General features: G+C 40.9%; 2 protein-coding genes across 6 annotated transcripts in view; one reads left to right on the plus strand and one right to left on the minus strand.

Annotated features, from left to right (window-relative positions):
* Positions 1 to 2,720, minus strand: part of LOC104956560 (latrophilin-2) — a 9,955-nt gene extending 7,235 nt beyond the window's left edge. For both annotated transcript variants that reach the window (XM_010784057.1, XM_010784056.1), the window contains exons 1-3: positions 2,634 to 2,720; positions 1,061 to 1,229; positions 343 to 471 (exon numbers count right to left, since the gene is read on the minus strand). In XM_010784057.1, the coding sequence (XP_010782359.1) occupies positions 343 to 471; positions 1,061 to 1,229; positions 2,634 to 2,707 (372 nt within the window). In that variant the 5' untranslated portion in view covers positions 2,708 to 2,720. The remainder of the gene's footprint in view (positions 1 to 342; positions 472 to 1,060; positions 1,230 to 2,633) is intronic.
* A 12,064-nt stretch (positions 2,721 to 14,784) lies between these two features.
* Positions 14,785 to 60,341, plus strand: LOC104956561 (latrophilin-2-like). 4 transcript variants are annotated; one of them, XM_010784058.1, is made up of 16 exons: positions 14,785 to 14,993; positions 28,076 to 28,289; positions 32,136 to 32,245; positions 34,704 to 34,718; positions 35,863 to 36,663; positions 44,421 to 44,717; positions 46,925 to 47,025; positions 48,613 to 48,798; positions 50,844 to 50,882; positions 53,896 to 54,079; positions 55,652 to 55,774; positions 55,929 to 56,134; positions 56,628 to 56,801; positions 58,034 to 58,243; positions 59,269 to 59,489; positions 60,266 to 60,341. In XM_010784058.1, exons 1-16 carry the CDS (start codon positions 14,918 to 14,920, stop codon positions 60,339 to 60,341), a joined length of 3,033 nt encoding a protein of 1,010 aa, XP_010782360.1. In that variant the 5' UTR covers positions 14,785 to 14,917. The 4 variants fall into 4 exon arrangements, with proteins under 4 accessions (XP_010782360.1, XP_010782362.1, XP_010782361.1 ...); XM_010784060.1 differs by lacking the exon at positions 50,844 to 50,882; XM_010784059.1 differs by lacking the exon at positions 34,704 to 34,718.
* Positions 60,342 to 62,054: the final 1,713 nt, after the last annotated feature.

Below are 62,054 nucleotides of genomic sequence, written 5' to 3' on the forward strand. Positions count from 1 at the left end.
ATAAACACAGCAGCATAATAATAAAACTGTACACTAACAGTGCCGTAAAAAGAGCAATTAAATATCTACAGGAAACACAGACAGTCACATAATTAGTGTAAATGTCTGTCTGCTAGCTACAATTTACTGGCCAATAAACAGTATAACCTTTAAATTAAAAAACTGAATAATATTACTGCACTTGGAAAGGTAAAAAAAGGAAAGACAGTCCATGAAATACGTTAAAAAAAATAGATTCCACTGACATAATTAACTAGAATGATTCTACATTAAACATTTTCACGCATGGTGTTTCTAAAGCCTAATCCGTAATTTATCTAATTCCCAGGGTCGTCCATGCACCTGTGTTGCAGATGAGTAGCGGGCCGTGGATCGAGACGTGGCGGTCTTGGCTGCGCTGTGGGGGCCTTCTGATGGCAGCGCGCCGCAGCACTGGGACTGACGGAAACATTTGCTGTACTCTTTGCGGACCTGCAGAGAAGCAAAAGACGGGCACAGACTGAGCACACAGACAGCGAAACAACAATCCCCCTATGGGAGATGCAAATCCCAAATCTTCAACTCAAATGCCAACCAGCTGACAGCAGTTTAAAGGCTATATCTGTAAGGACAGGGATAGCAAACACTGTGACGACGTGGGAAACGTTGTAGAGAGGAAGCACTGTGATGTAAGAGTTGGTAAGGATGTATAAATATCATGAAAAGTAAAATCTCTAAATGTCGCAATTTAAATGTTTACAGATCCACACCTGCAGAGCAAGGATTAGAGAGATATGGAAAGTCATTTGCAATTCTTGGCAGTTCCATGTTATTTCAGAGAGGCTTCCACTAGCAATCCTTTGTATTGTTAATTATTTATTGGTAATTAATGAAACGTTTAATTTTTTGAAATGTCAGAAAAGTACCCTGGGCCGAAGATATTCGGAAATCATCAAATGAGTAGAATAGCTTTAATGATGAATTGATTATGAAATTAGAGGATTAAATCATTTTCTGTATATTAACTAATTGATTAGTCGGCTCCATGATTATGTAGAATAGTCCGTCTTTGAATTCTTACCTTTTTCTGGAGGAGGCAGTGGAAGATGAAGATAAACATCCCTTGCAGAGTGTTGAAGATAGTGAAGAGGTAAGCCATCACAATGGACGATTCATTGAGGAAGAGCAAGCCAAAGGACCAGGTGAGGCCCAACAGACAAAGTAGGGCAAACGCTCCCAACACCCACGACCTACAAAAGAAAGAGAAGAGAGATATTAACGAGTGAAACTGTAGAGAGTTGCAGTAGTTTTCATGTTGGTTTGACGTTCCTCTGACCCTGGACAGCAGCTTGTTAAAAAAGTAAAGCAGAAGCTATTTTGCTTTTGGGCAAGTTGCTGCAGTGGCTGCATGGTGTGTAAATGCTGATACTACGTTTTGGAATGAATGTGCATTTCTTATTTGACACCGAGTCAAAAAGTATTTCCTTGGTCCTTTCTTGGAATTGTTGGCTAAAGAGCATGCAAGCACAGCAGGTTCTTCCTCAGAGGCTTCCAGGAAAGCCTAGAGGAAATCAGATAACTTCAGCTTCAATAAAGATGCCTATTCGTTATTGATACACCAGAGAGAAGTGAGCCATGAGAGATACGGCAGAGAAACGAAAGAAATGGAACAACAACATGTCACTGTGAGAAGATCCACACAAATAATGAGAGTGATGGCTCATTAGATCTGCTGTCCAGAATTTGGTGCTTTTAAAGCAAGAATGAAATAAAATATTCTGAGTTATCAAACCAAGTGCAACCAATTATTTCCTTCCTATTTTTGCGAGTTACTATATGTGAAAAAAAACAAAAATAAATAGCGGATTTGAGAAAGGCCCTAATTAATGATAGGTAATGAGTTTTGACTTCTTAAGATAACGTGTGATATCCAACATTCCTAGATGTGGGCTTTCTGTGTGCCAAAAACAAACCTTAAAGCCAATCCAATGCCTCTTTTTCTGTGTTTTGGACCAAAATCAGAGCGGCTATTAAAAAAAATAAGCGCCCACATAACATATTTTGGCCTGCCCTCAAACACATTGTTGAACAATAATCCAGGCAAAGAAATGGACAGGGATCTGTATTTTTATCGAGCAAATGCAGCACACTTAAAGGGGAAATATGGAGGTGGGAGACTTCTTCTTTTCCGTTTTCACCATCGTTAAATCTGTACTTGGTGTCTCTGAATCTGTTTTTCAAGGAATTTGTTAAGTATGCCAGCAGAGGAGCAAAAAGATACAGAAAGGCCAGAAATGCAGTTATGAAGAAAGAAAAAAAGGCAATATAACCCTGCATAGTGCAAATAGTGAAATGATAAAATGAAGGCAGCCCCTTAACGGAGGCAAATAAAATCTGAAAGGGAAAAATGTTGGTCCGGTCGGGTTTAAGAGAAGAAGAAATCAAATAAGTGTGTTGGTCAAATGCGGCTTTTGAGATTCCAGGCGGGAGGCAAAAGCAGTAATGGTTCATATTACCCCCACTCAAAACACACACACACACACACACACACACACACACACACACACACACACACACACACACACACACACACACACATTTAGAGCAAGCATACCACAGTGTGGCCACCTAATCTCCCAGTGGTCAGCGCTCACCTGATCCCCCCCAGCCTGGTCGAGTCGGGTTTCATGGAGGTGGAGTGCTTCACCATCTTGAACATCGTCACCATCAGGAAGATGACATTGACCTGTCAAAACAGACGCACATCAGGGTTAACAGACAGCACTTAGAAAGGCATCAGTTTTCTGAAGCTGACAGCGGGGGTAGGAGGTACTCAGGCCTCTGACTTAAGTAAAAGCACTAATATCACACTGATTAAATTCTCCACTACAGGTTAAAGTCCTACCTTTATGTGCTTTATTAGTAAAAGGATGTAAGTATAATCAGTCAATGAACATCAAGTATTTAAAGAAATCAAATGAAAATACTCAATAAAAAATTATAATAATCATAAGTAGGAAAATACAATTTAATACACAAACCAATTGTATATCGAGTTTGGTTGTTCAATCAATAACAAAGGATCGTATTCTATAAGCTCTTATATGTCGTCAAGTATTATTGGACTAAAGAGTATGATATTCCCTTTTCTGTAATGGAGTGGAAGTATAAACTGGTATGGAAGAAATACTTAAAGGTGGGGTAGGTAAGTTTGAGAAACCGGCTCGAGATACACTTTTTAATGTTATATTCCATGGAATGCTCTTAACATCCCGATAGTAATGAATATCTGAAGTGCTTTGACAAAAAATCCATAAAAGCATGTCATCTCTGGAAGCCGTAGTACTGTAAAAAGCACGACCAATCATTTGAGCCGGCCCGGCTAAAATAACTGGATGGCCTACCTGCCTGTCAGCCTTCCATCTGTGCACAAACTTATCTCGTGCCCTCATTGGTCATGTGCGCGTTCGTGTGTGTTGGAGGAGGGGCTCTGTAAGGAAGTGGCAGATTTTTTCCGGCTGTGTATTTTCAAATTCTAGCGCACTCGAGCTGGTTTCTCCAAAATGACCTACCCCACCTTTAAGAACCTCAAATATGTACATGGTTGCTTTTTCAAAATACCAAACAGATCATGCATTTTAGCCATGCCTCATTTCGCTCTATTTTGCTCTCCTCCACCCCTGTCTTTGCATGTCCTGCAGCTGACCACGCCCCCCTGCAAAGGAGGGGGCCGAGTTACGAGCGTCATGTTACCATGCTGTTACCATGCCACGGCAACCTCTCATTCCCCTGGGGAATGAGAGGTTGCCGTGGCATGGTAACAGCATGGTAACATGACGCTCGTAACTCGGCCCCCTCCTTTGCAGGGGGGCGTGGTCAGCTGCAGGACANTTTGGGGCTTGTTTTCATAGACCTGGTTGCTTATTTCTCTCAAATCTGGCAACAGAGTGGGCATGGCGCAGTGTCTAATTGTAGCAGTAAGCTAACGAGTACTGATAAGCTTTATTTTGTTTTGATCCAAAGCTGCACAACTGAACTGATCCAATGCTGCTGTGAAAGAAAGAAGCTATATCCATGTTGGATAGAATATCTAATTTAAATAAAAAAATAACCTTAAGGGACAACTTGAATGCTTTTTTTTTTTTTTCTCTTAATGCAATGCATAAAGATCGGATCGGGAAAAATCGGTATCGGCAAATTGTCAAAATCAAATGATTGGAATCGGATCAGGAGCAAAAAAAGGTGATCGGGACATCCCTACTGCCTGCCCAGTGCCACATGCCATGTGCAGCAAACTAAGTGAGTAACTGGATAACACAGTGGAACGGTCAGCCGGTAAAAAGGCAGATATTGTCCTTAAGAGTTAGTAGAGACCAGAAACAGAGCTGAAAAGTAATAACAAGGAAGATACGGATGAATGCAAATGTCATTAACTTCTGATTCAAATAACTACAGGAAAGTTTAAATAAAGAAAGTATTTATGGCGACTTTCAGTGTTTGCTAAGAACAGACACTTAACTGGTAAACACAATAAAACATCTCCCACTGAATATCTCTGCCTTTACAGAGCAGGTATTGATTTTGAAGATGCCCTTTAGAAAACACTTTTGTCCAGGGCCAAGACGCCAACATGCATTGTGTTACCGGTCATAAACAAAAGTATAAAAGCACAAGATGATGTTCATCGTTTCTTTCACATTCATCCGCATTCTGATGAGATTACATGCAGAGAAAACGGTTGACTGTAAAACACGGTGGTGAGTCTATAATAGCATTGGCAGCCGTCTCGTGGGACTCATTAGGACTGACTATTACTCCACACCGTTGTGTATGGCCAAGGTGTGCGAGACAATTTTACAGGACTACTGTAGCAGCACCGTGCTTTGCAGTGGTTTCTTGAATTTAATCAAATTCCCCCGTCAGCAGATCTAAACAGTGTTTAACATCAAGGGAAATCCTGCAGTGCTGACTGTGGAGCAGATTTCCACCTCTTTCAGCAGAGACTTTACTTCCCCAAGAAAATTACACACTTCAACTCTTGTAGGGAACGCAGTCACAGCATCTTCTAACGCTCTTGATATTTATATGTTAACATCTTTTACTCACTATATTAGCTTTTCCACATTGATTTTATTCTTTTTCTTCCTCTATAAGCCCATTATCCCTTTTATGCCACATTGTAGGGGTTTGTAATGTCTTGTTTGAGTGCCGTGTGTAAAGTAGGTCTTGAATATTAGGTAATATTATATGGACTTTACTTACTATCATTGTGGATAATTTTGTCTTTCAATATTATGACCATTTAAACAGTTTTAACCAAGTTCTAATTGAAAAAGTAATACAATGAGAAGCGGACATTTTTGGTTTAGTATTGCAGTAATGATCATTTAGAAAAATGCCAGGGCTGCAGATAATGATAATGTTTTCCTCCTATTGAATTGGTAATTATTTTCTTAATTAAAAAGCTTGTTTGTGTGACCAGCTGTCCAACAATCCCAAAAATATTCAGTTTGCAATGAAACAGGGAAAAACAACAGATATCCTTTAATCTAGATTATTAGATTAGATATCATTTTAGAGGGTTTGTTGTTTTGTTGAATTGTGATTGATAACGTGAAATGTAGTTCAGCCCTCTTTGAGGAATGTGTGCCTCTGCTTGTTTTTATCATCACACACTTCACACTTTTGCTTACTTTCTTCAACAAAATGTCCCTTTATTACTTTGTGTACAACTGTTAAACTCAAGCAACAATTCAATAATGTCAGTTTGCTCCTGAGTGCATATTACAGCCCTGAATGAAGGCAAATGAATGTGTGTCAGTCACTAACGACGCTGAATGAAAAGGGACCACACAAAACGTGCAGAGTACTAAAGCAGCCCATGTGCTGAACATGCAGAGGTAATGCAAAGCAGACTGGATTTGGGAACCAAATGTGCTTTTAGTTGGGCAAAACCTTTAACTTTACAATGAATCTACAACAGGAGGAGATGAAACCAGGGGGATAGATGTGTCAGTGAACGTGAAGTGAGCCATGAAGTTGTCATCCTCACTACATTAAAGTATTTTCCAGCTAAAAGGAACCATATAACTTGAAATGGCTTCTAAATCAATAAGATGCACTGAGCATGATGTGTACATCAGGACGTCTGGAGAAAATTAACAGCTTGTTGGAGTGATATAACATTTCTGATTAACAGTTAATGTTCTTCTGATTAAAAATAAAGCCTCACTACGTAACACAACAGCTGTGTTGCTGAAGGAGGGAATGGAGTTGCTCGTATGGGCAGATTGGAGGTAATTGTAGTACTCCACAAGTGTTATGCAAAGATAATTCAAGTGTTAAACTTTTTAAAGTTTGTTTTGCTCAGTATGGATTAAATGAAAAAAGCCTGTTAAACTCTTTAGGCAGCGGTTACTCATCAGCCTAAAAGGAGGACACTATTTAAGACTGGAGAATATTCTGCAAAAATAAAACATATATCTATATTATGTTTCCGTTTTCCCCTGTTAATATTATAAAAAATTCAGAAAAATTATTAAACATCCATCTATCTAAGTAGACTAACATTTTCTTTTTTTTACATTTGAATATTTTCTTGATTAATTGTTTGGCCTATAAAATAAATAGAAAAAAAAATAATTGCAATTTCGGTGAGCCCAGAGATCCAATTTTCAATAATGTAACACAAGACTCAGCATGATTTTTTTCTGAATTATGACTGAGAAATATCAATAGAGCTACTGATATTTTGTTTTCAATTCTGTCAAATAAAGTCTCTAAAAAATCTAAATGTGATTTTTAATGACTTTAGAGTATTAATGAGGTGGGAATTTTCCTATAATTGAAAAAGAAAAAAGGATACAATTTCGTTGGCAACCTCAAAAAACAATTTCAAAATAATGTACTATTTACTAGCGTGATAGAAGTATTTAGAACAAAGCATCTCTGACTTATTCTGCCCCTCACCCACTTTTGAAACCACATCAGCTAATTAGCATACAATTCAGAGTTAATTTTTCGGTTACACCACCAACTACTCACTCCCTTCAGGGATAAAAGGTGTTTGCTCAATTTGCATATATATTTTTTTGGTAAAAAAAGAAACAGCTTTTTGCTTTTGGCAACAAACATGCCACTTTGTCATTGTACCAGTTTCTTGTAAGCCCCATTTGGGATAGGATTAGTTTTACGGGGAGGGAGGAAGGGAGAGTAATCGAAAAATTGGAGCATGTCTGTACATTTTAGTCCCATCCGAATCTTGCCATGTCAGGAAGTTGTGCGGATTTCAACGGCCAGCTAAATTTGGGACCTCCAGAATAACCTCCAACCCTCAGCTAGGCCTATCTGAAATGACAACCCTGAGATAGTTTGGAAATAATGTCATTTCATTTTGAGGAGAGAGGGGCTCTGCACATTCGGCTGACTATTCCAGATGCAACATTTCTTCTCCTTTTTCTGTCTGATTGAATGTAATTGTTTAAACAAGTTTTATGTTGGTCGCGTAAAATACATTTTATTAGTATGATACATTTGTGTTGTGTTGCCAGCACATGAATAGGGTTCTGTAACACTGTAAGCCAATTCAACACATTTCTCCTCGCATGTATGTTGTTCATTAACATCACACATGTTATGGATTAGCAGTCACTAAATGTACATTTTGCTGAAAACTAATCCAGTCTGAATGGGGCTACAGTGTGTAACATATTTTACAAGGAATCAATGCATTTCCCCCCAGAAGGTGTGAACATCAACACATCACCTGCTGGAAATGTGTTGAAGGAGTGAATGAATTTGTTTTGAGTGTTTTGTGAGTTTAGGTGGGGGGTGATACTGGTGGGGTCAATCACGGTTTCTCTTGTAAAAATGTGTTTTGAACATTGGACAGAGCTGGAGGTGAGCAGTGTGTGTGTGTGGGTGTGTTAGTGTGGGGAGTGCTAGAATTATGTGTGGAGGAGGTGAGAAGTGAGGCTGTCAGTGCATTTATTAAGAGACTGATTTGAAAAGGCGAACCCTCTCTTTTCCATGTCAGAGTCGAGCTGCTCTGCGCTCCTCTCCGGTGACCCTACTGTTTAACCAACTGCTCTGAGGTCAGCCTATTCATTTCAATGCCAAGCAGGATTGGCTACTGAGCTCAGGGTAACCTGTGCCAAATTACTGGAGAATGAAAAAGACATTTCACTCCTTTTCTCCACCCACGCATTTTCTAATTTGTAATTCAGCCTATTGCAGAATATGTATGAACTCAATAAGCCCAAGTAACCTTTGAAACATTTTCTGAATCCTATAATGAGGTTCTTACTATAAAACATTTATCCAGCAAGCACTTTCTTTAAGTTTATTAAGATGAGTCATTTTTACAAACATGTCAGTCAGAGCTGAAACTATTTGTCGATTTATTAAAAGAAAATTAAAAGAATAAAAGGACAATCAATTGAAAACTCGTCTGATTATCATTTGAGTGCTTCTTGAAGTGAAATAGCAAAAAAAAACGTCTATTCAATTACACTTAAGTGAACCTTTTAGGGGTTTGTACAATTAGAATAAATCAAGCTTTGGAAAGCAATAAATCAATTAACTGTCAAACTAAATCATGGATTAATGAACATGATATTAAATTGCAGCTCTTGGGTCATTTTTGCTATTGGAGGATGAAGCAGGCAAAGATAATAGTAATTATTCAGTTGACGGGTGATTTTTCAACTACAAAACCTGGACAGATCCCCTTTTTATAAGTGCTTTCTTCTCCGCACGGCTCCTTTTTGAAGACTTCACACCGCCCTCTCTCCATTTTGCTTGACACTAACCTGGTTGTTCAGTCTTGGTCTTCTTTGTTCTCCTCACTTTACCAAGCTTCTTTGCTCACCCCTCTCTGTTTCACTATGTCCATCTGCCCGCTGGCACTCTATCTTATCAACTGCCTCAATCATTTGGCCGAGAGCTGCTGAACACACCAACTGTTGTGCTCTCTCTCAGTAAAACAGTAACGCATTGGACCTTTCAGGGGTATTCTGTTTGGGCTTATTAAGCTACACTGAAGAACATTTCAACTTAAAAGCATTTTCTTTACATATGTCGCCTTTGTAATGTAGAGCCTTTTATCCTGAAAACAAAAGAAGACATAAAAGCTGGAATTGAAGTGCTTTGAATTAGAGTTTCGCATCTTTTCATATTACAGGAAGTCATTTTGACCCATACCTAAACAGAAGATGTAAGAAGTTTCATGATCTATTAAGCATCTTATAAACATCTGTTGGCCCATAAATTATGTATAGGCTCTGAAGCAAGCTGTAATTATGATGAAATAAGTAGCACACACTAGCTCACAGGAAGAAATAATATAAAAAAATCTTAAAATAATTCGAGCTCATCTCAAACTGAAATTATAAAACAATTCATCAATACAACTGAGAACATGCTAATAAGACACTTTCTGACACTTTTTTGATAAATAATTTTTCCTTTCCTCTTTAAACACAGAAATAAAAAGAATACATTTTATGGCTACGACCTTTGCTCTTGTTCCACTTATGAGTTGTAATGTTGGTTTTACATTTTTGGATTTTGGCGTTAGGTTGCACAAATCAATTAATCAATTTTGAAACTTGGACTGTTGTGGACATTTTCTTTATTCTTGGTAAATGTTATAGTGCCCACAATTAACTGAGAAAACACCTTGTAGATTATCCAACATTTTAATTATTTGATAGTTGCTGATTTCAAAGCAAAGCATGTAGCAAAATTTAAATTTAAATTGAGCAAAGCAATATAATATCTCTTGACTTCTTTAATCCTGTTTCTTTGCTCACAGAAAGATCACCCATAAATAATTACAAATAATTGCGCTGAATGTTTTGCTGCTCTTTAATTCGTTTTTTAATTAAATAGCTTTTTAAACCACTTACAGACCATTCTCACATAATAAATTGCTCATAAAAATAAAAAACATTGCTTGCATTGTTTAATCAACAACTCAAAGCTTATTCAAACTTATTTGTTCAATCATAATTAAAGACTAAGAAAACCAGAAAAAGGTGTATAAGTGAGAAGCATAGAAGCTTTCAAATTCTCATAAAAAAAAATCAAAACTTTAATCAAAAAAAGATATGGTTTTGAAAGTTAGAACAGCTTTAAAACAAATGTAGACTTGTCTTAGGTTAGTCATTTGGTCTATAAAATGTAATTTGTTACAACATAGTGACCCTTTATTGTCAGCTGAGACCCCCTAATTGTTCTTGCATGTGCAGCTGTAAACCAGAGTTTACAACCTGTCCCAATAGTGTATGTTATCAGCGGTGTTGAGAAAACACACTCTGTACACTGAGCTCCATGTCAACTCATCTTTGTTTCTGGCAGTTGATGGCAAGTTCTCTTCATATCCGATGGAGCCACGGAAATGACATCACGTCCCTGCAGGGAATGAAAGCACAGCGCTGACAGGACTGTCATGACTAAAGAGTTCCTTGGGAACATCAGGGTGAACCGAGGACCGGGAAAAAAAGTGTCTGGAGGCGGTGTTTTCTTAGTTCCTGTAGTTCCCAACTCCCACTTCTAGCCCATCAACCATTTTCTGATGTTTGAAATTCCCCTCTCACATGTGTGCCTTTTTTTTTTACCCTGAATGTAGGGCATGTGGGCGGGGCAGAAAGTCCTCCAAATTAGCAGTTACTGAAAGAGTGGAAGACGAATCATTGTGTTGGCTAGATCCTGCTCTACATCTCTATTTCACTTGTAGGTTTTCAGCTTACACTTGGACTTGCGCATTAGTTTTGTTCCAGTCTTATTTGATATGTATGTATGCACTCTTTATCTCTCTTCTCGCCATTGACAATCGAAAATAAATTAACATTCCTGGGCTTTATTTTTGTCTTCACTAAGCCTGTGGAGAAAACTAGGAGGCGAACCGAGGAGGTCAGGCCATACTCACAGGCTGTCAATCCTCTGGGTGACCCAACCGCCCCTTCCTCTCTCCCCCTTCTATTCTTCTCCTCCTCTGCTCTCCTTCTCCCATCCATTTAGTCCCTCCCGGCTTAGAAACTCCCAAACTCCCCCCTTCTCTCACTCCCTTTCACTGGACGCCTCTCCAGCTTGAGTGAGGCAGACACAAGCTTTGTCAAAGGAAACTCACATTCATTCAGCCGGCTGTTGCACACAGCCTTGTATTTCATGTGAAGACATGTGGGCTGTCTCCTTCTATCCATTTATTTTAATTATGTTTTAATTGCTTGCCGTCCTCTTTTAAATGCTTGCTTATTATTTCTATCGGGCTGATGTGAAAAATTGGCTGCAGACTGTGATTCTCTCCATTATCTTAACTGATGATAGATTTCTCTCCTTGGGTTTCCACTGTGTATGCATGGCAGACAAAAGAAAAACAGATGTCTTGAATGTTTGCCTATCATTTTTCATTTCATTGGTGGATTTTTTTGGGGTCTTGTTTCCAGAAAGACATACTGTTAATAGAGAGAGAAACCCTGAGGGAATATGAATATGTACTTGTATTTTTCTAGGAAGAGGACCCAATGGCACATATAAAGATAAATAGCTTTTATTTAGTCAGTGGTCTTCTGGTGTATATGAAATGTTTGTGCTCATTAGATTTAGTGTAGGTGGTGACAGTTAGTCATAACTGCGAACATTTTCTTTTCTTTCAACATTATTTGCCTTGAACATGATGATCATTATACGCAAATTGCTGGCCAAGACACAAGTAACCTCAATTCTCAAGCTTCGGCGGGGAGGGGGTTGTCATAGATAATTCCTTAGCACCATCTCAGAGGGGTTAACGATGCCTCACTTACCAATCATTTTCTGCTTGAGAACTTCTGAGCCCCCCACAGCCGCCCTCCCCTGTCCCCTGATGTAAGATCATGATAAGACTGTCAGTGCTTGTGTAGAGGATCTTTTTTTAAACACGTTATTTATTGGTCCCGCCTACCCCTACCTCCAACACCTTTGAGATGTGTCTGAATATGTGGCACGTCTAATGAGTTGCACTGCTCCGTACGTTTCCATGCAGGACGGTTGGCTAATTCTGTCTGCCAGAGCCATAATGTCCTTAACTGAGCAACACTGCTGAAAATCAGGAAGCTCCATGCTAATATGTGTTTATAAAGAATGTTCATTTAAAAAGATAAATGTACGTATCATTCTCTCTAATTAAAAATAATAAAATCTGATGTACAGAAATGGGAAGGGTTTAAAATAAGGAAAGCCATTTAGGTAATCTTGATAAACTCATCCGATCAGGTATATTGGAAAATGCATCCATCTGTCCAAGTCCCTCCCAACCTCTTTAAGCAGAAAGTCATGATTAAGTTAAAAGGCACCTCCCAGTTGGTGACACATTGAGGTCCACTGAAAGGGAATATTGGTCCTTGAGATCTTTTCGGCCATACCTGTAAAAAGGGTTTTCTTTTAGTCCGCTAATTTCTTCTTCTGTTGGTTTTTTATAGTCAGCGAGGCCAAGAAGTCGAGACTATCTGTGTGGTTAGCCTGCTTTTCTTCAATTTATTTTACCAAACACCCAAGAGCTCGATTTTCATTGACAAGTGTTTCTACAGAAATGGTTAAAGTCTTCAGCTTGTGGTCCATCAGAGTTTGAATTTGTCAAACCCCTTTTCCATTTGATCAAGAAACCATGTCGGTGGTACTTCATTGTTAGCCTCACAGTGCTAGTGCTATTGGTAGGCGTTTCAGTTATTTTCATCCGTCCTTCATCTCTGTTTTTTTTTTTTAGCTTTTCCAGTTTAGTAGTATACCTTAATCTCAAATTGCAAAGAAAGTTGTCCCGAGCTTAAAAGAAACATAGGAGTAAAGAGCAGGAGTTTGTGGAGGACCTGGTTTCTGCGTCAGTTTTCTACGCCGCCATGTTGGATCCCTCCTGTGTAGAGCATCTAAATGTTAATCGCCTAATCCCTTTATCTCACGTCCAGAGCCATTCAGTGCAGAAATCCCACCAAACAAAACAGTTTTTGGGAAGATGAGCAGGGCTGTGTTCTCTACCAGCTTAAGGGAGAAAGGAGACATGTAACTCAGCAGGGAGACAGCCGATTGGGAGAAAGAACCCCGGGGTGGAGAGGGCAGGTCTGCATGCGAGAGGCCGGCAGGCTCTCGCCCCCTGGTGTCTGGAGGGGCTGAGTTGCTCAGCATGCCCAGCAGGCCAGAAGGGCAGGGGGATGTCCCCCCCATCAGTTTCCAATCTCCTCCTGTCAACCACTATTATGGTTACCCGTGGCCCCAGGCCTCATATTTGCAGAAGATAAATGGCTGAGGAAGAAGTCACAAGTCTCTGGAGATTTGGTTTTCTGCCCAATATTAAACTGGTGACAGTTCTGTAAGAAGACCTGAGAGTGTTAGCAGCCTTATTAGAAGTGTTGCAGGAGGGCTGGCAAGCTGGTTCGGTGCCACTGGCATATAAACAACTGGAAGATAAATATAACCACAAAAGCTATGAAAACCACCCACGTTTGACTGATAAATTATAAGTTAGCTGTATGTATGTTCCCTTGGCACCGACTGTGCTGTACAACTGCTCGACCAAGGTGATCTCAAATGAAAATAAACACTCTGCTGCTTGGTGCCGATCCGGTGGGCTTTTTTTTTTGTACCGATTATCCCATGACCAGGCTTCGGTCATGTATAGAATACCTCATAGTGACTGAATTATTACTCAGTATGCTAATGTGAAAGCTTCCCATGTTTTGTGGGTTTCCATGTTGCCAAAAATATCCAAGCGATTAGTGGGGCCTGGAGAGCGATCAGAGCTGACTGCTGTGCAGCTCAAATTTAGGTTCATTATAAAATAATCAGGCTTGTAGACGAGTAGCTCTGAAGGAGCAGCATTCAGGCACTTGAAACATTAACTTGCATCTGCATAGAGACGGCTACTAAGTGACCGATCGTGTGTGTGTGTGTGTGTGTGTGTGTGTGTGTGTGTGTGTGTGTGTGTGTGTGTGTGTGTGTGTGTGTGTGTGTGTGTGTGTGTGTGTGTGCGTGTGCGTGTGCGTGTGCGTGTGCGTGCATTGGGGACATGCTGAATGGCAACAAGATGGAAATAAACAAGATACAATATATTTGTGTGTGTGCTGTCTCTGCATCAGTGCCACATCTTCAGCAGTGTGTCATTGGTTATATGTGTGTGCAGGCATGCATATTTGAGTCAATGTTTGTGTGTGTGGCATTTCACATATGACACAACACATCCCTCCTCGGTGTTTGACTTTAGTAGGCAGCTTATCTGTCTGGTGTGTTCGTCCGTCTCTCAGGCTCTAACCTTTTGCAGCTTTTGCAGACAAAGGGCTGTTTTTGCCACCCCTTGATAAGGAAGGAGACAAAAGTAGCTCACAAAGCGACTGGGTCTCTAATGGCGTCCTATGAGAAAGTGTTGCCGGAGCGACAAGCTTTCTCCTGCGGGGAAACGGGAGTAAATGGTGAAGGTGGAACAGGGAAGATTGGGAGAATGAGGCAGTGTGAACATTGTGTTGTAACACGTCCCAGGGATCTGAATAAGTGCAAATAGAACCAGGAACCCTGTCTGCTCTATTTCACGTCCTTGCCATCGTTTAGAAAAATGTTTTAATATTTATATGAAAACTTCTCCAACATGCGTTTGTCTATTCATTTGAACAGCAGTCAGAAATGTTGTTTCAGGGGGTTCGGATTTGATGTCTTGGAATGCACACATGCAGAATCCAGAAACAAAATAAATAAATGTGGTACCTAAGGCTGTGATGATACTTATGATAACAGTCCATTACCTCCAAATTTATGTTCTCTCCTCTCTCTTTTTTCCAGATGAGGAAGATGACTGGTGATGCTTCTCTGATAACTACTGATCGTTGACATCGCTCCAGCTTTCAGCTTTTCCACTGCAACCAATTAAACCACTATTATTAGCAAAAAGGCTCCCTGGATCATCTGCATACAGCGCACAATGGCCTCTGCATTGTGGAGGTGTCTGGTCTTCCGCTGCCTCTTGCTTCTTCCCTTTTTGCTTCACTGTTCACAAGGTGAGTAACCATGGAGTTGCGTGGCAAAAAGTGTTAATGGTATTCTGGTCAACCTCTTTCAAAAGCCACTTATTATTCAGCTATGAATGTGTGGAATTTATTAGCACATGTCTTTTTGTATGTCATAATTATTCTCCTTCAGTGGATTTACCCTTGAAGAGTGAAAAATGTGTTTCAAACACTTTTACTGAACTCATTTTAGTATTGCTTATTAATGGACACATTCACTGTCACATTGAATTCACTTTCAGAACAACAGTCAAATGGTGTGTCAAAGACCTTCCCATTAATATCTGTTCATAGCTGCACCTTTTTTGCATAGTGAGCTATACAACAGAACGCTTAGAGGTATTTTGAGGTATTGTATTCCTTTTTTTTTGTGCCTAAACCAAATCCTTCTGATGGTCGGGGTACCTGAAAGCATCAAAAGTACAATACTTGATTCAGTGCCAGACGCTGAAACTAGGAAAGTATGTGTCAGTGTTTTTAAATGTCTGCAATGACATCCCAAGGCTCTTTTTTGGTTCCTTCCCTCATTTTTGATTAGTGCATTTGGCTGTAATTACAAGTATTGTCACAAAACACACCCTTCTGTTACATGCCCATCAAAACCACTGATGTTGGTATGTCTGCTTAATGATGATCATTAGATGTTCCCCTCTTTCATTCCCATTGTACTGGGGAACAAAGTAACCCAAAATCACATGCTTGTATGCCAAGCATTGATTACAGATAGATAGTTGAAGCACTGTATCTTTGGGGATTCCCATTCAATTTGAATGTATCCTTTTTTCTCCCTTTGGCTGTTTTCTTCTGAGAGATGTCTCTTTCCATTTTATTTTAGGCTATGGTGTACAATTTATTAACAAAGACATATTGCAATAGAGCCCGCTATCCCAGCAGCTTTCCAGCAGAGATGCATTTTTTTGTAGATAAGCAATTATAGATAATATTGCTGAGGCATTTGAAGAATTGAATAGTCCTGTTGGATTTCTTAAAGAAGAATACTGCTTGGTATGCAGAACGCTCAGGTTTTGGGTTTCACTTGATGCGAGGGCTCTCCGGTCTAAGAATGCATATTTGCCCATCCATCAATAAAGGTGTGTGTGTGTGTGTGTGTGTGTGTGTGTGTGTGTGTGTGTGTGTGTGTGTGTGTCCCTCCCTCTGAAAACAATATCTGATTCTATCAACATGCCACTCACTTCCAGTCTGTCCAGCCCTGAGGGCCTGCATCCTTATGATCTATGCTTCCATCATAGTGCCAGCAACAAAACTCCACTTGATAATTACCTCTTGTCCCTCACCAGGAGAGAGTATAATCAGGTTATCGCTTTCACCCAAAACATTCCTCACGCTGAATGAAATGCTCAGCTCAAAGAAAGTGAGTTTTCCCTCTCTTAGTATTGACCTCAACGGCCAGTAGGAAGGATAAACCCCAGTTGGGCCTATTCTGGCAAACTTCAGTTAGCGAAAAACGTTCTTAAAAACTCTCTGACCACTACCTTCTTAGCATCAAACAGCATACAGACAACATATTTGATTTGCTGCTGAACACATTGGAGAATTTAGTATCTTAAGAGACAATACCTCAGGAGTTGGTAGAGAGCAAAACCGAGCTACAAAAATAATGAATATTTGCCTAACATTCAGCTGGTTGCCAGAATTAAGACACCAAATGCTAATGTTGTTCTCCAAGGGCAGCTTTGATATGGTGTAAAGGAAATAAATAGAAGAAACATTCACATTGTTATCACTGAGATGAATACAGTGAAAACACTAATAAGAGATTGCATTCATGCTTTGCTTTCCCGGGAGTTTCTTGTGTGTGAAGTTATTTTGAATCCAGCAATGGCACGTTGGACCCTTCACCCGACGCATCAGATGGTTTGTTACGCAGAACGTTCTGAGAAGCTGTCATTGAGAAAAGGCAATTAAAAAAAAGACTTGGCAGGCTATTGGAGGAACCTTCTGTCTATTACCTTCTAACATGGGCTACGTCAACCAATCAGATCGACGAAGCAATTCTTAGCTGTAGTCAATCGGGAATACAGAGTGAACATTTTCTCTATAGGGAAAAGCCTTGCTCTTCTTTCTGTGAAGAAATACTCTCCAGTTGTGATAACTGATAATATCACAGTTTTAACACTTCAGTAGCCGGCATTGTTTTTTTTTAAACTCAGTGTCGGCTCATACCTGAAAATGTATACCTTTTTTTATATTATCAAAAATGGCTTTAAATTATCGAACTTTTTTACAATTCTTAATGACTCTATTTTAGTATTTTTAATTGGGTATAATGGAGCAGAGAAAAACATCACAATTCTCACCCTATATTTATATATACTATTTGTAGTTCTACATTTTCTTTGGACTCCATTTTACTTCATCCTGGGGATGTTGCATAACAGATATGGATGCTCCTGATAAAGTAAAGTAGGGCATGCAGATATCAGATTTGTTTTAGATGCTTCAGACCGCCCAGTCTGCCATTATGAAAGAAGACTTCCATATTCAAAGGGAGCAGCCACAAAGGTGGGGCATTTGCACAGCAACATATCTGCTGTGACTGAATGAAAAGCTGTTATTTGAGTGTTTAAAGTAAAGAAAGCCAGGTTTGAGGGAGGATTAGGTTGCAAGTCTAGTGTCAACCCTTTAAGTTGATTGATGTGTTTAAAAGCCAAAAGCAGGGAAGGCACTTTGGCCTTCATATCTAAATATTGCACAAAAGGGAAATGTAAAAGATTAAGTGGTTTGTGTTATATCTGCAGAGATGGGGATCAGAGAAGTCAGTGTTTGTTTAGTATGGACTGAGAGAACGAATGAGGGACATTAATATTCAGTTTTTTAAATAATCAAGTCAGTAGAAATAAAAAATCTTGCATCAAGAAAAAAGGATAGATTCCTTTAAAACAATCTGCTCTGTTCTTTCTGTTAGTTTTGAATCTCCCCCGCACCGCTCTGAATAACACACTGCACATTTCGCTCTAAGGGGGATTGTGAAATATTCCTCGGTTGAACATACCATCATGCTTGTGTTTCTCCCCAAAAGGTTGTAAAGGTTAACAATACATCTGAGCACAACATTTGTCTCAAGCAGTGCCATACATTTAGCTGATGAAGGACCCTCCCTTGTGCCACACTGGCATTTCCAGTGGTGGGGTTGACTGAATGGAGAAGCCATTGTGCTCTAACTCCTCTCTGGCCCCGGGCCATACACATCCAGTCTGTCATCCATTGATATGCTTGGCTTGCCATTTTATAATTCATATTGAATGTCCATGCCAGGGCGATCGTGAATTATCAGCTAAACCATGGGAGATTCACAGATGACTGGTCAATCTGTGAGGAAGTAAAAAAAAATCTGATATATCCGTCTTGCATGAAAATTCTGCCCTACTGGAAATATTTCAGACAAAAAGGCATGGGTTCATCATCTGGATTGAATGGACTTTTTTGCACCCTTGGAGACGGATAAATGATCACATTTTTTATTTTCAAAACAGTAGTGTAAGCGTTTGCCACAAGCCTCGCCATATGCAGCTTTTCAGTCAATGTACAGCGCACCAGATGTATTTCTGTAAAGCATTGTACAACAATGTGCTATTTTAACAGTAACCGGAGAGCTGGAAAACGTTGTGCGAGAATATGAAACCGAAATGAGCCAAAGACGGATGAATCTCAAGGATCAGTATTTCACTCAGAGGAAATTAAATACAATATCACCCCTGCTAGGGTCATCCTAGATTTATTGCAACAGAGATTTCCTGAGTTCGTTTTTTGTAAAGCCAAAGCAGCAAGAAATGTCTCCATCCAATATGTGAATGTGAGAGCAACACTCTTTTCCCTTTAGATGAGAAGCTTGCTTTTTATTATGTGTTTGGATGTGATCGTAAAAGCTGTTGTTGCATAGCCAGCTGATGAACAAACACTTTATTTATTCGACTAGGAGCAACAGTTTTCTGACAGTTTGATTTCATCTGTTAAGCACGCCTTAAATCTCTCTTGCTCGGAGCATCTTGGAGCCGTTCCATTCACACCCCTTATGGTAACAAGTTGTATAAACATTGGAGCAGATGCCTAAATCACTCTTTCCTTTCTTAAATGCTGTCCGCCGTTTTTTTCTCCAGGCAGCCTAATTCAAATAATAGATGAGTCCCGCTTACAACCACAAAGTAGTTTGCCTCAGAGTCTAAACTTTTGGATTTGCTCGGTGTAAGTCTGCTTCACAGGAGGGTTCAGCTGTCAAAACAACGTAATGCATTTAATCTTGAGTGGAAGCAGAAGGGTTTCGTGTAAAATAAAGGCTACTCTCAAGAAAGCTGTTGAGTCTTTTTCCTTTATTAGTGTGAGGGGAAGTTTTTGCCAACATTATAAATTCAGGTTTGGAACAAAGACAAAAGTATTTACGGAGGCAACAACAACCTGTTAGATTTCAGTGTGGGTCCATGTTTACCCCATACTTTTAAATAGCTTGGAGGCATGTCAGAACTAATTTCATTTGAAAAAAGGAAAAGCACAAGCTTAACAAACGTTTAAAAACAAAAGGAGTCATATAACATTTAACACAGAAGGGACACTGTGCTTAGGCAATCAAAGCAGATTTTTACTTTCACGAAATACCTGCGGCTGCAAATTTAGTTTTTCAGAACAGCCACTCCAGCAGTTTTATTCTGAAATTGTAGCGCATTTTAAGCATTAATTTGTTAAAGACACCTTGAGTTTTGAGACACATTATGAGTGTAAAAACCACAAAAGCCATTAGAACAAAAAACCTTGCTATTACAAAAAGAAAATGAGTGATTCCTTAGTTATATTTACTCGGTGTGAACATTTAGAAAAAAAATGATGCCCTACTCTTCCTGTCCTCCTTCCTCTGTATCAGAAATGTCATAAAAGCTCAGGTCTTACATTTGAGTTTTTACTGGTAATGATTTACACAGTAACGACTGGTGGTAAAACTAGTGTCGACAGTAGAGAAAGGATGGCAATCAAAAAAATAAATGATGATGGATTCCGTAAATGTGCTTCTGTGTGCCTTCTGTGACTCATGTGTGATTTTAGGGCTCTGATTAGATTCTCTGATGTTACTGTTCTTTAAACACAGAAGGAGAGGGACACGTGTATGAATATAAGATGAAACTGTTTCCACTTTGGTTCACCAGTGGTTTTCCCTTTATTTCACTCGGTTTTCATGGCTTATGGTCATGTATGATTCACACCAGTGTAATAATGTGTGTTAGGTCTCTCTCTCGCTGTGTCTGTCGACTAGCTCTCGCTACAGGCCATGAATGCAGCTCTGTTGCTTTCACTGTATTAGTAATCTCCTCAGGCTAGAGGCTGTGCCATAGAGCATGACCACACACTTTTTGTCCAGGAATTAAATGTCACCTAAGGGTGGGTCACCTGCAAACAAAAGGCCACCAGCCGATGTGCAGGTATGAACAGTCCAAGATAAGGAAGCCCTCTACTGCCGTGCAGGAAATTGAGTAAGTAGGCAGCAAGAAAAAAAACAGGGGATCGGCAAAGCACAAAGAAGGTTTTTGTATGCCTTGCACTATCGGTATTGACCCCCTCTTGTAGCGTATATCCCCAGTGAGTGCGTCGGCTACAATGGTCTCATCGAAGACCATGGGCAGGAAACTGTCTGTCATCAAGATCTCCCCATCTGTGCGTCTCTTATCAGTGCTTCTGTTTTCTGCTCGCATTGACCGGAATGCTGGTGGAAGGGAATGGGGCAAGGTCATCACGCTCAAGCCAATCAAAGTGGTCAGTGTTCCAGAGATAGCAGCGGGTTATTGCCAAGGAATGTGCCTGGATGTTTTTTTTTCACTGACTTTCCTGGTAAATCTCAGAGAGCCTCCAAACAGAGCTGTGTCAAATCCCACAAAGGCTTCCCCTGTTGCACCATATGTACATTCACATGTGTGTGCATACACGGTTCGCTAGAAAAGTCTTTGTGTGCATGGGGGACTCTTGACGGGCCTCTTTGACCTGCAAAGCCAGGCTTACATGCCTTATGGAGACGGCCAAAGGCGTTTATTCAATAAAAAAGCATAACACTAAATCATCAAACCCACAGCCTGCTCTTGGTAATGCTAGCTCGGCTACCACTGCTGCGTGACCCTCGCCTTGCAGATTGCAGCTGAGACCGTGAGAGTCACCCTAGAGTGTATGTATCGACTCTATTATCCTGAAACTAGAGCGCAACATTTATTTTACATTTCTGCGACCAGAAGTCCAGTCTTGTTGCAGCGTATGCAGCCTGGAAAAGCGGCGGCAGCAAGATAAGCATCGCGAGCAGGAGCTCAGGATGTGTCCTGGAGACTTTTCTGATAAGAATCATCCATTAATCCAAGGCAGCACAGACTCGGTCTTAAGTGCAATAAGTTGTATTTTATTTTGTATTTGAATGGGAAAAAGATAAAATCACAAAACATTCTTGTGTTGGGCTGTTCTTAAATTGCACTGCGCAACTTAATCTACATAAACACAACTTCAGCTACGCACTTTGGCTGAAGTGGGTTCATTTGGAGACACTAAAGCACCAAAATGGATTTGCGGCGCCCAGTGAAAGTGATAGCACCACTGCATTAAAAGCTACTTCAGGCTCTGCATGAAGATGAAGATTGTTTCTCTTATCAGAATTGTCTGTTCATTATCACTGAGAGGCCCTGATCGCTGTTCCTTGTCATCCCTGTAGTTTGTGGCTCATTATTCATTTAATCCGCGTTCCAGTTGCAGTTTCTCCTGACACCATGTCTATGTGACGTACTCAGTAGGCCGCCTCTCCTCGGCTCTGTACGGGCAGAGCTGGGTGGAGGACGGTTGATTAGCATGGTGATGTGGGGAGACGCTGCCCCAGCAAACAAGAACAGAGACATGAGCATGTGATGGAGACAAACCCACATCCTCCTCCTCTCTCCCCCTCTCCATCCGCTCCCTGAGGGAGGCACCTGACTTATTCTGAGACATTTTCTTGAGCGGAAAATCCTGCAGGGGTTTAAGTGCAAGGGTAACATATGGGCTTTGAGGGGAGTTAAGCATCACTCAGGGTAGATCAAACCTGTGAAACTATACCCCTGATGCACTTAGCTGGGTTTCTTTAACTCATCTCTTTCTGAGTGTTTCATCAACTCCCCTGCAAAAAACAGATATGATAGATATTGAACATGCAATGAACTAATTCTGTCAGAGTGGATCCCCCCCCGGGAGCATATAGGTTTTGTTATCTTCTAAGACAAATTTTTTATTTTTTTTGATGTTTAGCCTCTGTGACAGTTATTTGTATCTTTTATAAAAGGGTTGTTCTCTCAGTAGACTATACAATGTGTCGAATTATACTTTGCTTTTATCCGAGTGATGTGTCCATGGACCCAGAAAAAAGACGACATTACATCTTGCAGCGTCTCTGCAACAGAATTATTTTTGTCACTTGTCGGTGTTACTTATGTTAAGCACTGAACCTTATTACATTTAGAGGATTATGTTAGTGATGTAATGATGCCCCCCTGTTTTCTGCTGGTTTTCTTTGATGTGTGCCCACAGGGTCAGGGATCCTCCCACTAATCGAAAGGGGAAAACTTGATTCTCGAGGCCAAATTAAGACACAGTCATTACAGCCCTCCACTTTTTTCGTTAGTTGTCACTCCCTCGGGAGAAATTCTTCATCCGGAGTCTTCTCTGCAGCTGAGCCGGCTGTTCTGTTGAACCAAAGTAATCCGCCGTGTCGACTGTGAATCAGTTTTGGCGATAACCCAACATTTTCTGCGAGTTGTCGTAATTCCAGACATCAAAATAAAACATTCTGTGCATTTCAAATATTTCATGAACATCGACAGGTTGTTGGATACTTTCTGAAGGGGTTTGCAAGGGTGTATTTTTCAACCTTGGTCTTACTCTCATAATTGGATATTTTGACGAATCTATTTTCGAGGCACATTTTCATTTATACCCGCCACCTCTGTTCCAGAGATCATGGGAATGTGACTCCGGCAACAGCTATTTAAAGCGGATTCATGTAAATCAAATTTTAATCGAAAGCTTCAGGAGAATTGTACAGCTACTCTAATATTAGTTCACATCTTGTATGCGTTTTTTGAATCTTTACAAGGAAGGTGAGAGGTTAGCGTGACCCATTAGTCCTAATGGTCACACTTCTGAGAATAAGACCTAAGCGGAAAAATAGGTTTTGCCTTTTAAATTAATGCTACTAACCTTAAAAAAGCATAACATTACACGCCTGCAGCTAGTGTGATAGGGTAAAGCTTTCTCTAAATAGTCCCACCTGAGGAGTTAAGAGGCAACCGCAGGGTCTATCACACTTATCCTCAGCTGTATAATAAATCCTCAATCTTAAAACCCTTCATCGAGACATGCGTCAAAATTGAGCTTGTGATTTAGTCCTCCGTCATTTTTTTCACAAAAAACATTCAGAACATGAATTAGAGAAAAGGCCATGGCAATGAATACAAATGGAAGCTTTGGAAAGTGAAGTGGCTACAGTGAATTCATGTATCACCAGAAGGAGAAAAGGGATAGGACTCAGTGCGCTTCATCTCACCACAAATGGACTCCATCTATATGACTCCTATATTGCCAGTTTCTATTTTAGAATACTTATATCGGAATCAAGAGTGTCTGATAGCAGTTGTCTGGGAAAGGCAGGAGTAGCCCCGGGGTTTGTGGTCTTGTCTGACATCGTCTTTAGAAACAATTCCCAGCAAGGTAGACTAGAGGAGGACTACAGTGTCATGGGAAATGGTGCCATATGTCCAACTACATTTCCAGTGTTGCACCGCATTTTGGCAGTTGAAATGAAATATGAGCCGTTGTGGCAGAATGAGGAGATCTCCGGGTGTTGTCTGTATATGAAAAGCAGGTGTTATTTTTTGAATCCCAAATCTCCTTTCTCATCTCCCACCTCGGTCCTCTGTGTCTCTCACTTCTGACGGGCGGTCATGTACTGCATTTGTGAATATGTGTCGCACATTTTTGGCAGCAACAGTGAATGCCTTAAACATGTAGGAATGAGGGAGTGGAAATGTTGAGGGTTGTCTTTGTTCTTTGTAGAGTGTAAGCCAAATTAGTAATGCGTTTGTCGGTTTAAAGGCATGTGCATTGACAGTGAAGTGTAGTTTTGTTTTGCTTAATATTTAAAAGGTTTAACGCAATGGCCTCTTGAATACATTTTTTTAAAGCTAATTGTATTCCTTGGCCAGTGATCAAAAAGGAAATAAAAGGCAAACATAGATGACGCTTTGTTCCGTAAAACGTATTTCTAAGAATTAAAATATGTTTTTCTTTTTTTCCTACTTTATTAATTCCCATTCAAAATCTCCAACAGAGCAAAACATGTTGTAAGATCATTTTGTCCCTCCGGATATTGGATTACGGAGGCATCCCCTGCTGATGGAAGAAAAGCTTGACTCTAAGATCTGTGCTTTCTTCCTAAGATGTTGGTTACCAGTAATATCGGGAATAAAACAACATAAAAAGACAAACAGTCTTGAAGTACTCCTGCTGGGACCACGGTGGGGGCACTCTTATTTGACTAAAGGCTAGTCTCTCCTTTATGCTGCAGAGAAAGCGTCCCTGTCAAACCCAAGCTCAGAACAATGGGGGCCAGCCTTGGGGAAACAGGGCCATTTGCATGCAGCTGTTTGCCGTTTCCAGGACCACAAAGGGCAATCAAAGGAGCCTTAATGGAGGATGACAAGCGTCAAACAACGCCTTTGCTCTCTGTCTGTGCAAGCCCTCGCCACTCCGTCTACCCTCCAAAAGTGGCCTAGTTTTTCTTTTGGACTGATCAAACATTCCTTTAGCTCTTTCTCCCACTGTCTGATATCCCGACGCGGTGGAGTTTTCAGGGTTAAAGGTTAGTCGCGACAGCTAATACACAGAGCGGCAAAGAAGCTCTTCTCAACATGTGTGTTATGGTCTGCTGCTTGCACTTGCCAAATGGCAATATCGACACCAAAACCTCAATTATCTTTTCGCTTCATCTCCAGGGTTTTAAAGACACCAAGTGTATCTCTGTGGATGGTTTCAGATCCATCCATGTGAGCCACAGTACCACTTCCAATTTCAAGGGTGTTGATAGAAAACAAAATATGTATTATGAGGGAGGGGATTGTCGCTAGTGAATTATAGACTGTCAACTGGAGAAGAACAGAAACTCCCAGAATGCAACATATTGAGAAGCAGTCCTGGGCCGCTGCTTTGCTCTCCTGAGCTCAATAGACGTCTTAGCAGGCAGGTCAGGGGGAGGAATCTCAAAAGTTACTTTTCTCGCAGTCACTCACCGACCAGAATGCATGATAAGGCTTCGTGTCAACAAGGCCAGGGGTAGGGATCACAGCCAATTATGGCTAAGTTCAAGTGGTCACCATGGCAATTTAGCTAAGTGGTCATATAAAGCATTTTTCAATTCCCTCACCGATTGTGTAATTTTACTGTTAATCTAAGGTACAGACACGGAGAGAGCAGGCTGTTCTCTTTCTTCTTCTTTTTTGCACACAACCCGGGACCATGTCATGGATTTTTGTCCTGCAGTTTCCTTGCCACCGTTTTCCCTGCAGCTGCTGCCCTTCTGTCGCAGTCTTCAACTGCTGCAAAGTTTAGCATTCAAACAAAGCACAGAACGCAAGATGAAAAGCTTTTCATACCTCCCTAAGACATTGACATTTGCGCACACAAACAATCTTCCTCGCCTTTCCAAAATCTCACAAAACTTGACTAAACAATGAAAATCAAGACAAAAAATACCTACATCCAGAAACCTTTGTTTTACCAAGGCTTCACTTACTTAGCTGTGCTTAAAGCCTATGATCTTAAGCAACATACAGTTAAGCCCACTTAAAGAATATTCCCTCGAATTCGGATCTCGTCCTACAGAGCGAAACATTTTCTTTTATATATATTTAAAGTATTTAGACAGATTTGTCATTACTTGCCCAATTACAAGCGGAAAAGACAGTCATTAATGAGGCAGAGACCATCCGCAGTTTAGAGAAGAAGCTATTTGTTCTTTAGGCCGCCAGTACAGTCTTGATACTCCCCCTAATTGATGCAGTGTTAGCCTATGACCAGAGCGATCTATACAGGCAAGGGAGGAGGCGGCCGGCAGGGCACAAGCCCAATCAATCGCTTGGCCTCTGTTGACAGCAGCATGCTATCATGCCTTAGTGGTCTGATAGATGGGCAGAGTTGCCAGTGGACAGCCAGAAAAAGGAGGTTACGAAGGCAGATGGCTTGTACACGTGTGAGGAGTGTTTTAGCCGAAAGACGGTCTCTCTCGCTCCGCTCAGAATTTTAAAACCCCATGAAATGCATTCTTTCTGTGTGCTGTCTGTAGCTGCCGTGATAAACCCGTCACTCCTTCCATGAGGAATAGCAGGCGGGGTGATCATTAGTTTTCACAGTAAAGCCGGCGATTTCACTCTGTGTTTTATCATCCACCATTCTGGACAGGTTTTCTGAAAGGTTTGGGTAATTGTAGTGGCTATTGGAATAGATGGAGTGACCCCACAGCCCTCCACTTATGGTTCGGCTACACTGACGTCTCCTAATGAGGTGATAAACAGTCCAGCTAAGCAGAATCTACTGGCCATTAGACAGATCATGGCACTATAATGAAATGTCTAGTGGCTGAATGCCAGACAATTTATACCATTAGTTTCATATTTTGTTATAGGGCTACCACTGCTAGTGCGTGCAGAAGTTTTTCCCTAATATGGGATGACTCCAACATTATATTTTGAACAATGTTTCACAGATGTCTATTTGCTAGTGTGAAATCTGCAGGCGGACATAGAATATCATTATAAGTGAGCCATGGACAGCAGGCTGAAATGACTATAGCAGAAATGTGGGTCGGGGGTTTCAGGGTAGGAATTTCAAGCCAGAAACACTTCAACTCTAAGCAGTTCAAACAATGCTAATTGCGTCAAGCCCTGACTGTCAGAAGCATGAGGATAATTAGAGTGAGGGGGCAAAGTGAACCCAAGGTGGTAAGTGTTGCTACATGACAATGCTCGGGAGCGAATGGGAGAATGGAAAAGGCAACAGGCTGAAAGGAAGGCTAATTAGGAGAGAGCAGTGCAGAAAATACAAATGGTAGCTGCCCCCTCGGGGACCCGCTATTGCTGCAAACAACAGCGATTATTGACAGTTCATGTAGCGCTCTGCTTGCACTTCTTAAATGGAACACATTTGCATGTTCAACTTAGATTTTACCTAATTGTTTTGTCAGAATTGCAGACACTTACATTCATTTTTACTCTGGATCATTTTAACCTCAGATAATGGATTTCTTTCTTTCTTCAGCTTTTTCCTTGCTTTTCTCTTCCTTTGGAAATCTGCATATCTGTAGTTCTACCATATTTGTGACATGACATACAGAGGAGTAACCTATTTCATTGTTATTTTCTAAAAAGAGGACATATTTGAGTTGAATAGTTAATTTCCCCCCAAAGTATAGCTATTTGGCTGCGCTCCCATCTGCTGTGTTGTGTTCCACGTATAGATTTTTCCTACTGTGTGGACTCCAGACTCTTCGATCCCCGACACTGTAAAATGGATTGTATTACACTCCATTCTGCCGGGATTCTGCCTTTTTTTTCTCTATCTTTTCTTGAGAGAGCCAGGAAAGCAAAAAAGAAACAAATCAGCGGGCTTGTAGGACTGTAAAACAAACTATTCCCCGTCCAGCTAGGTTTGGCTCCGTGGTGGATGTTCTCTAGGTGGAGGCCTTCCTGATGCTCTGTAGCCTTTGTGTTTGCACAAGAATTTATGAGGTTACCATTGGTCTCCAGTGACACAGATCTGATGCCTTAGCCAACATCTAAGACCACAGAGAGATGGAGAGATGAATTGTTTCGTCTTTCTCCATTCCTGTATCGCGTGTAATGGCCCGTCTGTTTAAAACTGTGGTAAACATTGGACTGCTGTTGCCTATTTATTTTATGCCAGGGGATTTAACTGCATGATGTGTGGTCTTATTGTATTGAAGCAGTGATCCTTTCAACCCATTAGTTTTTTATTATTTGCCTAAAGTTTCCTCTCTGTCTTTGTGTCTCTGTCAGGGTTCAGCCGTGCTGCCTTGCCTTTCGGGCTGGTCAGGAGGGAGCTCTCATGTGAAGGATATGCAATCGATCTCCGCTGCCCGGGGAGTGATGTCATTATGATCGAGACGGCCAATTACGGCCGAACCGACGACAAGATCTGTGACGCTGACCCATTCCAGATGGAGAACGTCAACTGCTACCTCCCCGATGCCTACAAGATTATATCACAAAGGTAAAACGCTGGGCAGAGGAGGGATCTTATTTCACAAACAAAACCAGGAGCTGGCAACATATGAACTTCTTTTCGTTCTCTTTCCTTCTGCGACTAACGTTTCTACACACAAAAGAAACGCTTAAATTCTCACCCTTCCTTTGCACGCACATAAATACCGGACAATAAATCCACATTTCACACCTTTTTTTTTGGTAATGTTTTTCCTTTATTCCCTCATTGACTAGATTATGTAGGTGGTATTTTTAAATTCAGAAAACTGGAGCGCAGATTAATTCCTGACAGTCGAGAATGGACATCCATGCGGCAGAGCTCTTCACACCAGCTGCGTGTTGTTGCTGCTGTTTGAGTCATAATCAGTGTAGCTCAGAAAGACTGCGAGTCACATCAACACCCTCTTAATTCCCTATCTGGAACACTAGCCTTGCTTTGTTCAAACACTTGTACTGCATTGAAGTGGCTCTGCCTCAGGTAGTGAGCAGTGCCCATCATCATGCCTTTTATCCCGGCTACCCTCTCACAGAGGCTGTTTTCCCGTCAAACGACAGCGCAGCAACACTTTAACTCCACTGCTGCCTACCCCTAGAGGTGTGTGTATTTTTAAAGGGCACTGGATGAACTATTCATAAATAGTAACCAGCACTGTTCATCTTCTAAGGCACTGCTCTGTCCTACAGTGCCCCTCCCTTAGGCTAGCTTCGCCCACCATCTTACTCCTCTGGGTTTTTTTCCTTCATTCACCTCTGAATACTCATACTCCCAGAGGTGCAGCACTACAGAATAGTCTTTTTTAAATCTACAGCTGAGTCCCAGCATTCTTCTCTTACAGTGTCCATGCCCCTTGGTTTGAGTGCAACCTGCTACATTCTGCACCACATCTGTAGACTCTCGCCTGCTGAACTCCAAACTTATCTCCATCGAAGTTTCCCTGGAGGCAGTGTGTGAGCAAAGGCTTTGAGAAGACTCTGCACCACAAGCCAGAATGATTCTAATGCTTCAGATCAGAGGAAATGGACTCCTGACCATGATTAAGGTTGATGTGATAACCGGGCATGTTAAAGCAGACACAAAGCTTTGGGAGACCCCTTATCAGTCCTCTTTCAGTCTGCAGCAAACTAAAAGAACGAGGATGTTTAAATGGCAAAACATTAAGACAGCTCTCTGCCTTTTTGGGGAAGATTAGCAAAAGGCAATAGCACCAGAGACAGATAAACAAACATATTAAACAACACTGGGAAGATAGACACAGTGGGAAGTCTGTTGCACAGAATGGCAGTTTGTTGCTTTGAAATTACGAGAAAAGTATTCATCAGCAAACCGTTTTTCACAACAAAAGCGACTTGACAGGATTGAAATGGCTTGATTTTCTTCAACATCTACATGAAAGTGTTTTCTTAAAGCTGGAAAACGTTTGGTTGGAGACAGAAAAACAGTGACTGGATGAACAATGTATAAAATGCACTGATGGAAACCTCTGGCCTGTTTGATATTCAGGTGATCGTTGCATCAAAGATGTCTGGTAAATTCGAGGTGATCCGAACTCTCTTTTTCTTTTTTTCTTATGTCGACATTGTTGCCTCCACCCTGTTTTTTTACTAGTGTAGGTTCAAGAACACCCACATAGCAACACAATACATGATAGATCATCTAAATAAAGCTGCTTTGCTGACTAACATTACCTCATCCAATGGCCATATATCCTCTGACCCAGTGAGACCAACATAATACATGTTTTCGCTTGTCAGAGGAGCAGCTTGTAGATTGAAAGAAAGAAGATTCAAACACTTCATGAGCTCAGTGCAATAGAGATTACCGTACATGCAGCCATTTCAGCGGCAGTTTAAAACTGAGGAAGCGTGTCTAAATGCTTAGCAACAACACCTCCCTTTTCTCCAGAGGATCTAAAAATTGCACCACAAAAAAACTCCATTGCGGTTTCTCACAATGTTAAAAAATGTGCTGTGGTGGAAGAAGTATTAGATAATTTACTAACCTTGAGAAATCAATACTTTTTTATATAAATGAAAATAAACTGAAAAGAGGCACTGGTAGTCACACACTCACAGAGAATGATCCGTCTCCTTGCAGTTTGCACAGCTTTACGGCTTTCAGAACATTGTTTAACCGAGGAACATTAGCATGGTCAAATATGTTAATGTGAGTTTTGAAAGTAGCAGAACAATTACAAAAAATACTCCATTACAGGTTAAAACCCTGCATTAAAAGTGTTACCTACTGTAAGTAACATCACTTAAGTATTAAACATTTCATATTTAAACTATTAATGGCTCCTTTCAAGCACTATATTACTATACACATTTGAATGTTGCCTTATTATCACCGATGCATCAACATGCAAGCCACAATTCAATAGTGTAGCTGGTGGAAGTGGATCAAATATTATTATATATCCATTTCATAGTTATTATATGTAAGAATGTATTACATTAAATTAGTTAAAACTATACTTTCCATGTTTAATCTTAACTAAAGTATCTCAAAGTTACCTGTGTAGCTTGCACCATTCGTAGCTAGTGTCAGTCAGACTTTTAAACACCTACATTAAATCGATGAACTCATTGTATCTATCTTCAGTCACATCACATTTTCACGCAGTGACCTTTGTTCCTTTCAGCAGCTTTCACTGCAGTGAAGCCATGAGAGTGAAACTGTTAAGTGCAACCGGCACGGCGCTGTCAGTAATGTTTGAGATGATGCTATTTCTTAACTTCATAATGGCCTTTGCGCCTTTTTATTCATATATAATGTTTAATAATCCATTAGTTTCAAGGCAAAGGCTTTTGTAATGAAAATACATAGCTGTGCAGCCTGAAAGCAAAGTATTTTTCTGCTTAATGTACATACTTTTACCTTTTTATTCTTGAGTTTAACATCCTGCATAGCTGACATTGCAGAGTCAAGGCCCTATGAGCATGTTGTGCTGCACAAACCCATTTTGCAGCAACAAAAAGCCTCTTGAATTACTAATGATTCTTTGAAAGTCATGCTCAATGTTGAAATGTATGTCCAGCTTGCATGACTGCTACTGACCTTCTGAAATATTTATCTCAGGCTTGCAAATTGTTGAATGTCCTACTTTGGTGCCAATTTCTTCTTGTTTGCCTCTGTTACTGCTGACAATATTCTCAATCCCTCGGCCTCAAGAGAACTTGATTGAAGTGGAGCCAGTTTCACCCTATACAGTATTTACACAAACTCAGTCCTCTGCTGTTCTTCTTTCCCCCTCTCCGTCTTTACTTGAGCTTTCAAAGCACTCAGAAACATATGCACACAAACACTCACACACCTACACAAACACTCACACTATTGCAATTCACACAACTGTGTTGATTTACGGAGGTTCATTATTTCATACTGGAGGACAAATAACCTCTCCATAGAAAGGACACATTCAAGTCGAGTTTGTTGCACACATGCAAAGGAGGGGCACCGTTTCACCAGAGGCCACCATTCCAGTCCACTCACATGTCATCGCCACCTGTCCCGTGTGTTTAATGAATGTCTTCCCTTTCAATAGCGATATGAAGATGCTGTTAAAGGAAATGCCATTGCTAATTCCTAACATGCCTTAGCTGCTGCTATCTCACTCTTTTATTCATTATCACATCCATTTACACTCCTTTTTAATGCTTTCATTCCTCTCTCAGTTTGCCAAGGTTTAATCTAGAATGCATATGTGACAGTCCTGGCTGGGATTTCATCAATATCTTTGTAGCTGTAACATTGAACTTTTTCCCCGCTCTGCGTTATTAATGTTGTCATTGCGGAGTACTCTTGCTGTGGGTAGTCATGATGAAATCTCTGGTCAATCTTTTCTTTTTCTAGGTGCAACAACCGTACGCAGTGTGTGGTTGTCACTGGCTCTGATGTCTTTCCTGATCCATGCCCTGGCACCTACAAGTACTTAGAGGTCCAGTATGAGTGTGTTCCCTATAGTAAGTATCGCCATCCAAATCTCATACTGAACTCTTATTGTGTGTTTAAAGTGTCTGTAGACTAGACAAATGTGCTGTAACTACAGTTTCTATGGTTGGAAGACAATGTTTGTTTTACAGATGATACTTCAACCGGACGACTGGCATTAACAATGATGAATTAAGTTGATGTATTGAAGCATTGCTGTCATTTAAAGGATCAGTTCCCCCAAATTACAAACAAAATATATCTTCTTCAATTATCTCCAGTGGAATTCAGCCTTGCAGATGGTTTTGGTTTAAAATTGGCAGGTTCTGACATTTCTGTCTTCAGGCTTTGATAGCTGCTTCCTTTTTGAATCTGGTTCCCGGTTGGCAAAGCACCCAGATTCGTTAAGCTCAAGGGCTAAAGACTCCCTTATTGGACCCTTTTGTTATTTATGTTAATTGTTGTTAATTTTGTTATACCTTATCTGAAACTTCTGTTTGTTGTCTGGTAAATGTGCTATCTGCAAGCCAGTGTTTGAACTCAAGTCTGTTTGTGATGGAGAATCGCAACTAGACCAGATGTTTTTTTTTTAGTTCAACAAGACCAACTTCTAAACATATCAAATAAATAATTTAAGTCCCTGAGTTCTGTGAAGGGATCTCTGTTTTTTAGGCCAAGCAGCTCATAAAAAACCAGGTGTAAAAGTAATAGGATCTGACTGTTATTATTATATTATAGTTCTACATATTGAACATGTCTTTTCAGGTAGTTTTTTAAGGTTTTGAACCTTATTAATACCACTAAAACGGTAGTACTAAAGTGTAAATGGTAACATATATTAATGGACATTTTAGTTGTACAGAAGTTTAATTAGAGGTGGTAAAGTTAAACCTTATTTCATTTGAAATAATTCAGGATACTGAATTAGGATTGAATACAAACCCCATTCCCATGTGTGAGATTTCTGCTTCCATCTCAAAAGTAAATGAAATTTGTGGTTTTGAGTTTTACATTTATTAAAACCTAGATTTCAAAACATGTCAACAGCAAAAAATTATAATTTCAGAAACATTCTCTTTTGCAGTTAATCCATAAAAAACTTTTGATTAAACAACTTTCTACTTACATCGTGAATAGAAATAGTACCAGTAGTGCTGTGAGCTCCTCAAACTAAATTACATCCAACTCCTGAGTGGCAGGTATTTCCAAACCTGAGCAAATACAACCAAAACTATCTGCATGATGAGTTACCATAAGGGGGAACTGAAGAAATCTGGTGAATTCACATTTGAAATTGCTTTAATAACACTGCCTTTTTTGTGTCTTTAGCTGAAATAGAAAAAGGAGGCTATTCAAAGAAATGGCTACATTAAAGGTCTTACATTAGTACTTTGTGTTCCTTAATGTCTTGTGGAAACATACTCCAGAAACCACTAAAGTGAAACCGCATAAGTGACAATAATCCTACAAATGTAACCAAATTCCTGTACTCGGTCATTGATCAGCTTAAGTGTTTCGCTGTGAACATGGTATAATTAAATGCACTGCAGAGTTATTTAAATCCAACACTATTATAAACTCTGTCTATGGTATCTGATTTGAGTTAATCTACCTTTTAAAAGGGTGTTTTAGAGTAGTTTATAAAAGCAGCTTTAGGCGTCACTCCTGCCTGTGAAAGTACTTAGTAGTTAAGTTTATGAATTGTAAACATTTCCCGAAATATTCACCTCTTTTTCTCTTCTTTCAAACAGACCTCCCTTTCACCTCCTGTCTCATTCCCCCCCCTCCCCCACCCCCCCCCGACTAACCTCTGTGCTCTCTTTTTTTTTTACTTCTAATCTTTCACACTATATTGTCTCCAGCCTTTCCTCCTCTACCAGCAGCTTCAACAGTCCAGTAAATAAACTCCATATTAGGCCGACTGCTCATCAGTCATCTCATGTGCTGTCTCCTTGGCTCATTTAAGAGTTTGGTCTGTAACATTAGCACCGTGTCATGTGTTACGCGTGTGGGCGAGCAAATATGGAATCGAGTTTTAATTTATGTTTATAAAGTTTGAACAAATTCCACCCTCAGTCAATCGTTGCCAATGATAACTCCTGTGATGTTTGACTAAGAATGTTATCCATCTAAATATGACCTCTTAGGAGAAGCATCTTTAAAGGAATTTGTTCTGCTTTAACATCGGCCAATGCAGTATTTTGTTGGCAGTTAAAGACAGTAGGAATGAGAAGTTTAATGCGCTGGAAATCATTGCACATAGCTTGTCTCCAGCCATAACTTGTCTGTTTTTATATCCTAGGATGAGAGGCTGTTTCACTAACAAACTCTTTTTTTCCGCTAGTTCTTTTTCCCAAAACAGCCCTGCAGTTCATCTCATGGTCATATCCTCCAGCTAATTCTTCTCTTTGTACCTGGTAGTTGACTCGTGATAACCTTTCTCTCCCTTTTGCACTCTTTTTTTGCTTTCTTTTCCAATGCCTGAAATAGAAGTGGAGCAAAAAGGTAAATGAGTGGTCTGGTCCCCCCCTTCCCCCTCTGACTCCTTGTTCTGTGGTGTTGAGTACAGCTCCCCTCACGTCTCCTCCCCCTCCTGATTGCCTCTACTGTCAAATGCTAAACCCATAGGAGGATTTGTTGCACCCATGGAGTACAAATTCATTTCCAAACAGAATTTCATATGACATCCACGGTCATGGAAAGTAGATTCTTTTCGCGCAATGTGAAAGAAAACGCCAACTGTTGGGTGTTGATTTGTTCCAGGGACTCTTGCCTAGCACTGTGTGAACCCTTGAAGAATGAGTAATTGTGTTATATATTCTTATTTGGCATAGTCCTGCTTGGCCCAACTTCTGCTGCACCCATAGCACGTGATGTGAAATAGCAATGATGGCTGAGTGAGATTGGCAAAGAATACAAAAAAAATGTGAAAGGAAAACAAGAATTCACTCCGTTCCTTTTTATCCAGAACCAATTCATTTAAAATCGTCTAAACTGTATCCTTGCCATGGCCTCCCTCACCCATCAGTGATTACTCCTGTCTTTTGCCTCAGAAGTAGTGAAAATCCTTTACCACTGTTGTTCGATCTATTTCCCAACACTCCACTTTCATTTGACCTCTGCTTTGCTGCCGCCACCACCATTGACAACCTTTTGTTCACTCTTATCACAAGATGTGAAGTATGTTCCCTTTTCATTTTGGTTTATGACCCCAGTCATGTTAGTATGCATGTGTAGTGTGTCCATATACCCAGCTGTTCATGTGCATTGGACGTCAGAGACAGACTGGTATTCAAAAAAAGGGAAGTGTGAACTCTACTCCTCCCCTTTCCCATGTCTTTCATTTGCAGGATTTTTACCCTTTTTGTTCCCATTTTATGTTGTTTTGTCCCTGTCAGGATGTAGCAGCAGACGCTTGAGATGCAAGTTCACGTTAACGCACACATTCATTTATTTTCTTTTTTCCCTATTCATTAGCAGTAGCACAAAAGCACTTGTTAAAACATTCCTCCAAATTCACAACCCCTGATCTTTCTTATCCTGCACTTGAGTTGTACAGCAGCAAGAATGATGCGTGTCAAATGTGTTTCATTTATCTGAAATACTTTTTCCTTACTGTATTTTGTTTTACTCTCTTCTCTGTCACTAGTTTTCATTTGTCCCGGGACTCTGAAAGGCATAGGAGACGCCACCTTCCTGTTTGAGGCAGAGCAGCAAGCGGGCTCATGGTGCAGAGACCCTCTGCAGGCCGGTGATAAAGTCTTCTTCATGCCCTGGACGCCATACCGCACTGACACGCTCATCGAGTACGTCTCTCTGGAAGACTTCAAAAATGGTCGCCAGACAACCACGTATAAACTGCCGCACCGTGTTGATGGGACAGGCTTTGTGGCCTACGATGGCGCCATCTTCTTTAACAAAGAACGCACTCGCAACATTGTCAAGTTTGACCTGCGTACACGCATCAAAAGTGGCGAGGCTATCGTTAACAATGCCAACTATCACGACACCTCGCCTTACCGCTGGGGTGGCAAGACGGACATTGACCTGGCAGTAGACGAGAGGGGCTTGTGGGTAATCTACGCCACAGAACAGAACAATGGGCGCATTGTGGTGAGCCAGCTGAACCCGTACACTCTCCGCTTCGAGGCCACATGGGACACGGCGTACGACAAGCGCTCGGCCTCCAACGCCTTCATGGTGTGCGGCGTGCTGCATGTGGTCCGCTCGACCTACGAAGAGAACGAGAGCGAGGCCAGCAAGAGCCAAATTGATTACATCTACAACACCAAGATAAGCCAGGGCGAGTACATCGACATCCTCTTCCCCAACCAGTACCAGTATATCACTGCTGTGGATTACAACCCCAGGGACAACCAGCTATACGTGTGGAATAACTTTTACATCTTGCGCTACGACTTGGACTTCGGGCCTCCGGATCCTGCTGAAAGTGAGAGCTGCTCCATTTTTCTGTTTAATTATTCTCTTTTGTCTATTGTTTGGTTACAGCTAGTCATATCACAGATGGCTGCCTTTTAATTTTGGATGCAATTCAGGTGTGATAAAGAAAAAAGGGTTGTGTTAGTCTTGGGGAAAGGGCTCATTTGCAGACAGAAATTACAAATTCACCTTGGAATGAGGGATAGCTCCCAGAAGGGTTGCGCCTCTTCAGAAACCCGTTTCTTTATTACCATGAGGCAAGCTGAGGCACTCTCACCAGCTGAAGCTTGGACCTTATCAAATTCTTTAATCTCAGGCTTTACCCGAAACCATTGTGAATATAAATATGAAATACCGGGAATACATTTGTGAAGTATTGTTCACAGTCTGACCAAGGTCATCCTCTTCCCATTGCCTTGGGATTTTAAATTGTGTTGCCATGGCTACTTCATCAACTTCACAGCCTTTTTTTTCTTTTCTTTTTTTTTTTTACAATAGATTAGGAGATAATAGCCATCCTATTGTAGCATGATATTTTAAAGTACCAGGCCGATGTGTGTGTGCGTTGTGTACCACATGGTGAATCACAAGAGCGCACAAGAGTAGCTGTAAAAAGAGAGATCAATTACAGTGAAGAATCTTGTCAGGCGGTTAGAGAGCTTAAATTAATCTGTGAAGTGCTGAGAGGTGACATATGTGTCATCAGACAGAGACCTTGCATTAAGATGGTAATGGGCCTAATTGCCTGACAGCAGCCGCCTTATCCCATAGAGCCGGGCCATGTCTCCTGTGTGAAATGGGGAAATCAGGATCTTGACCCGAAGTCTCGTTACGCTAGAAGCTCATGTTGCCCCTGAGCACTGGTCTGGATTAAATTATGATTTTAACTTCTGGATATTCGGGAGGGGTTGCCGGGGGGAAATTTGAGTCCTGACCTGAGCTCCCGAAGGGGGGGTTAGCGTTGATATCTCAATGGCGGCTGTGTGCTCCTGAACTTTGGCCTCTTGTCAACAAGTCTGTTTGTATTCCTGCCGTTCCCTGGAATCTCCCCAGCATGATAACTCGACACCCACGAGGTGGGGGTGGAGGGGGTACAACTTTACGCCTGTTCTGCTGAACAACCCTAGCCTCCATTTAGAGTATGTTGGAGGAGATATGAAAATACTCAAAGTTTAATGAGTTCTCCATGCATGCAAACTGCCTGCTCAACTGTTCACGTCCTGATGTATGTAAATGTAATTAACAAGTGAATTATCATAATTACCCTCCTTGTCTCAAAAGAGGCTCAGGGAGAGGAGGAAAGTGGCCATCACAGAGTATTTTCAATGAAGGGTTTAATGTGCTCTCTCAGCTACTGTAATGCCTCGGTAAACATAAATGCCACATAGGCGCAGAGTTGCCACTTGCTTCATGAACAGCACGTTTAATGAAGGAACCCAACAGAACATCGTTGATAGTTGATTTCCCTCATTATTCTAAATACCCGTATCCTTTCGCTGTTTTGTTATTGGGATCCAATCAGAAATGCATCCTTGCAGCACAACTTGTCACTGTGCATCATTAAGTGCGGAACATTTTTAAATGTTGTGAGCTCAAGAAGGAGAGCGGGCATCTCATGGCGCCAAGGCCAACGGCAGCACGCCACACTTTTTTGAATGGCACTTGAAAATAATTGGTTCTTGTTTATTAGCTTCTTCTTTTTGTCTGGATCTACACCTTTAACTTCTTTACTGTGTAGCTATTAAGATTTATTGCTGCCCATGATATGGTGTTGAATTAAACAACCTATTCTGCAGAGTAATCTAATGGTGCTGAAATAATGTCTCTCTCTCTGAAACTGAGGGGCCCTCGAGGCGTAAAGAAAATTAATTGTGCCCATTAAGATTCATCGACCACAGAGAGAAGTTACTTCGAACACCAAACCCGCTGCATTTCTCTCCTTTGTAGAACTCATGCAACACAACGAGCGTCAGTGTCCTTTTCTGTCAGAAGCATCAACCTTCACTGTATTGCTCATCCTAGAGGGGTGCTGAAGTGCTGGCAGGGTTAGGGGTTTCTATTAAGAGAGTTTGAGAAAAGTGATCAAAGCAGAAAATAGTTGAACTTGGCGGAATCTTTCTTTACCTTGTGTAGAGTGTTTGTAACACTTTGGGTTTCTTAATTCTGGCCCTGGTTGAATTGATTAGCTAGGATCTTTACCCGTATTGATCTTTCAGCTTATTGTTGCAGACAATTCACACGCATTTAAAGAAAATGTCTAACCTCTGTTAATTCATTGTGAACACAAAACAGCAATGATCAATACTTAGAGAGTCCACCTTCTCAGAGGTCTTTCTGAATGAGGTGCATGCCAATAGAAAGCACACCAAAGCGCCGCCGTTACAAAACTGAAAGGGACACCGTTAATGTATTCTCTGTGATGTGCAAAAGCATTAACTGATTTCAGTCCAATGAATTCAGAAAAACCAATCAAGGGAGTTGGCAATTGCCGAGAGCATTTCAAACTAACAAGGAGAGAGAGGAGAAAATTAATTTGTATTTGAGGTAGCATTGATCGGAAGCCTTAAAGACGAGAGGCATAAAATGAATGGCTTTGTCCGAAAGGCTTAGCCACTCAGCTTAATCTGGAAGCAGTGAGCACAAGTGGGCTCAGAGCTGAATTGAAATGTCAAGCAAAAGTACTATTTCATATCCTGGATGCCACATGATAGATATCTATCATTACAAAGCTGGTGTGTTTTTTTGTTTTTTTTTGCTCAGCCATTTTGTGACTAAACCCAGCTGAGCATCTTGATGCACTTTGGTATATCCCTGTGCGACGCTTCCGAGTGGGCCGTCAAGACAGAGGACATTTATAGATGTCTCATGCACTAAGCCTGTGTTCCACCTCTGAAGCATGATGTTCGGTTACAGGAATAAAGGCTCAGGTAAGGGAGTCAGGAGATTTGCAATAGCTCTACTTGTTATTCTCAGTCTGTATCAACCCCGACAAGATTATGGCAGAAAATTGTTTAAGTCGACATTATATGTGTAGACGACAGTGATGTTTGAAATGTTTTTGCTCCGAGTGTATTTCTGTCTGCACATATATCTTTCTGTCTGCATGCATGGGTCTTTATTGTGAGCCTTCGTCTGACTCAGACCATCTAGTTGTGACTGCTCTGTTTCGGCTGCTCCCCAGTACTCAGTTTCAGGCATCATAAATTACCCTGCACAGACACAGGATATGTCCGGCAGAGCTTTTTCCGTCTAGTGCTCTTTAAAGAACAAGTGTCAAAAAAGCAGTGAGGCCCTGAAACAATTTATCGATGCCTTGAGTTTTTCCATTAAGCAGAAATCAAGACATATTCCACAGCATTGGTTAGGAAACTACAGCTGAATTGCATTGTGGTCCTTCACCGTCCATGCCAAGCCGTATGCTCCTGTCACGTAGGTTTGGATGAAGCAGAACAGCATGAGCGCATTTAACAGCCTAATGTAAAATTCATGTCTTCAGGGACCTGTTTCTCTGTCATTAATTACCAACACTGGCTCTAGGTAAAGACACAAAAAAGACCAACTGTAGCTCGCACACGGATCCTCTGCTCTGAGATGGTCTTGTTACTGAGTCAAGCTTTAATGCACAATGAATACAGATATATGAAGCCCCACACACATGGAGGCACACATGTCTTACTCATTGTGGTATATTAGGACTGACAGCGTGGCAACACCCTATTGGTTTGGGTAAAGCAAAAGTCTAGGCCATTTTGGGATATATGTTCATTCCATAGGCTAGCAAGTCTGCATTGCACATACAATAACAATGGCAGGAACGTCAGAAAGATCGGACCACAATGTTTAACTAAATATCTTTAAATGTTAAAGTTACGTTTCAAACTACAACAGAAATACCTGGCTACCTGGAAGTGATTGTTTTTGTTAGCACAACATCATGGTTATTTGGTGTATGATAACCCTTTAAAGGGAAACATCACATTTTTACTCTTACAATTTAAGTGTGTGAGCTTTAAAGGTGCTTAAATGAGCTTAATGACTTGTATTATCTTTGGACAGAGCCAGGCTATCTTGCCTCTCTGTTGTCCAGTCCATGTGCTAAGCTAACTAGCAGCTGGCTACACCCTTACATTTGTCGTGCTGTATGCCTACCTTTTCTTATTCTTGTTCTTGAATTTCAAGTTCACGGTGCATTCACCACGTTTTCGTTTTCATTTTGGTCACCTTTTCATATGGGTTAGAAAGTATGCAGCTGAATAAGGTGCTTCTCGCTTTGACGAAAGCTAACTTTCAAGGGCAAGAAAAGAGGACTGCGGCACACATTTATCGCTTTCAGCCTTTTCTTCAGTGCAAACAAACCCTGCTGTAGAGATATTCTTTTGACTGAGCACTGCCTATTTGATTTTTCCTTACAACTATAAGTGTCTATTTGTCATTGTACTTGGTGGATTAGCCTTGTATGTGATTCATCTTAAAAATGTTAAACCAATTAAAAACCGCTTGATTTGGTTGGGACTTGTCATTGCTCTTCCGTAATAGCCGGTATTAGGCAGCTTATGATGCATTTATTCTGCCGTTTGTAATTCTAACTGCTTTTTACTGTATGTGTAATTTTAAATAGGGAAAGCCTATTTTAGTGTTGCAGAGTAAGCCGCACAAGCAAGGCAAAATATAATATCTACATCTCTGATCATCTGATTCTGGTTTAATATTGTTTTGTCATCTCACTCTCACGCAGATACTTATATTACTCTGGGGGCCTATAAAGTAATGAATCTAATTCTACTTCATCTCTGATATCTTGATTGATGATCTTGCATAATGGTTTTAATTTTTTTAAGCTCTGTTTAATTTTACACACTCTGGTTTAGACTTTGGTGACAGCCATTTGTCAAATCTTCAATCTCCAACTCTTCTATTATTTACAAGAGGTATTATTCAGCATATGGCGACAGTATGCCTCTGGTGTCAGATTGCCCATAAAGAGTGACTTCACTGCCTCTTGAGAGAAATGGCAGCTAATTGGTGCAGCCCTCTCTTGGTTGAGTGCTATCAGAGGACACGGCACTCTTACTGGAGGGGAATGTGCTCTCCACAATCAAAAGAAAATTGTAGCACGTATGCTGCAGAGACATCAAAATAAACCCGCAAATGATTCAACATCTGACAAGCACATTGCTTGATGTAATATTAAATGAGTATGTTTTTTTATGTGATATTCTCAATGTCCTTCATAATTACTCTCTGATTACCCTAGACTGTAAATATCAACAAAGATTGTATCTTGTCTTTGATTAAAAAAAAATAATGATTCGGTGGCCATCTTAAAACCCCTTATTATTAAAGCGATATGAATTCATGAATCTGACTGACAGTGAAAAATTAGAAAACAACTTAATGTTTAGTAGAATGAAATGACTAAACAATAGTTTAAATATGATTTTTTTTTTTTATAAATACAATCTTCTTTAGATAAAGTGAATTAGGACTGCAAAATTATATAAATGTTAGATTACTCTGCTAAATATCTCAGATAATACATTCATTGTTTGGTCTCTTATATATCAGAAAATAGTGAAATAACAAAGCCAGGTTTTCTTTGTATTATACACAGTCTATAAGGAAAATAATGGTCGGATTAATTGAAAATGATAAAAGTTATTTGTTGCAGCACTAACATGTAGATGTGGACACATATCTTTCTTTACATTGTACGTAATAATCCAAGTTTTTGCAGCTTCTCTGAATTGTTTGAATTGCTGATGATAATTACAGCTATTAAAAAGCTTTTTCAGAAATGACAAAGAAACACTGAACAGAACATGTCTCTGTGCTGTATGATAATGTGTGATCAAGTGTGTGTGGGTGGCAGAGGGCTTTGGACTCAGGAGTTGGAGCAATATGGTTTCAGGAGCAGGTTAATCAGTTGACGCAAAAAAGTTGTTTCAGGCAGATGCATATTAGGGCTCATATCAGCCTGTGGGAAGCAGAAGTTTGCTCAGGTATGGAGAGGTTTAATATTCTCAAACCTAATTACACTTGCCCTTGTATTGCATTATACCTGAATATTGAATCAAAAGAGTCAGCCCATGAATCATCTCTCTTTTCCTGAGTCAATAAAAAAGCTTCAAAGGGTATACATAATATATGTGAAACATTTTCTTTTTTAAATAGCAAGTTATGTTAAGGGAAAAAAGTGTTTTAGCGTACTTCTATATGGCAAATTCCTTTCAACTAATTTATGTTAAAATATAAATAAAGTATTAAATCTTTTATCTGATATTACTTCTAAATAAAAGGCAATGGTGATCCTGTCCACTAAGAGATATAACAAGACATTTCTAATTGTCAGCGGTCCAGTTTCTTAATTTCCCTTGTTTCCTGGGAGTAATTGTGATACCTTCAAACCTGTGGGGGCTAACCGAACACTTCATGACAGTCTGCCCAAGTTAACCGCACATGTCAGCTGTTACTTTTGCTGCCGTGCTGCGCTGTGAACGGGTGGATAACAGACACACAATGACTGAGTGTAAGGTAATTAGCCAGAGCTCCTGATAGGAGTAAAGGTCATTGAGTGAAATGTCACAACTCAGCCGGCACCGCAGGGAGGTTTGCAGCTTATCTTCCTACAGTGAGCATCACAGAAATACTGCTACCTCCCTGCCGTGGCCTCCTGACTACATCGCCAAATATCAGCTTTGTAATAAACTCAGATATTTCACTGAAATGAAAAAGCAAAGATTCCCCTGACTGGCTGATTAGTGTGAAACGTGAAATGTGGGCTTTGTCACCGCTCTCTCTCAGGAAATGGAGATATTTGTCTGATGATGGAGTGTCAGATAGCATGATATTGCATTTTCCTAGAAGCACCAAGGGAACGTGAAGACAACACTTTAGGGCCTTTCACAAAGTCAGACCTCATTGTGAGGAGCTGCTTTTATCTCTAAATACAATCAGGTGGTTGTGGCTGAAAACGTATAATGATTAATATAGGAGACTACCATATCCATATAGACACACATACCCAGATACATATAAACATTCATCATGTTTTATTTTTATTGGCTATTCATACTGTATACAATTGATAGATTTCCTATTCCTGCTCTCATTTCCTAGTTATCTCCAGGCTCTTTGCAGTGGCTATACATCTGTTGCGGACGCAGTGGTCTTAAGCAGAAACACACCTGAGCAATGGAGCAAACACAAGCACACTTGCACACTAGCATGTGCACATTCACATATAGATTTGCTTCGCAGGGTGGGCGTGGATTGGATATAGTGGAATCACATTATTGCTGATGTATGTTTTTGCCTGGAGCACTGCAGTTCTCCTTCAGCACGGCAGCTTTATTAAAGTGATAGAGATAAACTAGACAGAAAAAAGTAAAATGCAGACAGGCTTTATCTTCATTGTTGACATTTAATCAGCCCAAGGTACTGACTCTGTTGGAAGGAAATCACTGCTTTTGTCAAAGGATGCCCCACCAACACCGCTTGTCTTGTTTATGGCCTTGTGAAAACTAAAAATAGCAAGAGAGAGATAGATGTTTGGTGTTGGCAGGTTTGCCTTGCTTTTTTTTGTGAAGGAACAAAAAAGAGGTGGAGTTACGGGTGAAAGCTGCATGAAGCTTTTTATTTCCAGAAATCATGGGCAGCAGTAACTCAGTGCCAACGAGCCACGGTACTCCATTGCTAGAAACGATGGCAGCTCAAGTAAAAAGACATTTATGAGTCAAGCCCTAGCATCTACACCCTTTCTCTCTCCAGTGCCAACCAGTGAAGATTTCTCCATCTCGCCATCTATAAGCAAGACCACCGTCATCAGCACCACGGCCGCGTCCACCATGAAGGGGCAGGGCGACACCACTGTAGTAGGAGCAGATCCAAGAGATGGGAGGGACCCGTTTGAGGACAAAAGTGGCTCAAGTACAGCAGAACCCACCGTCGCTGAGCTGCCACCGACACCAAGGCGCTTCTGTGAGGACACCCGGAGGAGAGCCATCGACTGGCCCCAGACCCACACTGGGAGCACTGTGGAGAGGCCCTGTCCTAAAGGGACCAAAGGTAGGCCCACCATTACATTTACAGTGAATTCTAATATCAATCAATCAAAGTTTATTTATGTAGCCCGATATCATACATTTTACATTTGTCTCAGTGGACTTTACAGTTTGTACAGAGTAGGGCTGCACGATTTTGGGAAAAAATCTAATTGCGATTTTTCTGACAAATATTGCGATTGCGATTCGAATTGCGATATTTGTTTTTAAGTGACCCAACGTAAGTTTATTGTAAAATGCGGCCATATCTCCGGCTAGGAAGGTCGTATCAACATGCTCCCGTCTCTAGCACCCCCGCAGCCCGAGCTACGAGTGAAAGAACTAAACTTACATGAAACTTCCGTTGGGTTGCTTTAAAGTCAAGCTTCAGTTTAAGATTCACCCTGTAATAGATGTAACACATGTGATGGAGCATTACTAACCTGACTCAGATGGTTTGTTTTGAAAGGGCAGGCCTTTCAAAAATACTTGGCAGGTGATTGGATCAATCTGTCTATCACCTTCTATCATGGGCCACTTCTGATTGGTTAACCATTGGTACATGTGGAGCACAGCACAGCACTTCTGATTGGTGTGGATGACTGACACACAAGAAAAAAAAAAAAATGGTAAAAAAAATAGTAAAAAAATTAAAGAATGTTAAAAAAAAATCGCAGGCTTTGCGATTTGATAATCGCATCATTTCAAATCGTGATTTCGATTTAAAATTGGATTAATCGTTCAGCCCTAGTAGCAGAATTATGAATATGACACCCTCTGTCCTTGGACCCTCACATCTGACAAGGACAAACTTCCAAAGAAACCCAACAGTAAATGGGGAAAATATTTGTTTTGATTTTCGAAACCTTCCCCCCCCCCAGATGTTCTCTCTGCAGGATGCTAGTTGTCATTTTCAGAAACAGAAACAGTATTGTGAACAAAAACATAAAAATTTAGTTACATGGTTTTATGGTTTTCTAAGAATAAGGAAACGCAAAAGGTCAAAAGCATTTGATTGTACAATCAGGTTCACGTGTTTTTGTTATATTTTCATCTACATCAAGTCTAGCTATTTTTAATAATCTTGATTATTCGCTACTACCACTCTGTTTTGGTAAACTGTAAGCGTTTTTTCCCCCTCTTTTTTCATTAACAATCAAGCTTTTCAAACAGAGTGTCAGAATCACACTCTCAGCCTACAAATGATCAGGAAGAAAGCTTAAAAGAATATGGTTATTTCCATTGCATCAATTTATTAAGTATACAACATTTTACCCAGTGGGCATGTCAGATTTTAAACTATAATATAGCATGATTAGAGCCTTGTCACTTCCCTGAAAAAATTGTAAAGCTGCTCCTGTTTGTGTGTCATTTTGAAACCCTATAAGAGCACAGGGACAGAGAAAAATGCCCATTGCCCTATTACAGCGTAACAAAATCCCTCAAACAGGGGCTATTTGGTGCGCGGATCTATCTGTTCTGTCTCTGCCTCATTTCCCTCCTAACAGAGCACAGAAACCATGAAGTTAATGGATATCATTTAGGAAGTTATTAATTAGAAAGCACTGCCAAAATCCAATGTCTACATTGTGTCTTAATTACATTCAGACAGTGTCTTCCTAGTTATTTCTCACATTATCATTTCTCCTGCGAGGATAGGAAGCCAGCATTAAGGGGATCATTGTGCTGTTGTAACAGTTCAGTTGACAATGATGCTCACAAAGGAATCCCTCACAAGTTACCTTAACACCTCATCTCAGAGACTGACATGACTGTCAACAGAAAAAGCAGGGCTATTGTGGGATGAAAGTGAAAAAGAGACAATGTTTTGATTTTGGGGGTGAAAAGGGAACGATTCTTAGTTTGTATAATGTATGTTGTCACTGTTGTCAGTGAAGTGGCGTTCATTAGGAATATTTTGACATGCATGGCATATACAATGTTTACAATACTGGAATATGTTTACATTCAATAACAGTTTGTTTGCCAGGTTTGTCCAAGCAATGTAGGAACCTGATAATGTTTTAGTATGCCTCCTACGTGTTTTTCTGTTTTTGTAGACTGTACAAAGCCTGCAGCCCTTTCAAATTGTTTGGAAGTGGTTGCTTCTGCTAAACAGTTAGTTTCCTGCACCAGAGAGTCTGTATGAATGAGGGATCAGCGGGAGGAACTGCATCTGAGCAAAGGTTTTGGCTTCCCTCCAACTGTTGTGTTTATTCTGTGTTACTGCAGGCATCGCCTCCTTCCTCTGCACTGTGGCAGGGGCCTGGTGCTCCAAAGGACCAGACCTCAGCAACTGCACCTCCCACTGGGTGACTCAAGTGGCACAAAAGGTAAAACAGCAATGTGTCAGTTGCAAAATATAGCAGCAAAAAACATGTTACAAGCCAAAAAATAAAACATCTAGTGGCAATTTTTGACCCTTTTGTTTGCTTTCTTTATTTTTCCGAATACTAGCAGAGAGTTGTCAGGAGTAAATAAGATGAAAAGCCTTTTTTTTAAAAGTGTAGCTTATAAGTGTGATGGCAAAATAAATTAGCTATCAAGAGTAAATGCTATGTTCTACCGTCAGTATCTGAGAATCAAAGAGCCAGAGCTTCTTTCTTTTCTGACTCATCTGCTTTGAAGTTCAACAGTCATGCAGGTAGAAATGTAATGAAGACGCACACAGATAATGATTTCAGTAGTCTGAACAGACCGTAATGCAACACAAACACACAACATGTTGCATTCTGAGGAGATTTCTCTCGACCTGAAAAACACTTTGCACCTGCAGGAGGTTCAGAGAGGGCTTTTGGTAGCTGGCATTGTCACAATTACTAATTATAGGTTTTTGAAGTATAGCATATTAAAGAAACAAGCCGTAGCCACAGGAAATCAGCTTAATGTTTGAGTGTGTTTTATGACACAATGTGTGTACATAGAAGCTTCTCGCAAATGCAAAACACTCAAATAAATTGTGTTAAAGCTTCAATATGATATGTCTGAAAACCCATTAACTGCAAACATGCCATGTTGCCACATTGAGAATAAGGGTAAAACCTACACTTTATTCCAATTTAGAAACGCCCAGTAATATTCTGAGGTGGTTTTATACATTGATAGTCTAGTAGTGACACGAGATAAATATTAGCCTTGGTTAGATATTTTCTCATACTCAAGTGAAAGCAGACACATAATGTGTACGATTGAATGTATTGATTCTATTAGAAATGGCATTGAATTATTATTATATATCAATATATATATAATATGGTGGTTTTGCAGCCATTATACAAACTGTTATGATATTTTCTCTAAGTGGGAGATATACTGATATGTGGCATGCATGTTGCTCCCACTCAGTCACTCGTAGCCGTTGTCTGTATGAAATGACATGAACGCTGCATTAGCTTTCTCCTTGTGAAGTTTAATTGGCAGTGCAAGTCCAAAGTCACATTTTGATTGATGCTTGCATGTATTGCTTCATTTCCCTCTCAGTACAAAATGGAAGAGTAAATTGATTTCTTGTATGCAAAGTGCAAAAAGCTTTATAGCATGGAGATAAGTATACGGTATATACTCTATAGATTTAGTAAGGAATTGGGTCAAAGCTAAGTCAAGGCATGCAGGAGGGCTGTAAAATAACAGCCATGAACACACTGATCACCGATGAGGAAACACTGACAGCTTATTGATTCAGATTTTTATTTTATTTTCTTCAGTTTGTGTGTTAGAGTCATGCCATTATGTTCCGCGATAAACATGCTTCATTGTGTTTATATTCAGCCTGCACACAGTTACTTTTTTTCCTCCTGAACAAGCAATGGGTTGTGACACTCCGGGTGTATGCGGGATACATTATTTCAGCTTCAGCTTGCAGAAGCATCTCAGGCCTGCTTCTCTGACACCCGCCTGTTTTCCCTTGTTGCTGTTTTTAGATTCGGAGTGGCGAAAATGCTGCTAATTTAGCCAATGAGCTGGCACGGCACACACAGGGCCCGGTGTTTGCCGGAGACGTCAGCTCCTCGGTGCGTCTGATGGAGCAGCTCGTGGATATCCTGGATGCTCAGCTGCAGGAGCTCAGACCCAGCGAGAAAGACTCAGCTGGGCGCAGCTTCAACAAGGTACTGTGAAATTCATGTCTCGCATTGGCTCTGTCTCCCTTTCCCCCCAACTCTGTCAGCATGATTCAGGACGTCATTAGCAGGACACCTACTAATACACACACAACACATGCATGCACTCACACACATTCATGGACACGCAGAGTCTTGGGTGAGGGGGCTAGGAAGGCAGGTCTAGCCCTGAGGGGATCTCATTCCTCTACAGCTCCCTAGTAATTACCGGCTTTGGAAACCCAGGCTCACCTGGCAGTTTTACCTTAAAGAAGCTAATGGCCATGAGCCCCCTTACAACACAAAGAATAACTCTTCATTGCTGACAAGTGTGGAACTGCTTCCTCGCTCGTCAGGAAAGGAGTAGGCCCAAGACGTACTTACAGCTCTCAGCTGCAGGCAGTCCCATGGAGAGATGAGTGACAGATTGAAAAATTACATTGTTATTCAGACTTTCTAGACATCAGTTGCTCTGTAAACAAGGTTATTTGCACCAGAATGATGCCCCTGTTTTGTGGCTTTATGTTCAAGACACCTACATTGTTTTTGAAGATCAGAACAGGTTTCCAACTGAGGTGTACATCAAAATAAAAAACTCAGGCTTGTGATTGACTGATGACAAGCAACATTGACAACAGTTAAAGGACATTAGCAAGTTTTGTTGTGTTAACGACAAATCACACGTTCATGATTTGTACTGAAGTAGCTTAAAGGGGACCTATCATAGAAAATGCACTTTGTGATGTCTTTTATACATATGTGTCCCCGGTGCGTCGGGGAACTCAGGCAGCATCAGAAAATAAAACCTTCTCTCTTTTCCTCCGTACCCAAATCTTTTAAAAACGGGTGTACAACGAGCGGATACAGATTCCATCCGAACTGACGTCAAATCTGCAGCGGACCCATCGAAGGTTGCTATCAGAAACAATGCCTGACGTGTTTTGGACGTAATCTCGTCTTTGTTTACATTAGCAAGCCTCGCTAACACTCAGAGCTAACCTGTACTGTGTAGAGCACGTGTTTTTAAAAAGCAGGAAATAGAAAAAGAACTCACTTTGTTATAAACCTGCAAGAGAAAAAGCATTTGAGCTCCATACTATTTCAGAAATAATCCTTGACGTGGTTTAAACAGGATGGCGTTTTATCACAGCAGAATTTAACTTTATCTCCGGTAGAATTCTGATCAGGCATTAGCTCCGCCTCCTCTTATTTTCTCTTTTTTAAGCTAAGGACCCAAGATCCGCGTTTCTCTAACAGGGCTTCAAAAGAGGGGTTTGAGCAGTATGAGGGATGGCTACAATGGGTGAACTGTTTGGTATTTTGAAAAACTTTCACAGACATGTTTTGTATAGGTATGGCCCTACAATATATGTTTCAAATATAGCATGATGGGTCCACTTTAAACAATGATATGGTCCTTTTCGTGTCATGCAGCCCTTTCCCGCAAAGCAACAAGTGGTAAATGGTGGTGAAAATGTCAGCAACCTTGTTTCGGTTGAAGAACTATTTTCCTGTGTGAGTGTTTCCAGGAGGTGTTTATTATGTGAAGGTTGTAATATATAATAAAATGTTATCTCTTTGTTTTCCAATTCTGTGTGAAAGCCACTGTATGTGATTTTCTTCGGTTGGACTCAATTAGGTAGAAGATGGAGATTTATTTAATCCCAAGATACAAACAAAGGGTTTTAATATAAAGTAATCTATCTCCATGCCATGAAATACAAATGGCCTCATCACACATATTTTATCTTTCCATTTATTTTAAAGCATCACTAATTGGGAGCATCAGAATCTAGTCTCAGCATTTTCCCTACACAGCTGTGCATTTCTCATCCCTTCGCCTCACTAATATACATATTCATATTTAGAATTCCCCGGAAAACATTTATAGCCGTCGGGGCATTTCAAGGTTGTAGTTTTTAGACCTGTGCCTTTTCTTCTTTTCATTACTTCTGTATGTTATGGTAAGTGGCATGACTTAATGCTTCCTGTGTTCTTACCACCTCTTTCTACAATCTGTCTTTTGTGCTTGATCCTCTTGTTTTGTGGAAAAGCTTCAAAAAAGAGAGAAGACATGCAGGGCGTACATGAAGGTATAACTACTACTGCAGGCTTTCCGTGTTGCTTTGGTACCCCGATCCCTAATGCCTTACCAACAGCATGCAGCAGTGTCTGTCTCCATGTCCTTGATTGTCTTGTTACAGTTTGTGCCTGGTGACCTGCTTGTACAAGATGTAGCTGCTTCCTCCTCTGACTCGGTTGTCTGTTCCCCCTTCATTCTGTCCAACTGAGGACGCCACTGTCAATATCACTCCGTCTTTGTCCTGTTTCCCCTCCTCTGCGTGCTATCACTTGTAAATCTTTCCTTCTTTTTTTATTTGTCCTCCTTTTCCTCATCCCCCACTCTTTTTATCTCTCTTGTCGACTCTTCATACATTGTGTGAATAATTGCCTTCCCACGGTCGTAATTGCACCTCCCTGTCAGCCAGAAGTGTGATCAAAGTGGCAGTGTGCTCAATTTTCACTTGCTTATAATGTACAATTTCTAGTCTCCCTTGTACCCATAACACAAAAAAAATCTCCTCCACCCGGTGCAGCCGTGTGCTATCTGTGAGATTAATTTCTGAGCCCATTAATATGTTTGTGTTCAATTCGAAGTTTTAGTCTTTCGCCTAGACGTTTTTCCTCTGCTGTACTGAAAAATATTCCCTCGTTTAGGTTCTGCTGAAAGCATGGTGTAAACACTGGGGAGAAGATGCCTTGCATGGCATTATACAAATGAACAGATTTTGTTTCTGTCAGTGGCTCATGGGGGCCCCTAAAAGTTTGAGGGTCTTATTTTACTGAGAGAAAAAGGCCTTACATTTCCCTACGAATATATTTTTCGCAGTGCTAGCAGCATAGCTCTATGGAAGGTCTTGTCGGCCAGTCTATCTCTAGGCCTAGACCACTTTGATCCAGAATGAAAGATCTCTATAACCGTAGAATGGATTGCCAGGACATTTTTCTACAGACATTCATGATGCCCAGAGAATGAATCCTAATGACTTTGTTGATCCCCTCGCTTTTCATGTTGAGGCCCCATGAGGTTGGAATTTGTGGTTTAAAAAGACAGGGGTTTAGCATTGGACTCTCCTTGTGAGACTTATGTTAGACAGTTTGAAGAATATATCAAAATCAAGGCAGCTGAACCACAAACATCATCTCAAGACCTGTAAACAGATGTGTAGGTTACCCTTTAAGAAAAATGTCTCAACAGCTATCTGATGGATTTGCATAACATTTAGACATTCACGTCCCCCCTAAGGATGAATTGCCCTAACTTTGGTGATCCCCTAAACTCAATTTGAATTTGTCCAAATTGCTAAATGTACCATCTGCCTCATTTTAACCTTGTGTGCAGTTCTAATTATCAATGTTAACCTGCTATCCCACTAAGCGCTGAACTTTACACCTGGCAAACGTTGCATCATAATAGTAATAGTTTTAAGGCTAATGTTAGCATTTAGCTAAAAGAAAAGCCTTCAAGTTCAGCCTCACAGATCTGCTAGCTTTACTGCTAGTTCTTGTGAAACTGTTATGTTCATAATAGGTTGTAGCCCTTAGACAGGGATGGCTTGTTAGACGAGCTCATTTCATTTCACTATCTATAGCGAGTTATGGTAGCTCCTCAGGTAGCGCCCCTGTGATTTGCAAAGTGACCTCCACCAAGGCGAGAATTAAAGAGGAGTCAGTCCATACACCGATTCTTCCGGTGCTTCACAAATTAGAGACAAGATTTTATTCCCCCTTTCGGTTTCATGGCTCCTTTGAGGATAGCTCACCGAGGGAGGTTAGTGTCTGTCTCTTGTAATGGCTCCTACCCTATAATAGCCACTGTTCTCTCTCCTGCGCACACACACACACACGGACACATGGACACTTACTCCCATCATAGTCACAGCTCACAGGCTTCCAGTGGCCTGCAAGGTCAGGGCCATAGAGATTGATTTCTGTGCTCTGGACGAGATATTAAGACACGCTGAGAGCCCCGCGTCTGGAAACAGTCATGGCCGTGTTTAATATGATCTCAGTGGGTAAATGTTGCGGTTAATCATATAGTGGTGCAGACTTTGGTTGATTTCTTTTCTTGTTATTTCAGGCAAACGGATAATCCTGTCTGTGGTCAATTAGTGTTTTGGATAATCACAGCTGTGACTAATTGGTACAGTGAGCAGGGCTTGTTGTGGTTAATTACCGTTATTGTGGTGGGCCTTGCTGTGGTTAATGGCACCTATGGTTAAATTGTCACTCTGATTTATACCAGGGGTTGAGCTAGATTAAGAATCTTTGTAAAACTGTCTGTGTTTGGTGGGATTTGGGAAATTGAGGTCGGGGCTGTTGTGTCAGGCAGGAGTCATGAACTCTTCCAGGGTCAAAGGAAACTCCTGTTTTATCAACATATGATACTTGTGTGGGTTTGGTGGAATGTTTTGCTGACTTACTGCTTATCATAAAGCAGGAAATGAAAGGATTGCCATTGAAAACAAGCAGAAATGTTCCCCCATCTTGACTCAAACTGCCACTCTGGACATGGATTACATGATAATGCCCACTTTCCTCCAGGAGAAAAGTGTTCAAGGCCATTATGGGCGGATCCGGTTAGGGAAATAGCACTGTGATTTATGGTGGTACTTGTTGGGAATATACCTTCTTAAAAATAAAGAACTGAGAAAGAAGCTTTGTAGGCAGCTTCATTTAATAAAGAGAAAAGCAAAACATTTGGTTTGTATTTTACATCCCCTCAAGCATTTTTACATTATTCGATAAAGAAAGTGGTCCAAAAGAGGTTTCCTTTGATTAAGCCTTTTATTCATAAACAGAATATTAAATAAAACATACTGCATTTTTTATCATCATTATTATTATTTTAGTTACCCTTGTCTTCCTTGAACCCTCAGTCAGAGTGATGTTGATATTTCAGTGTCAGTCCTTGTTGCTGCTGTCACTGTTAGCCATGCATGCCCTTTCTGTTATTTGCTGCCCGATCCTGTTCTTTGTTATTAAACTGAAGTTATGATCGGAGGAAACAGCGAGCTGACATTTCACTTGTCTCCATGGATACAGGCAATCGTGGACACTGTTGACAACCTCCTGAGGCCGGAAGCTCTGAAATCCTGGAAAGACATGAATTCCACGGAACAATCGCACGCCGCCACCATGCTACTGGATACCCTTGAGGAAGGGGCATTTGTCCTTGCTGAAAACCTGATCGAGCCAGCGATAGTTAAAGTACCCGCAGAGAATATCAGTAAGTCCTTCTCCAACATCTATAAAACTAAAAAATAACAGGAAAATGTCTGTCAGTCACAATTGTCATGCTAATCCTTATTTATTATGTTTGGGCCGTGATCAATCTCTTTAAAAGTGTTTCAAACTGTGTGGTAAAATTGTCTTCAGGGTTGTTTTTTTTTGCTATTCCCAAAGGAGAATATTATTTTTAATAGGGCAATATTTCACTGACATACAAACACTAGATGTATCCAAAACAACAAGAAAATATGCCCTGACAGGCAGTTTATTAGCAACATGGTCTCATTCATTTAAGGCTGTTTTGTGTAGACTGTCATACTTATACTCATAGCTCTTAGTTGCTATGGATATGGTCTCCTACTCACCCTTTTGTCTTATACCTCATTGATTTTTAATATTTTTGCTTTGCATAGTAAAGTCACCTCATTGACTGTGTGCTGAAAGATAAACTGTCCAGACCTCTGGGGGGAAACAAAGAAACCATTTGAATAGCATTGTTCCATTCACACGGCACTCTATCAGTTCTCTCCAAGCCTTTCCCATTAAATGGTAGTTAGCTAAGCTGATAAGGACTAGTTGCTGTGTCTCTTCCAAAAGCACTGATTAATACATTGTGTAATATGCTGTATATTGGACACTTAATCACCGCATCAGGCAGTTTTTATGAGCTTCTCAAGCTCATGCTTATCTGCATATTAGAGATAATATTCCAGCAGAGAAACATGAAAACAGCCATATGAAGAAACACACAATTTCCGAGAGCAGCTTACCTAACCTTCTTTGAAGATTTGGAAAAAAATGGGAAAATTATTGTTGCTCCTAATTAGCAGTTTGTCGAAGAAAGAAAAAAAAAACGGCACCTCGAGGCATGCAACAAGGGCAAGAAGAGGGGAGGGAAAGAGAAGTAGAAACTACACTGAGGAGGGGTGCAACCAGAGACAATTCCTCATCTCCGACTGTCAGAAGCCATCTATCTGAGGAAGTGAGGCCGTTTCTGATGGGAGGGAGTGTGCTGATACGTGTGTCCTCCTGACCCCTCAGTAATTTCACACATCAAAGGGAACACCACCCGGCAGCTGGCATGCCGGAGAGAGGGGCTGCTGGAATTTGGAGGATTTTCAGAGATTTGCTTGTCGAGCCCAGAGTTATCTGAACCCACAGGGGAGAAAAAAGTAAAAGTAAAATCTCAATGATATTTTTGATCCTATGAATATTTGACATTCATGCTGCAGTAGGCTGCATGCTTGCATTTGCTCATCCTCTATCACTGCCCTTGTTGTCATTTTATCTTTTAGTTCCTGCCTCGGAGGCTTTTACAATGCCAACTAACAGCTTAGCGACATGGTCCTTTAAGTAAATGACACTCTACGGGGTCTGGACAATAATATAAGATGATGTTACTGGTACAATGAACCTTGAGTCTTTACACACACCCCGCTTAGAATTAGGGGAGCTCTGTTAAACACCACATATCGCTTTTTGAGATTATTCCCAATGAGTAATACATCCCTCTTTTTCTATCTCTTTTTCTATCTCTTTCTCATTCCCCTCACGCTCTACCATCTCTCAGTGTTGGATGTGTATGTGTTAAGCACCGACGGTCAGGTGCAAGACTTCAGGTTTCCTCAGACAAGCAAGGGTGGAGCGTCTCTTCGGCTTTCCTCCAACACGGTCAAGGTCAACAGCAAAAATGGTGAGAAATAAAACATTGAATCATTGTTATGACAAGTTGTTCCCAAAATCTGAAAGTATTTCTTTAATATTTTGCCCATGACTGCAAAATCAATCCTTTTTTTGTGATTCATGCTGCTGTATATGTCTGATGATTGTTTTATTGCCGGTTGCAGGTGTGGCGAAGCTGGTATTCGTTCTCTACAAACACCTGGGTCAGTTCCTCAGCACCGAGAACGCCACACTGAGGGGAATGGGGGACCTGAGCAAACGCAACATCTCCCTCACCGTCAACTCCCACATCCTGTCGGCTTCTATCACCAAGGAGTCCAGCCGTGTGTTTGTGGCAGACCCCGTGATCTTCACACTGGAGCACCTGGATGTAAGCCTTCTCCTGGGACTCACCCAGACCACACTGTAGAGCCGAAACAGCTGCACAAACTGTTGAAGTGAAGGGCGAATGAATCCTTTTGATGGATCATTGTTATAGAAAAACTGTTGGAGTAAAGAGAAGTCATCTATATTATGCCGGTGTTACAGTACAGGTGGTGATTGTAGTAGAGGTACAGTAGAGATGCAAGTCATGCTTCTTCTGTGCTTGGAATTTGCCAAAACCTCCAACATCTCAACAAATAAACATATTTCTTTATCTGGATCATTTTCTTCCAACCATAGATTATATTTAAATAATTTTGTTAGCACATCAGGTATACTGACTTTCTGTTTCTTACAGCTAGATATATATATGTGTACAATCATGCATATTGCAGCGCATGTTCATACAGTATATGTTTAATCGTCACTCTCTCTCTCTCTCTCTCTCTCTCTCTCTCTCTCTCTCTGTCTCTCTCTCTCTCTGTGTTTGCGTTTTGTAGAAGATACACTACCACAACCCCAATTGTTCCTTCTGGAATTACTCAGAGCGCAGCATGATGGGATACTGGTCCACTCAGGGCTGTAAACTGCTGGAAACCAATAAGAGCCACACCACTTGCTCCTGCAGTCACTTGACCAACTTCGCCATCCTCATGGCTCATCGGGGAAATGTGGTAAGTGGCCCTCTCCTTGTGGTTTGCAGGGTCTATTTTTCTGTCTCAGTTTGTTGTTCTTCCGTCTCGCTGACAGATTTTTGCACACGGCGAAGAACAAGAATGCCATTTCAGTGGAGATAATTAGATTATTGCTGGAGGAGAAGGTAAGGGTGGGGGAGGAGGTGGGGAATAGGAAGCGTGCTGTCACTTTAAAAGAGCGAGATTGTGGATCAGGATAGGAAGAGCCATACCATTATCAGAGGTAATTATATTTTACCTATGGTCCGTGTCTATTATTCCTCCATGCATATGTTCCTGAGAATCATAAGGCGCAGTATAACCTCAGATTTAACTTGTGTTTCCACCCCGCTTGAAGTGGTGTAGGATCCATTTGGTAGAGAAATGCAATTACAATCCAATTACATGATAAATAGCATGTGTGGCGGGGACCTAGCCAGTAATAAATGTGAAGGATAAGTTTGTGGTTCTTTTAATAATACGTCCCATTTCATGAACTCTGTCCCTGTCATCTGTCTTAACCTCAACCTTAACCACAGCTCGAAACCAGAGCCCTGAGGAAAGGCTTAGCCTCACACCAATTCCCTGCACATCACCTCAACTGCAACTCCTGCCCTCAATAAAATTACGGATATCACAGGAGGAATTGCCTCACTTTCGGGCCACCATGTCCTTCAGTGGCAATTGTATGGTCAGGTCTGCTATTTTCACATTTGCTTGCTGCCCATCTTGAAACAGGCTCAGTTTAAAATGTATGATTTCACCTCAAAAAGGAGAACCAACATGTGGACGTTCAATCACGTGGTTTTTGTGGTCGTTTTTAAAACTGATGCTTTCTGCCACATGGCCATCATGTGATCAAAGCATGTTCATTCTTTTAGTGCCAAATGTCATCAGGTAGGATCAGGGTAAAGGATTAGGGTCGCTGGATCTAATATAAGACACCAACGGTGTCTGAGTTGCTCAAATTGAGTGCATATCTTCTAAAGTTATGTCTTTTTTGTACAGAATTAACTGTTTTTGTAATACTATCTCCATTGCAACAGTGAAACATAGTTACCACACTGAAAGACTGTAACTTTGAAAGAAATCTACATATTTTGTCTAACTCACAGGGACTGGATTTTGCACCAAATCTTAGAAAGAGACATTTTAATGGGGTTTTTGAACAGGAGGAACACAGCATGCAAAACCTGCTTCTGTTCTCAGACAATGTGTCTCTTTCTCTTTAGGGGGAAGGAAGCGTCCATGATCTTCTGCTCACTGTTATCACCCGGATGGGTATCGCTGTGTCTCTCGTCTGCCTTGCCATCAGCCTCTTCACATTCTGCTTCTTCAGAGGTCTACAAAGCGACCGCAACACCATCCACAAAAACCTCTGCCTCAACCTGTTCATCGGCGAGCTCGTCTACCTCGTGGGCATCAACATGACAGAGCCAAAGGTACATTCAGTGGCTGTTAGGTTAGCATACAATCCATATTATATTTAAATTCCACATATAAATACTCTATCTTTAGTTCTAACACTTCAATGAATCTATGATGCTGACTCTGAGTAAAATGTTCAAACTCGGGATGTATTTGGGGGGGAAGGGTTTCTAAAGCTTCACTATTTTACCATATACAAATATTCCATACATTACCTAATATACACTGCATTATTTAGGTCTTTGAAAACTTTTGCATCTTTAGTAAAACTTAAAATAAAAAGATATGGCTTTGAATTAAGCTTTGTTTCACAGTGTGGATTCTAAGGACCATTGTATTGATGATTTTATGTATACAGTTTTTTTTTACTATTATTAGCTTAGCTAAGCTAATAATAGTAAAAATGTCTAACACTAAAAATGGTACCAAACATATATTTACATATATACTGTAATGTCATTTCTGAGAACTAGTGGTGATATAAATACATTTAAACATTGCCACTCTATCACCTTATAAAGGTGTAAGCCTTTCTACACGCCCAGCAGAAACCCAGTAACATTAACATTCATGTGGAGCACTGCAGTGTTTCTGCACACCTGATGAATGTAAGGCCAATATTCACTCTCCTTTAGCTCTGATTTTGTCTCTACAAACTCCTGAGGGAAATATTTGGCTCTTTGGCAGCTAAAGCTGTTTGTCTGTGTTCCAGGCAGGTAGTGCACAGTTGGTTATCAAAGGTTCTTTGCTGTCAACAGCTGCCTGCTGCTTCAGCTAAACATTGAGCTGAGAAATACAAAAAATCTTAAGCAACCCCTTTCACATTACATGTAGTCATTAGATCCAATCAAAAATATTGATTGGGTCAGCTTTAAATAGACCCACTAATTGATCCTGTACAGATCTTACTAATCTGGGCTACTGTCACCATTTATTGAGCTTTTAAAATAAAAGGAAAAGTCTGAAAAGTCAGATCCCTCTATCCCTTTGAACAACCTCTTACATTTGAGTGTAATGTCTGCATGTTTGTTCCTGTCAGCTGGTGTGCTCCATCATTGCCGGCGTTCTCCACTTCTGCTTCCTGGCTGCGTTCGCCTGGATGTGTCTGGAGGGTGTGCAGCTGTACCTCATGCTGGTCGAGGTGTTTGAGAGCGAGTTCTCGCGCAGGAAGTACTATTACATCTCTGGGTACCTCATCCCGGCTGTGGTTGTGGGAATCTCAGCCGCCATCGACTACAGAGGCTATGGCACCCAGCGGGCGTAAGTGTGACATCTTTGTAGGGATTCCTGTTTTGTTGAATAAAATGAGGAACATTAGTCTTCCCTTCTCCCCATCAGCATGCATGTGTGTGCTAATGATATTAATATCCCAAAGAGTGTGGAACCTCTGCCCCTTGGTGAATGTACACCCTGTCGCAGCTGTGATGGGGTGTACATTTCTGTGAGGCTGTGAGCAAAGCTGCAACCTTAATGAACGCGCTGGCTAGCTGCACCAGCCTACTGGGTTTTTTATTCTTTGCATGTGGATAATTGCCCCCCTTGTCAGTTAAAATGTTATGCACTTCCTCTGCTGGTCTTCATCCAAGCAGCACGTTTTATGACTTGTAAGTCTGCAATCCTCTAATTTATGGAATTTAGGCTAACGTTTTTTCAAACTCTATTTTATGGCTGTAGTCTTCACTTCGTTTTTGTTTCCTGGTGATAAACACAGACGCAAGTGCAATTCATTCTTGAACTGTCTACAATACATTGTTTACTGTTCAGACTCTAAGGTATACACACAGTCAGACATCCCACATTTATAGACTGTGAAGTCATGAGTCCAATAACCGCTGGCTTTTAGACTGCAGCTTCTCATGGCACGGGGCCAGCGCTCTCTCAAGGTCGGGTTTTCTTCTCTGTGGTCAGAGGAGTCTCTATTCTGTTGCTGTGGTGTATCATGCAGCCGGCTCTGCTGGGACCTGATCGATGAGACACAACTGTGTTTTGGCAATGAGATAATTTCGTCAACTGAATATCCTCTTTGCACCCTTTAGATGCTGGCTGAGGGTTGATAACCATTTCATCTGGAGCTTCATTGGACCGGTGACCTTAATCATTGTGGTGAGTTGAAATGTTTTGTGATAACCTCTTTTTGTTCTTCTTCCAAAGAAAATCTTTGAAAAAAGATTATAGATTTTCTCCCTCTCTCTGTACTGACAGCCTCTTAGCTCTACTTTCCCAGATCAATTTGCATGAAAGGAAAGTGGTCCCATTATAGCTGACACGAGGACATCAGTGTCCACTCAGCTATGAAATCCTCTGAAATCAGAATTGGTGCGCAGCAACAACTCAAAGCTGTTTGGTCCTTGCTATACATCTAGAGAATACTCTCCTCGCGCAATCAGGAGGAGAAATCGTTTCAGGCATGAAGGTCATTTGCTCAGTGGGAAAACAAGGATGATGGTGGTGGGTGGGGGTGAACATGGAAGTAATGAGTGGGTGGGCCAGACAACCATTATCACAGCTCATAGCCCTGCTGAGGATCATGACACGTCCCCAGCCAATCCCAGCACACTGACATCTCCATCTTCACCTTTTAATATTTTATATGTTGCACAGGGTGTTCTCAAAACACACACACATAACACATGCATGCAGGAATGTATGCACAAAGCCCTGAACAAACATTGCGTTTCCATATAGGCGCATACGGTAACACACATGTTAATCTGTCCGTAGGCTGTAAATATATGCAGAAACTGGGAGAAGTGCTGTGTCGGCAGTGCTGTTTTTTTGCGCTGTATTTGGCAGAGGAGTGAGAGACCTGAATATTGTAGCGGACAGCCCCTTGGAGACAGGGACTGAGGGGGGGGGAGTCCATATGTAGTTTGCCTCAGCTTCCTGCAGAGTGCTTCCCCTACTGTCCGTGTATCTGTCTGTCTCATCGGATCTCTGTCATCACTCGTGGCTGTGTTAACTGCATCTACAGCCACTCGACTCATGCGGACGAGAATCGGCCCCAGTGACTAGGAGACAAAACTCAGCATTACTCTAAGCTGTGATCTAAAAGCCTCTTTCTGTCTTCTAAGCCACTCCTTTTTTCTTCCATCTTCTCCCCTGCTGTTGTTGGATTCCATCTGCTTTCCCACTTACTCTCTTTGTTCCATTTTAAGACCCTTTCTTTCGTTGCCTTGTAGTTCTCAGAATGCATCCATATGGGAAAACAATCAGGATCCTTTCTTGCTTATTTGTGAATGAAGAACTGAAAATGAAGTATAAACCGAGACTACCTGGAGATCAATACACTTTGTTTTTTCCTTCCAACTCTACTTTTATGTTGTTTATTTTCCTTCAGAGAAAATAAGGGATAAACAGTTTTAATAACTTGGAAATCTGTGTATATACTTTTTTTTCTTAGAACTTTTAAAGAACTGTATTTCAAAGGTAGCGGGCCAAATTGGAGCACATCTCCTCCTTTTCAGGCTCTCCCTTTAAGGGGACCTATCATGCAAAATGCACTTTTGTACGTCTTTTATACATGAATATGTGTCCCTGGTGTGTCAGGGAACTCACCAAGTGTCAGAAAACACAACCCTCTCTCTTTTCCTCCATACCCAAATCTGTAAAAACGGGGCTGCAACGGATCTGATACAGACTGATACAGATTTGAAAATTCTCTGACGTCAGGAACGAGGATCTCCGCCTATATGGGCAACTCTCCACCAATCAGGAGGAGACAGCCACGGACATTGCCGTTCGAAAGCGCTGGAGACGCTGTAGTACATATGCCAGGCCTGTAGGTGGCGCTGTAGTCTGACACAAAAGCAGCGAGGAAGACTTCTC

Source organism: Notothenia coriiceps, unplaced genomic scaffold (genome assembly GCF_000735185.1).
Source record: "Notothenia coriiceps isolate Sejong01 unplaced genomic scaffold, NC01 NC01_scaffold00026100, whole genome shotgun sequence".
NCBI lineage: Eukaryota > Metazoa > Chordata > Actinopteri > Perciformes > Nototheniidae > Notothenia > Notothenia coriiceps.

Excerpts from the sequence above, each read along its gene's own strand:
- LOC104956561 (XM_010784058.1), top strand. The coding sequence starts at position 14,918 with ATGGCCTCTGCATTGTGGAGGTGTCTGGTCTTCCGCTGCCTCTTGCTT. Across the intron at positions 28,290-32,135 it reads TACAAGATTATATCACAAAG|GTGCAACAACCGTACGCAGT; the intron begins GTAAAACGCTGG and ends TTCTTTTTCTAG. Across the intron at positions 59,490-60,265 it reads GGCTATGGCACCCAGCGGGC|ATGCTGGCTGAGGGTTGATA; the intron begins GTAAGTGTGACA and ends TGCACCCTTTAG.